At 34.5% G+C, this 60,948-nt stretch overlaps 6 protein-coding genes and 1 long non-coding RNA gene across 10 annotated transcripts; 2 read left to right on the plus strand and 5 right to left on the minus strand.

Annotated features, from left to right (window-relative positions):
- Positions 1 to 4,305: 4,305 nt before the first annotated feature.
- On the minus strand, positions 4,306 to 4,881 carry LOC120577606 (uncharacterized). The gene is made up of 3 exons (XR_005643593.1): positions 4,742 to 4,881; positions 4,547 to 4,650; positions 4,306 to 4,401 (listed from the first exon to the last, which is right to left on the minus strand). It is a non-coding gene; the product is annotated as an uncharacterized lncRNA (long non-coding RNA).
- Positions 4,882 to 12,611: 7,730 nt separating this feature from the next.
- LOC11407476 (mitochondrial import inner membrane translocase subunit TIM23-2) lies at positions 12,612 to 13,619 on the plus strand. The gene has a single exon (XM_003590960.3). The coding sequence runs from the start codon at positions 12,690 to 12,692 to the stop codon at positions 13,245 to 13,247; it is 558 nt and encodes a 185-aa protein (XP_003591008.1). The 5' UTR covers positions 12,612 to 12,689; the 3' UTR covers positions 13,248 to 13,619.
- Positions 13,620 to 13,659: 40 nt separating this feature from the next.
- On the minus strand, positions 13,660 to 18,273 carry LOC11405914 (protein NDL2). The gene is made up of 11 exons (XM_003590961.4): positions 17,821 to 18,273; positions 17,626 to 17,725; positions 17,379 to 17,476; positions 16,895 to 16,983; positions 16,648 to 16,708; positions 16,475 to 16,561; positions 16,101 to 16,178; positions 15,962 to 16,018; positions 15,811 to 15,866; positions 14,303 to 14,438; positions 13,660 to 14,205 (listed from the first exon to the last, which is right to left on the minus strand). Exons 1-11 carry the CDS (start codon positions 17,878 to 17,880, stop codon positions 13,963 to 13,965), a joined length of 1,065 nt encoding a protein of 354 aa, XP_003591009.1. The 5' UTR covers positions 17,881 to 18,273; the 3' UTR covers positions 13,660 to 13,962.
- Positions 18,274 to 26,070: 7,797 nt separating this feature from the next.
- Positions 26,071 to 28,586, minus strand: LOC11413583 (uncharacterized). Its single transcript, XM_003590963.4, has one exon. It carries the CDS (start codon positions 28,259 to 28,261, stop codon positions 27,350 to 27,352), a length of 912 nt encoding a protein of 303 aa, XP_003591011.2. The 5' UTR covers positions 28,262 to 28,586; the 3' UTR covers positions 26,071 to 27,349.
- Positions 28,587 to 34,213: 5,627 nt separating this feature from the next.
- Positions 34,214 to 35,736, plus strand: LOC11407972 (uncharacterized). Of its 3 annotated transcripts, none has more exons than XM_024782173.1 (2): positions 34,214 to 34,778; positions 35,279 to 35,736. In XM_024782173.1, exons 1-2 carry the CDS (start codon positions 34,387 to 34,389, stop codon positions 35,289 to 35,291), a joined length of 405 nt encoding a protein of 134 aa, XP_024637941.1. In that variant the 5' UTR covers positions 34,214 to 34,386; the 3' UTR covers positions 35,292 to 35,736. The 3 variants fall into 3 exon arrangements, with proteins under 3 accessions (XP_024637941.1, XP_024637938.1, XP_003591012.1); XM_024782170.1 differs by having other exon boundaries at positions 35,286 to 35,736; XM_003590964.4 differs by having other exon boundaries at positions 34,214 to 35,736.
- A 328-nt stretch (positions 35,737 to 36,064) lies between these two features.
- On the minus strand, positions 36,065 to 38,320 carry LOC11412057 (uncharacterized). 2 transcript variants are annotated; one of them, XM_024782163.2, is made up of 8 exons: positions 38,080 to 38,320; positions 37,772 to 37,935; positions 37,342 to 37,451; positions 37,117 to 37,182; positions 36,785 to 36,867; positions 36,643 to 36,689; positions 36,483 to 36,561; positions 36,065 to 36,386 (listed from the first exon to the last, which is right to left on the minus strand). In XM_024782163.2, the coding sequence occupies exons 1-8, from the start codon at positions 38,140 to 38,142 to the stop codon at positions 36,303 to 36,305; spliced, it is 696 nt and encodes a 231-aa protein (XP_024637931.1). In that variant the 5' UTR covers positions 38,143 to 38,320; the 3' UTR covers positions 36,065 to 36,302. The 2 variants fall into 2 exon arrangements, with proteins under 2 accessions (XP_024637931.1, XP_003591013.1); XM_003590965.4 differs by having other exon boundaries at positions 37,772 to 37,956; positions 38,080 to 38,314.
- Positions 38,321 to 39,099: 779 nt separating this feature from the next.
- On the minus strand, positions 39,100 to 44,602 carry LOC11415648 (zeta-carotene desaturase, chloroplastic/chromoplastic). Its single transcript, XM_003590967.4, has 14 exons — positions 44,250 to 44,602; positions 43,686 to 43,810; positions 43,335 to 43,469; positions 43,102 to 43,174; positions 42,881 to 42,954; positions 42,625 to 42,729; positions 42,091 to 42,335; positions 41,919 to 42,006; positions 41,785 to 41,827; positions 41,538 to 41,694; positions 41,277 to 41,405; positions 40,507 to 40,579; positions 40,233 to 40,397; positions 39,100 to 39,427 (listed from the first exon to the last, which is right to left on the minus strand). The coding sequence occupies exons 1-14, from the start codon at positions 44,410 to 44,412 to the stop codon at positions 39,263 to 39,265; spliced, it is 1,740 nt and encodes a 579-aa protein (XP_003591015.2). The 5' UTR covers positions 44,413 to 44,602; the 3' UTR covers positions 39,100 to 39,262.
- Positions 44,603 to 60,948: the final 16,346 nt, after the last annotated feature.

Genomic DNA, 60,948 nt, shown 5'->3' on the forward strand with positions numbered 1-60,948 from the left:
GATGACATCATTGCTTCAGGAGCACTTTTGTCTTCAGGAGCGCTTCTCTTCAGATGCTTCAAGCTTCCTTTTTGTTGATTCCTTTGCTCTCTTTTGTTCTTCCAGAACCTTTTTAAGATGTCAAATTTTTGTCTATGGTCCTGTACACTTGAACAAATATTAACATATCCAATTGACAATTTTTAATACTTTGTTATCATCAAAACTATCAGAGGGTAATGTTAAACACATTTTGTTCCAACAATCTCCCCCTTTTTGATGATGACAAACATTAGTATTTAAAATGTGCAATTGTTGTTAATCTAATTAACAAGTTGAGTATAAGGGTATGAGGTTTGTAAGCTCCCCCTGAGTCCAATAGTACTTTAAGGTGAGGTTTGTAAGCTCCCCCTGAGTTCTATCCATGTTAATTAAATTCATCATTTAAAAGCGCAATAACACTCTGAATATTCTCACATTAATAGACTAAGAGATAAGAAGATCCTATAAATACTATACATCTACTCCCCCTTTTGTCATCAACAAAAAGTATAAAATAAAGACAAAAAGAAAGAGATGATAAAAACAGTGATAAATTATATATCAGAGCATAGACGAAGTTCAGAAGTACACAAAATTGGTCAGAAGCAGTAATTCAGAAGCATAAAGATACGAGTAGAAAAAAAATAACATAAATAAACAAGCTAAGGTATGCAACTAATGTTGAGCTTGTTTTTGGAACATCTCCATCATTTGTTTCATCATTCTCTGTGTTTCATCTGCTTGTTGCTTTATTTCTTGCTTGAAATCTTCATTACCCTTGAGCAAATTTTCTTCTGTGGATGACTTGTACTCAAGCAACAATAGCTTATGTTCAAAAACTTCCTTTCTTAGCTTCTTGTTTTCCTTTTCAAATTTTGCATTTCTTTGCATCAATTCTAGTTCAGAGGAGGCTGACTTGAAGTTTAGTTTCTGCAGGAAGGTTAAATCCAGTTCTTTGGGATGCAGACCAGTAGGAATGAAATTAGTAGCATTCCTTTCCCTTAAGCATAAAGGATTTTGCACCCAAGTTCTTATCACTTTAACCTTTTGCAAATTGTTATCAATCCCTTTAAGCCAGTCTTGAAACTTGAGTTCAGCAGAATCTTGAGCATCAAGACAGGACTTCTGAAGTGCAGTTAAGATGTAGTCTACTCTCTCTTTCAGCCGTTTCCATTGCTTCTCATAGCTGTCCTTGTGAACCAGATCTTCTCTTGCTTGAATCAGGTTGTTCATCTCCTAGAATATGTTCTCACACACATCTACTAGTAATATAGAATCTAGAAATATGGCTGATGGTGAGGGTATACTTAATTTGGCAGGAGCACAAGGTTGAATGGCTTGTTTGGAGGTTGATGGTTAATATTAGTCTCTAAAGGTTGATCAGGAATGGTAGGAGACTCAATATTGTCAGAAACAATCTGTTCAGGAACAGAGACATCTGGGTTGGTAGTTGAGGCCATTTCTGCGTTTGGTGTATATTGTTGGGGGCTTTCTAAAGTAACTTCACCAGAAGCTACCTTAGAGGCTCTTTCTGAGTTGGACTCAACACCTGGTAATTCACCAGAATAGTGATTTTTCAGATTCTCTAATACAGATGGTTCTGAAGATTGGTTAGACTCTTTGACATGGACAGGCTTAGGTACTACTGATTCAGTAACCACCTCTGCATCAGCAGGTATAAAGTTGAGGGGTTGAATCATTGGTGGTTGGAAAGGATGATCAGCAGGCAGATTTTTACAAACATCCATTTTCATTTCAGACATCTCACCTATACTTTGAACAATAGAAGGGTAAATAGGCTCAAAGTTATTGTAATTGACACCAGGCTTTTTATGGTGTTTGGTGGATGGTGAAAGGCTTTTGTTAATAGATGTATACACTTGGCTTAGAGGTATATCATCATAGCCATATGAGGTTGAGGAGGATGATAAAGTGGTTGAGAGAGAGAGACAGAGGTAGAACTAGATTCTATATTAATAACATCAACAGAGTGTGGAGAATCATGATTATCTCTTGAAGCTTCTAAGATGCCAGCTTCTGAACAACCAACATTGTCCTCATGGACTCCCTCTGCAACTACCATTAACAAGCTTCCAGCTTCTGAAGTTACCATCTCTTGTACTTCTTCAGTGGCCTTTACAACTTCCTGAGCATCTGCACCAACATCTTCCCTTACTATGCTGGATGCAGGAACTTCAATCTCTCTTGCAATCTCCATTGTCTTCTGAAGACTTGTAGCAACTTCAGCATCCTTCTTGGCCTTCTTCTTCATAATACTTGTAACTAAACCAGTGGCTTTTGCAATATGATCTTCATCTTCTACATATCTAGACTCCTTCAATTTTCTGACAGCATGCTTTCTTTTCCCTTTTGGAATTGAAGGTTGATCAGGAGCAGTTTAAGAAGTTTCAGCAGCTTTACCACTTCTGGTTTTCTTGTTCAGAACCGTTACAACATCAAGGTTCTGAACATCTTCTTGAATGGTTGGTGCAGCAGGACCAACCTCATTCATTTTAACAGAAGTCTTCTCCTTCTCAGCCTTCTTTGACTTCTTTGTAGGCTGTTCAGAAGCATCATCCAGATACTCATCATTGGTGAGTGCTTTTCTCTTGGTCTTCCTGCACTTGGCTACTGGCAATGCTCCTCCATACATTGTTTCAGGAACATCTTCAAGCCTTAACTTTATGCCAGTTGTTGCAAAATGATCTTTGATAAAGTTCATCTGAACATCAAGAGGATCCTGCTTGCATATTGGAGGAAAGTTTTTCATCAAAGTGGACACTGCATCAGAGTCCTTCATGTCTGTGCTAAGCTGTTTATAGACTTCAGCAGGAATCAACTTCATATGTTTGAAAGTTGCACCATTTATGACTTTACCGGTTTCTGTACCAAGCTGCACATCTGTGAAGAAGTTGATGTCCGTCATTGCTTTCAGAATTCCTCATTGATGAAGAATTTCCGATATAAGCCTTCCATAGGAAACCCAACATATGTTGTTCTCATGGCTTTCCCTGAGCTCTTTGATCATATACTTGAAGATGTATCTGGGCACATTAGCTATTTCCTTACTGATGAAGAAATGAAGGAATATCCTGTGCTCCAGAGAAGGTTGATCACTGCTACCTCCCTTTGGTAGAATATTCTCATTCTGAATCTTCAGAAGCATTTTCTTCTGCATGCTCAAGTCAGAGTAGACACCCTTCTCTGTGCTATTGAACATGGACTGACGAACTATTTCATTCCATGGGCTTGACTTGTTGTTTCTGATTCCACCCTTGTAACTTCCTTCAAAAGCTCTTCTGATAACAAAATACTATAATATCTTCAAAGATGTGAACTGGAATGCCCATGATGCTTGACCTTATCTCAGTGCAAACAAATGGTTCTAAACCCATTTCTTCATGAGATTTTCCCTCCAAAGTAGGATCAATCAGTACCTTTTCTGCTTCTTCCACCTTAGCACCTTCTTTGTCGTAGACACTTGCTCTAACCCAGAAGTGCCTTACGAGCGTTTGATATGTTGGTCCATTCAACATATTGAAGTAATCTATGAGGCCTTGAGACTCATAGTAGCTTCTGATATCACGACCATGATACACTAAAGAGATGAAATCCACTGGACTCTCAGTTTAAACTTTTAAATCCCTTTGGGTGAGGATACATGACTCTTTGTGATAGTGTTGTCGACAGGAAGAAGCCCTAGCAACACGTATGAAGCTAGTTGATGCTACAAGAAGACATAAGTCGAGGAAAACCCATATCTAAAACACAACCCCATCGTCAGAAACATCAATTGAAGAGTGTTTGGATGAGCATCAATGAACAACATAAACATATATGAACCAAACATCATACCCAACAAAGGCATATCTAAACTTTTAACCACCACCGGAGACGGTGGTAGCTCCGACGAAAGAAAAACCCCATATGGGTTGTGATGGTGATGTGGCCTTACGGTCGATCTCACCACCATAAATAGTGATTACATCATGACAAAACATTTTGGATTGAAGGGGTAGGATGCGGTGAGGCTTAGTGAGTGAGAAAGAGAGAGAGAGGGAGAGAGTTAGAGATAGGAGATATCGTATTATGTTACATTTATGTTGGTGATAAATTTAGCTTGAAAATAATTAAAACCTAAATCCCAAAAAGAAATGTGGCGCAAAATGAAAAGCATGCAATAAATCAACTTGATAATTCGTGTTGAAAACTATGTGAAAGATATATGACACAACATAATTTTTCATACAATGAAAGATATAAAGGATTAGTATCGAGATTACCTTCAAAGAGACAGATGTGACGTAATTTCAACTTCAGGAACTAAATTTGAGATCTTGAACAGAAACGCAATTGCAACAGTGAAAATTAAGGAAAAATCTGCAAAGAATAAAAAAAAAAATTTAAAACCTAAAATTGATAACAATGTATCTAATTCAAAATCATTGTCTATCTAAAATCAAGAAATAAAAAGTTATAAATAAAGAATTTTTTTAGAAAACAATTAAAACCTACAAATTCTTACATTTGAGCTTTAAGAACATAACGGAGATGCCTTGTAAATCAACTTCAAAGCCATCTCGGAAAAATGATGCACGTTTTGTTTCAAGACAAAAATGGATACAAAACCTAAATCCCCAAATTGAACAAAAATAGTTAATTTAAATTAACAAATTGGCTTAAAAGGAATCAAAACAGAAAAATTTTGATCAAAACATACAAAGAAAAAGTAGTTGTTTCCTTCGAAAAGTAGCATTCAATCTATTGAAGATTCGATGTGAATGGAGCAAAATGGGATGCGATTAAAAAGAACAAAAAGGTGATTCTAGAACTTGAAACGGTGTATCTTACAACACACACCTTGGAAGTGTGCATCACACAAAATGAAAACATAAATTATCATAAATGTAAGGTTTAATTGCACTTTTGAACCCCTATCTTTCCAAAAGTTGCGGTTATGGACCCCTAACTAATTTAAATACAAAACAGCCCTCTATGTTTTGATTCTTTGGCAGTTTTGGACCCCAAGGCAAAAAAAAATTGACACATGGCACCTCACTTAGGGTGCCACGTCAGCGTTGACTGAGTCAACAATGGACTGGGGGTCCAAAACTGCCAAAGAATCAAAACATAGGGGGCTGTTTTGTATTTAAATTAGTTAGGGGTCCATAACCGCAACTTTTGGAAAGATAGGGGTCCAAAAGTGCAATGTGTCAATATTCAAAGGGTCATGCTAACATGCAACTTACCTCCATTTACCATTCCTCAATTTACTCCTGTCCAATACATAGATAAGTGACATGTGGCAAAAAGAAATCCAAGGGTTGAGATTTTAAGAGTTAAAATGTGTGTCATTTTTTTTCCTGATACAAGACTGTTCCTTTTTCTTCCTCTAATCATCCTCATCGTTTCCTCTTCCATCACCGGCGCCACCGCCACCGCCCTCTCCAGCGCCACCGTTCTTCGTCGTTGGCATACTCTAAATCGCGATTCACAAATCAAGGACAATATATTCTCTACCAAATGATTCATCTGAAAACACAGATTAAAAATTCACTATTTAATCTACACACAAAAACATTTGGGTAGAGAATATGTTGGTAGAATAATCATAAAATTGAAGCTATGTCAATAATCTTTTTTCTTAGGTTTATCAGTTTTATTGTTTTAGTAACTCTTGTTGCAATGTCTCTCTTGGAATCAAGGTTGAAAAGTGACATTAATTTCTCTAATTTATAGGGTATATGAAAGTGAGAAATTTTCTTTAACTTTTGGGACAATTAAGGTATTACCATTTAAGGGTTTTTTGCCAGCAATGGGGTTGATAGTGGAGATTAATATGTGAAGAGGAAATGGGTATGAGTATGAGATATGTGAGGGGTCAATTGGGTGGTTTCTGGTGTCTTGGAGATTAAATTCTCCCAAACACGTTTTTTCATGCTTAATTTTGGGCCAACTTTCAAGCTAGTAAACTTGAAGCAATTTTTAGAGGACAATTTTATGATTATTAATTTTCAAACAAAAATAAAAAATGATTTCAAAATCAGCAGAAGAACTCAATATGTTCTTGATGTTTTACCAGATTTCAAATAAACATAAGCTATGGAGGAAGAGGAAAAGGGAGAGTAGCCATGGAGATGATGTGAAGAAGAAACTAGATGGGTGTTTTGTTGTACAACGACGAAGATGATGAGAAGAATAAGATGAATTGGTCCCATTTTAACATTTTAATCTCAACCCTTGGATTTCTTTTTGCAACATGTCGCTTATCCATGTATTGGAAAGGAGTAAATGGAGGAATAGAAAATGGAGCAAAGTCAGACTCGTGTTCTAAGGGCACCTGTTAAAGATTCCATAAATGGTAAATATTTATCACAAAATATTAATTTTCAACTTTTAAGAGAATAAATTGACACAATTTCCTAGACACAATTTCCACTTTGGGTTCCTTAACAGTGTTCTAAGGACACACGTTAGCATTTCCTATATTCAAATAACAAAACGTATTTATAAGAATATGTAAGTTATAAACATATTGATGACAAAGATAATGGATTACACGCATCCAATTTTCATTGATGTCACGTTATGTTAGATTAATTACCCGCATTTCTTCAAAGGCAACCTACAGTTAGCCTATGAAATATGTAATGTTTTATTATAATTAGTTATTTCTTGTTTTAGATTTCGAAAATACCTTGACAAGATTACCATTGAAGATATTAGTGGGTTGAGTCATGACCAGGCCACCCTCTATTCTTTTCTTCTGAATTCTTCTATCCAAAGTCTCCAAGATTAAACAACTTAGTTCACTATTGCAATTTACCATTGCATTGTAGCAAATCGATCGAGAATTACATCTTCAAATATGGCTATTATGGCCACTCAAATATTGTACATATACCACTTAAAACTATAAAGGATAGAAGAATTCAGAAGAAAAGAACAACACGTTAACATAAGTCAAATGGTGAATAGAAGAAAAATGGATAACTCAGAAGCCTTGTCCGTAAACTGAATAAACTATGCGATCTCTCCATTTATAGAGGGAATTCGTAACTGATCTATGAGAAACTTAGGGACCAAGGATCAAATCAAGTAACAAAAACGGTTCAACAAACTTTGGGGAGAAAGTTGAAGCACACAAATAAGACCAGAAGAATCTGAGTAATTAGTTGGATAAATATGCAGATAAATATAGAAAACTAAAAACATACTCTCTCTGGTCTCAATTATAAGCAAAAATTAACATTTTAAATTCCTTTAATAACTAATGTATTTGGTCTTTATTATAGATCAAATACATTAATTATTAAATGAATTTAAAAGTGAACCTTTGCTTATAATTAATACCGATGGGAATAGTCTACTACAAGAAATTCAAAAACAAAAATACAAAACCACATGAAAACTAATACATCCAGGTGAGACAAAAACCAACAAAATTCCACAAATAGAATTTAGAATCCTCAAAAATACTCTTCCACTTCCAAACACCAAGATATATATATCTATACTATATGTCTATACCATACAACAATTTAGGATGGTTTTTTCACTTTTCAATTTTACACTTCATTAATGAGATTTAATTTTATGTCTATGTTAATGGGATTTAACTACTTTTTAATTAATAATTTAAGTAATATTAAAAAGACTTAAATGCGTTTTTTGTTCCTTAACTATTTATATGATATCATTTTGATCCCTTAACTAAAAAAAAGATTGTTTAAGTACTTTATCTTTATCTCCGTTACCTGTTTTGGTCCTTTCCGTTAAAAAAATTAAAAAAAACGTTAGGGTTTGTATTATTCATCTTCTTCCTTCTCTTTCCATCCTCTTCTTCATGATCTTCATCATCAACAACACACCAACCCACTTTTTTTTTTTTTTCCTTTTCATCATCTTCAACAAATATATAAACATAATCAATTTCATAACTTAATCAATAATCAATTTTTTGATTCATAAACATCTCTTTCAATCTAAACAACACAATTTCTCAATCTCCCTAAAGCAAATCAACCAAAATCTTCATATCTATTTCCTAATTTATTATTTTCCAGATTCAATAACAATGGGAAAATCAACCAAAATCTTCAAAACATCCACAACAACTACAACTAGCAGTTGAGAAAATCCAGCAATAAAAACCCAGAAATTAATTATCAAGAAAAGTGACTTTGGTGCTAAATCCAATTGGGATAACTAGCACAACACCCAATTGAATCCAAGGTTGAAGAACGACACCGATTTTCAATTTTTTTTTGAGGTAGATTGAGTGTTGTTGGTTTTTTTGAGAAGATGAATTTGAGTTTTTAAATGTTTTATATTTTAGGCTTGAATATGAATGAAGGTGTTGAAGATGATTTGATTTTGTTTGGAGATTTGTCTTTTTTTTTCTTTGTTGTTGTTGCTGCTTATTGGGTTGTTGTTGGTGTTGTTCTTTTTTTCTTTTTCTTTTTCATGAAAGTGTTGTTGGTGATGTTCTTATTTTCCAGAAAATGGGGGAAGAAGATGAAGAATTTAAGTGGAGAAAATGAAGAAAATAAATTAAGTTTTTTAGCCAATGCCAAAATGACACGTGGATAGCAGTTAACGTTTTTTTATTAAAACTAACGGAATGGACCAAAACATGTAACGGAGATAAAGATAAAATACCAAAACAATCTTTTTTTTACTTAAGGGACCAAATCGATACCAAATAATAACTTAAGGGACGAAAAGAGCAATTAAGCCTATTAAAAAAGGATAAAATAGTAAATTGAATTTTGAACTATATTCGAGTTAGCTCGATTCGTAACAGGAGACTTAAAGATCAATTTTCAAAAACCAATCAAATAACAATTGAACCATGAGTGCTAATAAGACCAAGTACAAAAGCCTTTCGTTTTAGTCATATATAAAAGCCTATTTTCTAAACCAATTTTGAAAATTGCTTTTTACACTCCAAAAAATGCTCAACCGCATCTGAAAAAGACCAAAATATCTCTAACGAACAGACAATTAACTGCTGTTGAATATGTTAAAGATCTTTTTAGATATGGGAGAACAATTTTGTTGTTGAGATGAGCAATCATCATCAATTTTTAGTTCAAATTTCTGTTCGCATCATGTAACCAAGAAGAGAATTATAAGATTCTCAATATAGCAGCGGAATGAAGAAAAAAAAAAACATGTAATAGAACCGTTCAGTGCATAAGGAGACATTAGAAGTTATATATTTAAATTGAGATAATAAAAAAATAGTTTTATTCATAAAAAATAAAATAATTAAATAGTCAAAAAATATATATTATTAATTAATAATCAAATAACATTTGAATGTAAATAAGTGGCAAATGTGATGTACTAAAGGAGATGGGTCGAAACCTAAGGTCTTAAGTTTGATTTTTTGCGGTATCATTTTTGTGAGTTAGTACATACCGAACTTTACTCTGCCTTAAAGGGCCTTTGTTAAGTATTATGATAATCCAAAGTTCTCGATTATACGTAAAGTTTGATCAATAATTATTCTTTTAATAACTCATTTAGGTTGGTCTAAGTGGTATTGACTTGGGAATTAAGAGCGTATTCCTCCTTAATATTTTAGGTTCGATTCCTCCGATATCAATTTAGATGTGCTCATTTAACTTCCTAAAAAAAAATTATTGTTTTAGGAACAAATTTAACTCTGTAAATAATTTGGCTCATTAGTACATAAACATATAATAATGCAGATGAAAAAGAAAAGTGTAAATAATTTGGCTCATTGGTACATAAACATATAATAATGCAGATGAAAAAGAAAAGCATATATCTCGAATGATAACCAATTTCATATGTCAGGCAATATTTTTTTAGCAACAACCACATGCAATACACACACACACTTAAAAATACCTTAATGTAATGTTATACTTTTTTGATTGACTTGAAATAATCAATAATACACTATTATATATGCTATCTACTATAAATTTAGGTTCCATTTTGTTTTTCAATTTAGTGTGCGTTTGGTATTAGAGTGTGTCTCTCAAAATTATTGTGATCCACCATGATTTTCTATAAATTATATTGAAAATTATGGTGGATCACAGTGATTCTGACATACTACTATGATACCAAAAATAAGTTTAGTAAATTTTATTTTTTGAGGGGCAATCCAACTTGAGAGAATCAGAGATAGACATATAAAATTGTTAGAGAGGATAGGACAACTCGATGCACAAAGACAAGAGAGGAGAAAAAATTCAATCGAGAGAAACCAAAGGCAGTTCACATTAGCTTAAAAGTCGAAAAGATGAGGGTTTGTGACTTGCTTGGGTTTTTGGTGAGTTTTTATTCAGGATAATAGTCATTTTGGTCCTTGAATATGTAATGAGTAATCACAATACTCTCCCAATGTATCAAAATTCCAAAATAATCTTTGATTGTGCATTTGTTAATCAAAATAATCTTTGAGGCTAAAATAATCTCTCAATACTCACAATAACTCTTTTAATATAAAAACTAAAATGCCAATAAACAAGTACTTATAAGGACTGATATGACAATAACTAAGTATATTGAAAAACTAATATGACAATATTAATAAAAGATTTTAACATCATGGACTATTTTGACTAACAAATTGCATAACTATTTAAAAAAAATTATACATTGAAAGATTATTCTAACTACTAATTACACATTCAGAGACCAAAATGAAAGTTTTTTTTTATTCTAACCATGAATAGTTTCATCATCTCATTTCTAAGGTTTTTTTTTTGGATAGGTCACAACTTAATCTCATCTCATCTCATTCAACTAAAAGCTCCACACTATATGTTTAACATACATACCGTAAGATACCCTAAAAAAAAAAATACATACCGTAAGACACACTCTTTACTATCGATTAAAATTTAGGCTTAAATATGTAAATCGTCCCTGTAATTTGGCGTATTTTTTGTTTTCGTCCCTGTATCTTTTTTTGTTCTAAAACAACCCCTATAAGTTAATAACTTTTTGATTTTCGTCCCTCCCGTCAACTTCCATTACAAAAATGCACATGTGGCAAACGGAGGATGACGTGGTAGTGCCTAACGTGGCAGACGATGTTGACGTGGCAAACTTATTGATGAGTCACACAGTGAGAGGGACCAAAATCAAAAAACGAAATTTGTAGAAGGACCAAAGCCAAAAAAACAAAATTCGTAAAGGGACCAAAATCAAAAATCGAAATTTGTAGATGGACTTGACTATTTCCAGGACCAAAACCAAAAAACAAAATTTGTAGAGGGACCAAAACCAAAAAACAAGACGAAAAATTCAAATTTAATTACATTTCTTCATCTTCTTCCCACATTTTCTTCTTCATTACTATCATTGTCTTCATAAACTTCATCATCATCATCAAACAAACACAGAAATTCATCACTTCAAAATCCAAAAATCCATCAACTCAAAACAACAACAAACTCAATCCAACACCTTCAATTATACCTTCATGTGATAACTTCTCTTTTATTTCTTCTCACAAACAACAAAATCAAATTAAACCAATATACTCACTGTTCAACGTGCAATCCAATTTCACACACTTTAAAATCGTTTAAAATAAAACTTATCTCCATTCAACATTCCAACATATTTTTCAATTCTATTTATTATCCCTCTAAATATTCAAATGAAAAGAATATTCATATCAAACTTGAACCTTTCTCTTATAATTCAATTTCACACAACAATCTTCCAAATCAACCGGAAAAAAAGAACACGACCCAAATGTTCGAAACAAAAATGATGAGATTAGAGTTCAAAGAATTGACAAAGAAAGCATTTGGAGTGACCAAGAAACAACAGAGATGCGAGATCAATGATGAGACGAGAGTTGGTAATGAAAAAAAATCATTCTTTAGGTTTTTCAATTTGAGAATTTTGTGAATTTTTCAATATTGGGAATTCGAGTATTCACAATGAGGATTTTGTTATTATAATTTGATTTTGATATTATCAATAAAAGTTTAGCTGAGACTATGAACATTGTGGATTTTAGTGTTGAGATGTCAATCTGACCATTGTCAATGGGGATTTTGTTTGGGTTTGTGAAAAGTTGTCTATTGAGAGTGAGATGATGATTTTGAGTTTTTTTTTTATCTCTTTTCTGAGTATTTTTTCCTGGGTTTTTTGATGAATTTATGAAGACGATGAAGATGTAAAAGAGGTGGAAGGAAGAAGATGAAGAAAACTATTTTTTTCTCGCTTTTTAGTTTTGGTCCCTTTATGAATTTTGTTTTTTGGCTTTGATCCCTCTACAAATTTTGTTTTTTGATTTTTGTCCCTCTCACTGTGTGACTCATCAATAAGTTTGCCACGTCAGGCACTGCCACGTCATCCTTTCTTTGCCACATGTGCGTTTTTGTAACGGAAGTTGACGGGAGGGACGAAAATCAAAAAGTTATTAACTTACATGGATTGTTTTAGAACAAAAAAAGATACAGGACGAAAACCAAAAACACGTCAAATTACAGGGACGATTTACATAGTCTAAAATTTATATAAATCCTACCAAATTTATACGAGACAAAAACTTGTTGACCAAGTCAATATATATTTGTCTAAAACCCTCGATCGTTGTTAAAACCCTACATAGAAACAAAACACAACATTCTCTGCAGTTTCTGAAACCATCGTTTTTGACGGCGATGGCTGATTCTTCAACAAACCCAAAAGATCACCAAAACACACGTCTCTACCATCCCTACCAACACCTCAACAACGTCCCCATTGACAAACTCTACAACCTCCCCACTTCACCGGAACATCTCTTCCAGGAAGATATTATCAGAAAGCACCGTTCATGGGGAGAAAATGTTCAATACTACACCGGCACCGGTTATCTCTCCGGAGCGATCATCGGTGGAGCCAGAGGAACCGTTCAAGGGTTAAGGGAGGCAGAGGCAGGTGAATCTGTTAAGCTTCGGGTTAACCGTGTTCTTAACTCCGGTGGTCAGGGTGGTCGGAGACTTGGAAACTCGCTTGGTGTGTTGGGGTTGATCTTTGCGGGATTGGAGAGTGGGATGACTTACTTTAGGGATACGGATGATTTGGTTAATAGTGCTGTTGCTGGGCTTGGTACCGGAGCGATTTATAAGGCTGCAGCCGGTCCAAGATCGGCTGCTATTGCTGGTGCTGTTGGTGGAATTGTAGCGGCTGTGGCGGTTGCTGGGAGGCAAGCTTTGAAACGATATGTTCCGATATAATGCTATTGATTACAATTTAATTTTGGAGAGGGTTGCTGAAGGGTGAATAAAGTTTAGGTTAAATTTAGTGGTTTGTAAGTTTAATAATGTTTGCATGTTTGGATTGACGATTGGATGGTAAATTTGACGAAATTCCAATGACACCTTTATTTTCTCGAAGCTATTAGAGTGTAGCTTTTGCTAAAAATCACGGTGGCATGCTGATTCGGGCTAAGCAGCGGCCAATCTAAACACACACTTAGTTGTTTTCGCAGATTGCTTTTGTAAACCCTCTCCATAAATTTACGTATTTAAATTGAAGCACAAATGTGACATTGTATTTAAATTGCTTTATTATTGATTTAAATAAAATGTTTAATGATTAATGTAAAACAGAACAAGCTACCAGAATGCATTTGTTGATCAGAATGCATTTGTTGATGATGCAAGGATTTCATTCCAATCAGCATTAAGAATGATCAAAGTTTAATGATAATAATAAATGAATATGTTCACTTCTCAAAAGAATAATCCTATAGTCAAATACGGGACTTCTACTCTTTTTTTACATCGGCAGGAATAACAATATTAGTCGAGAAATGTTATCAAAGAATATATAACCTACACTATTGATGTTGTACATGAATTCAACAATAGCTATATATATTTATGTGCAGCGATAGAAAGCTTAGTCTTACTCCATGCTGAAATGAAGCTGTGATCATTAAGGACTTGGTTAGGTTTCAACACGAACACGGGTTCTGATAGGCTTTAGCTTAATTCCTAAACTCTCTTGGGAGAGGAGTTCTGGTGCCACGATTGCATGGCGAGAAGGGCTTGCTGGACTTGTTGAACCGTTGCTTGATGAGGAGGCAAAATGTGGTTGTCTGTGGAAGCCAAAACCCATTAAGAAGCGCTCAATTGGTACAATCATGGAAATTGGATGCTCTTCTGTTACTAGTGAGCCACAAGCTTGAACCTGACCAAGTAAGTGTTGTAAAGCAATCATGTTATATGCTATTTGAGTATCTTATGGAATTTTATTTTTAATGGACATCGACTATAATACTACATACCTCAACAAGAGCACAAATTTTGCTGTCTATTTTTTCACTCATGTAGATAGATTCAGCATGAAATGGACTACTATCTCCTGCAAATATTAGTGTCTTGCATTGCAAGTTCTTTAGTCCCTCACTTAGGTCGTGCCTTCTGCAAGCAGTTCAGCATTTTGGTAATTAATCATGGGAACAATTGATAAATTACTCATGTTTTTCATTTTCCAGCATTTTAAAGTAATTATCCTACTTGGCATTATTCATTCGCTCTCTTTTTACATTTCATGCCATATTAGTCCACACCCAAAATCCAACAGGTCCGTCCATAGCCGCAAGCTAAAGTTTGGTTCACCCATAAAATAAAAATCATCTATGTGCAATAGTAACTAATACAAGTGTAGATTTTTTTTTTTTAAAACAAGACAGAAAAGTATGTAAGTTAACATTGAATGATAAACCATTGTGATTTCTGAAGGAGTTTTTCAAGCTAAAAACATTGTGATTTCTACAATTTTGGAACAGATTAAATTAACTTCGAGGAATTGGTTGAGAGCAAAAGTGACCGGTTTTAAGTACTCAATTTAACAATGGACAATAGATCCACATATCTTTTTGGGTTGTAGAAGATGAGATACAGCAGGGGTGGCATTTGTTTAAGTGCTGTCACATATTGGCACAGTGTATTAGTGAGGAATAAGAGAGGGAGGGTGGAATTTTGTTGCTTGCAAATCTAAAAGGATGCAATTGTAATGGAGATTTCTTGACAAGCCAAGTCTGTTGCAGCAGTAGCATGCAATAGTTTTGGTGTAGAATTCAGTGGATATTGCACTAGAGTGTGCAAGGATGCATCATAGGTTTTCTATGCCATCATTGAAGTTGGGAATTTTCCTCAAGTTGGAATACCTCATCTTAAGATTTGGTGGCTGATTGGAGTGTATTTGTGAGCTTGACTCCGGCCTGGTTATGCTAGTTATATATTAAAGTTTGGTTTGGAAGGTTTCAGTCGAATTTGTTGTTCTTTGGAGTTGGTTAGAAAGGTGACGTGATGTTAAGTTCGTAGCTTCTTTTCCTGCAAAATTCTGCAGATATCGGTGCTGTATAGTAAAGAGGGATTCTGTGAACATAGCTTGGGAGCTTTGACAGGTTATTGAATTTGTTTGGCAGAAATGATTGGGTGCTAGCTTTGATCTCTTATTGTGTAGGTGCTTTAAGCTAGTTCGGTGCTAAATTTTCTTTGATGCACTGTGCTTTCTTTAGGCTAATGTTGGTTGTAAGCTTGTTGCACATTCTTGCACTCACTGTGCTTGATTATTTTTAATGCAAGTCGTTTTTGCCTTTACAAAAACAAAATACATCAAATGTCTCGAGAATATTTAGATTATCATCAATAATAACAGGTTTTAGGCAGTTACACCTTTTTTGTGTGAAATGGCTCAGATGAATTTTCAAAGCTTGAGGGAGGAGTAGAGGAGCCGAGAAAACAAAACAAAAACAACGAGAAGTTTCTTGAAAACATCATAACTTACGCATTAACTGCTTGAAGAAAACGCATAACATTCAAACTTTGCCTTTCATCCAGAAGCTGTAATTATAGATCAGAAAAGAGGATCCATTAGTCATAATTTTACACTATATGTCTATATGTATTAGTTGTTACCAAAATATAGTTATACATACTCTTCGGCAAGTTTGTATTACATCTGATTCTGCTCCCTGGATACTGCATCTAAGCTCCTATTCAAAGTTGAAGAGAAGCAATGTCACCTCTATAAATGATTCTATCTACATAATGCCTGATGAAGAATGAGAAGAATACCTTACTGAAGTAACGCTGCAAGAGGCATTCCTTCAGTAAACCGCACATACCATAGAAATACAACAAGTTCATCAAGACCTGCATGAATGTAGAAAACCTGTAAACATTCTGCTTCAAGAGGATGAATATTCTTCTTATTCTTTTCATATTGCTTTGATGTATACTAAGAGTGTTTAGAATCACGGGCGTTTATAGCGCAGTGAACTAAACAGTGTAGCTTCGAGCTCTACTCATGGTGCGTGGAAACAATGATTTCCAAACACGACAAATAGGTTTGCATCCGTGTCAGATTATGCATTATTATTTTCCTTAATCTAGTTGTTGGTAGTTCAATAGATAAACTTATGATAAAAGCATGAAAGTGGAGAGGAAACCTTGTTGTAAATCCATTCAGTCCATGAAGGTCCTTTACAAATTGGTGAAACAAGAATCAATCCAAGCACTCGTTCTTTGTACTTCATCTGTCAAATGATGAAAAAATTAACATGATGGTTTACTATACTAGATTGTTGTAACTGATAAAATTATAACTCAGTTGCTAACTTACAGCAAATAGTGTGAGGATGTAAGCACCAGCTGTTACTCCCAAGCACATAACCTCTCTTAGCCTGATTTAAGACATTTTTGTATGAAGGTTAAGATCCTAATCAAAGTAAGAATATCAAAAATATTTATTCAATTTAGTAAGAGTTATTATGTACTCAGCTTCCTTAGTTCAATTTATCCAAAAAAGCACAAACAATCTATTTACTTGTTACTATGTAGCATCGGTGAATAGCAAATGATATGCGTACCCGAAATAATCAAGCACTTCTGCAACCTGATCAGCTAGGTCATCCACACAAAGCAATGGTTCATCTGAAGAAATCACATCAGCTCCTAACTGCAATATCTCTTAAACAAAGGAGTAAAGAGTTTATTATACTTTAAGTCTTTAACTTTGGAGAGTGCTCATGAACTTTAACAGTTTATGACATGTCCATAACCTGTTTTCAACTTATTTTCATAAGCTCACTAGGATTGTTTACGAAAACAATTTATAACTTATACGAAAACAATTTGACTTTATTTTATCTTTTGTTATTGAAATAGCTTATACATAAAGAAGCCCTTATATGGTAAGCATTAAGTTGTTTATCTGGGACTCAATCCGTTTCATGGTGTAAACTCAAAAAACTTCATTCATTTTATCAAGTGAATTCAATTGAAGTTCTTCCATTAAATAATAACCTAGTAGCTACACTAAACAATAATACTAGGAAGAATGGCGACACTGACCTCATGCCCAGGAGCATCAATGTGATAAATGCAGAAATTATGAAGCATCAAAGAAGCTGCTTCTGGACAGAACAACAGACCCTGAAAACATGACAAATCTGCAAAAAACAATTGTCCAAATTTCAAAAACCATAGCCAATATGTTTGTAATATCAAAATCTGGTGTTGTTGACATTCATATTCTGATACAACATATTGAATACACATAAAAAGCAAAGCAATATGAATAATAAGTAAGAATAATTACAATTAAGAGCTACATCTGGGTAAGTTATCAAAGCAGGTTTATCTTGATCTCCACAAATAAGCACAGAAACAGAACCTTTGCTTGTTTTCACAATACATTCCTGCAAACCTCAAAAAAAATAAAAATATAAATGATTATTAGTCAAACAACATTATTAAGCTGAATAATTTTTTCTGAGTAAAAAAGTTTGATTACCTTTCCTCCTAAAGGTATCAAATCAATGTCAATGGAGACAGAATCAGTTGAATTTCTCATTATGCAGTTACAGCTTATTAGAGAAGCAAAACTGAATCTTCTTATTTTCTTTCTTCTTTATTTCTTACTCTTCTTGTCCCTTATTTTAGTATGTTACTTGGTGTCAAATTACCGTCACAACCTTCACAGCACGAGTGAATCTGAATGTGAATGTGAATGGTCACAGTAAATATAAGTACTAAGGTACAACATTTTACAGTGACTATTTGTCGTATATGGTCAGTGACCGTTGGAAAGGGTTAAAACTCCATTGAATTTTTTACCTTTTATATGTTTACGTAATTTCTTTGTATACTTTTTCTACTTCTATCTATAAAAAGATTACGTAATTTTATTCATTATTATAGTACTATGTATGTATGAAAAATAACGTGAGAAAAATAATTGAAATTCTGTTTTAGGATTTTGTTGAGGTTTGAGCTGGAATGGGATGGGTTTGAAAGAAAGGACAGCGATTATATTAGCGGTGCACATGTGAGGTATCATAGTCATAAATGAAATGTAAAACGATGGGTTGTATTGTAATTTTGGACTGATATTATTATCCAGCTGTAAGACACCTGGAATTTTATTATTAGACAATTATCCTCCACTAAACTATCAATATGATCACATGCCAGCTATTCATTTACCTCTCCTGAACCCACTTAAAGAAAAGGGTCATGTATATATCTTTGGTGGGGTTTAGTATGGGAAAGAGAACTTCTTTCCCATAATGAGAAAGTTTAACCACAATCATTGATTTAATAGTTTTTTAATTGGATGGCTTAGATCTATCACTTGTTAATTGTTATAACTTTTTGATGTTATATGGTGGACAAAAAAACCGACCCCACCATTAATTAAATAACAATTTATAATTTGATTTATTAATTTTTTTCAACTTTCTTCATCTTCTTCCCTCCTCCTCTTCTCCATCTTCATACATTCATCAACATCAAACCCACTCTTCATCATTCTTCACTATCATCACTACAAATTGTATATCCACTATTCATCATCAAGATCCATGGGAAGTAGGGTGTCTCACACTTGCAGCTATTCACTTAACATTATTATTACTTTTATTTTTGTCACTGTCAATTCTTAAACTTTCATTTCCTCTCACACTACAAAATAATTTTATGTTTTATTTTATTTAAAAAACGAGGGAGAAAAAAAAGAGAAGATATGGCCGCCTATTAAGTTTCCAGCACGGTGGTGCCACTCAAAACTGGGTTCACCAAAAAAATGACCAAAATAGGTATGGAGAATATAGATGACAAAAAAAAAACATAACCAAGGAACCAAAACCTCCAAAACCAAAAGGAGGGAACTAAGATGGAGAGAAGTGGGTGGTTGGGGTTTTTGAAATATCTCCAATATAAAAATATTTTAGTGGTTTTTATAGAGAAAAATGAAAGGAATTTAATGGTGATAAACTGATAATTTCACAGTCAAGGGAGGCTGAACAGAGGTGCAGAGACCAATTGAAGGTGTTGGTAACAGCAGAAAAGACAAACAACATTAAAAAATGAATATCATTTTTTTTATTTTTCTTTCTGAAACAGGTAGCCCACTGACAGGTGTCCTGAAAAAGGGAGCTTTCCCATGGTGGGAAAAAACTCCCTATTCCCAGGCTAAATGCCACCATATCTTTTTGTTGACAAAATTATACCAAGGGGGCATGTATATGTATCTCAGGATTTAGTTAGTAGTCACTCACTACTATTTTTAGTTTTTACACATAGTAATTAAAACTTTAGGAGTTTGTACTCTCATAAGACTGATATATTTTTCCCTTCATAGAATGATAATAAGTAAGGTGAAGGTTGTTTCCTTCAAATAGTGGGAAGTCGGTGTTTGAACTGAAATTATTTGGAGGGGCATAAATTTAGATAGATGTTTTATCAAAGGGATGGGCAGGAAGAGAGTTTCCAGAGCTATTGAGTTAATGCATCTTCTTTCACAACTAAGGGGTCCTAAGAGTGAACTTCTTCCATTTCAATCATGCATGAGTATCGCCTAACTGTTTTTTTAGCCTAAGGATGAGTCAACCGATTCACGTGGAGGAGCCATTTATGTTGTTTGATAAAAAGTTGTGAGGGGCAGTTGAAGATATTGTGGTTGGTGGAGGTCCATTCTTTAGGGACCTTCAACGAAGGGTAGCTTCTTTACCTATTAGAGTTGGAGGGTTGGGTTTATACCCGACAATAGAGGCTTCCCTGTACACTTTTGTTGCTACCATTGCCCAATTTTGGATGCTGCAAGATCATATATTGTGAGATACCGAGGTGAGCGGTATGACTCTGATTTCGACTGTGCTTTAATGGTCTTCGTGGTACGATGTCATATTTTAACTTTAGCAGTTTTACTAGCAACACAATGTCCCTCCTAAAACACAACATGTTTTGGCGAGTTCCCTTTTTAGTAAAAGTGTTTAGGATGTGGAAATGAAGTTTGGCATGACTACAAGACATAAAATAGTTTTTTGGAGTTTGCATACAGCACATGCTCAAGATTTTCTTCTAATGATCCATGTTGATGGGTCATATCAACACATGTCCCCAATTAAGTATCATACTATCACCTGACATCGCGTCATGATTCTCTTACTCTCTATTGATGAGATATACCTTGTTTTCTGTAAGGCACTCCTGTATACCTTTGGGGAGCACACAATTCGTTGTAAGAAGCTTCCCAACTTCAAATACAAGCGTGACTTTGTTACAGATGTCCTCTTTGATATATTTAGGCAGACATGAGTATCTGTGAAGAATGAGATGCCAATGAACTTCTTGATCGACCCACGAGAAGGAAGATCGGCACTTAGGCAAGCGTGTCTTCTGGTGTATGGGATGGGTAGGAGGGAAACTTGCATGTGTGGACTTGACTTGAGTTTCTCTGCTTATGAGATTGGGGACCATGGTTTTAATTTAATTGTTGGACATGTAACCCTTAAAACCGCTTCCTACAAAGTGTCAAACATAAGAAAATGTATTCTAACAGTCAACATGTTTTTATTCCAATTGCAATGTTGTGTCACCTGGTCTATGGATGTTGTATTTTACATGTTTTGTCATCCATAAAGAATTAGCAACACGACTTGTTCTCTATTTCCTTACTATTTATGTATAAATTATAACATCTCTACTCCATATATAATATTTTATTTTAAATGGTTTAAAATATGTTTTTCTTATCTCGGAGAAAAAGCGAATTTTTTTTCTTCTGCCCCTATCACAAAAGAAAATGATATGTCTGCCCCTAGTTGAGAACTAATGTTACATATGCCCTTGTTCTTCATTTTGGATGGCGAGTATAACCCGTTTTTCAACATGCTTTGCAAGTTTGTAGGTTTTTTTTTTTTGAACAAACTGTCTGTTCTCCAAGTAAAATGGCGAGCATGATTTTTATTTCAGTTTTTCTCATGTTCTTCGTATGAAATGGCGAGCAAGCCATTTTTAGTTATTTTTTTGTGTTATATTTTTAAAATGGCGAGCAAGCCATTTTTGTTTCTATATTTTTTTCCTTTTTATTTTGTTGCGGTCTAAATTAGACCTTCTTTCAAATATGAAGGACTTTTTTTTTTTTTAAAACTCGGTATCCGATCCAAGAATCGACTAATTTGAAGGGACCAATCCCACCGCCCACCTGCGGGGGCCCTGTTTAAAACTAGAGCAAGCTCTGCATGGACTTGGCCCACCGAAATTGGCACCAGAGGGAATCGAACCTGACACCTCTGGAGGAGCAAACTCCAAGATCCCAAACTCTGTATGGACTTAAAAATGGCATGCTCGCCATTTTAAATATGGAACAATGTCTTCTTTAAAAAAAATGGAACAATGGCATGGTCAAATAAAAAAGAACTATGCTCGCCAATTGGAATAAAGAACAAGAAAAAAAAAAACTAAAAAAAAGTTCTGCTCGCCAACTCAATTGCATAACACACAGAATTACCTGCAAAGCCTGCAAGTTCGCAGAGAATTGTTGAAAAAAGTGACATGTTCGCCAGCCTAAATGAAGAACAGGGGTAATTGTATCAATAATTTTGAACTAATTAAGGGCAGACCTATCAATAATTTTTTTTGTGATAGGGGCTGGAAAAAAAGCCACCCCCACCACATAGGTGATTTTAGACCAATTTTATGAAGCAAAGCTAAGGTGAGAGCTTTGCTTAATAACTCAAATTTGTTACAAAAGCTAAAGTGAATCGTTTGAAATTAGCCTTAATTACTGAAAAGTTTCAAAGTGTTTTTGATACCTTTCACTACATGAGGAGAAAAATAACCGGAAAAAAAGGTTCTGTGGCCATAAAGTTAGACATGTTAAAGATTATTTTTTTTTTTTGAAGGGAGACATGTTAAAGACTTATCACCGTATTGAATGATATTTTCTTAAGACATTTCTAACTATTATGAATTTTTTTTTTATCTCTTTGATCATGAATTATGTTTATATTGGCTCTTTCTTAGGTTTTTTGAATGGTGATCCTTGTTAATTCTTTTCACATCAAAGAGGAGCAATGAGACAAATATTCACATATCCTCTTATTTTGTGTGTTGAGGTGTTTTCAGATATGCTCACTTAGAGTTATGAACATCCGGTGAAGCTAGCAATAATTTTATGAGGTGGCCACCCGAAAGTAACCAAAGTCATAAGAAATTATTACACCTAAAATTGAACTTGGGGTAGCCAAATATATATTATTAGGGGTAGCTAAGCATAAAAATATACCTATAAATTCAATAAAATTTATTTTTTTGGGGTAGCCATAGCTACCCTCTTTTGTACAAGCATTCGCCCCTTATGAAGCAAAGCTCTCTTCATGGTATTCAGATAAGCTACGGGGCTCCAAATTTGTCTAACTTGCTTTTTCAGATTATATTCATATTATGCAAAACCATTCAATGTGATGTTTATTCAGATGATATTCTTATGAAGCAATGCTCTCTACCATGACCATGATATTTCTAGGTTCTAGCCAAATTGCTAATCTTGACAAGTTGGGACCTCTTTTAGCATAAATGTTCCTACAAATTGAAAAATTTATTTCAAAAATGAATTCATCTTAAGGCCATTGCGACTCAATAGAAATACTTGGGGCTTCCAATTTTTCTTGGAAGATTAAAACAATAGGTATTTGATTTTATTTAAGATTGAATTTTCCCACTATTGAGTTGTTTATTTATTTTCGCTTATTGATAAATTTGTGATTAATCAAGTTAGATATTTTGTCTTTTTACTATTTTTTTTTTTTTTATAGACGAGATGATAATAGTAATTGAAAGGTCGAATGTATCTAAATGTCCTTTTAAATTTTTCGTTTTTCCCAAAGTGGTCCTTTAAGTTTCAAAAGTCTCAAACAAGTCATTTTAGTTTTTGAATCGTTTCAAACAAGTCCTATTGTAGATAGCATAATTGGTAATTGCTTCCTTGAACTCATCTTTGGTACCAAATCTGGCTCCTAACACCCACTTAAAATTAGTCATCTTTTTAGGCATGACAAATGGTGGATAATGCTCTTTGTTGCTATCATCTGAATCATCACCATCATCCTCTAAAAGGACTTGTTTGAAATGATTCAAAAACTAAAATGATTTGTTTTGGGACTTTTGAAACTTAAAGACTTGTTTGAGACTTTTGAAACTTAAAGGACCACTTTGGGAAAAACGAAAAACTTAAAGGACCTTTAGATGCATTTGACCTAATTGAAAATGCACATAAATGGAGTAGTCGGGGTTCGAACCCCGATCACGACGTCAGACTTAACAATTCCAACATTTTTGTTAGTTTAGTTGGGGCTTATGCACATCTTTTCACTATTCTTATTTTCCAACCATGAATCACCTGTGATTGGAAGGTGAAGCCGAATAAAAAGGAAAAAGAAAAAGAAGGGTGATATGTTACTCCCTCGTTCAATTAAGTGTCACAAATTTTATATGTACCGCATTATAATCTATTTTGATCATATTTTTTTACTTATATATAAAGACGAATATTAGTATATAAGATGTTTCATTTCCCCTAAAAAATATCCTCTAAGTCACCATATTTTTTTGACCTTGATGTTAAAGTTGTACATGTTTTTTCTTTTTGGTTACGTTAAAGTTGTACATGTGAAACTAGCGACATGCATGGTGATTGAATGGTGTGTTTCCGGGAAAGCAACTGAACATGGCCTTTGTTTACCCGGTGATTACGGCCTTTGATTACAGTACAGTACATCTCATAAGCTTAATCAAAGTATAATATTCTCTATATTCAACTTAATAAATTAATTAAATATATTCCGTTTGTCCCACGATAGTGGCACATTGGTAGGTGACGAATTTTGTAAGTCTGTAATTTTTTGACAAGGCTACAAAAATAAGGAAATTAATGACTCTTATTTCCTTGAAATGATTAAAAGTGTGTCCAATTATATTGATCATTTTGGTAATTGGATGATGAGAGATACTACTCGCTTACCCCTGGTCATATTATTGAGTTTCTAATGTGCCTTACCTGAATAATTAAGATGATTGTCTGGCTTGGAAATTCACTAGTAATGGTGTTTTTTTACCTATCATCTGTGTATGATGTCGTGATAAGTGATAAACATCTGTATGATCGTTTAGTTTAGATGAGCGATGGTTGCTTCTGATGAAGACCATTTTCATTTTTTTGGTGATTGTTGCGGAGTTGGTTGCTCCTCATACGTGTATGATAGTGTCTATTACATTTGGATTCGCTCTTGCTCTTCCATCAAGTCGAACCAAACTAATGTCACTTGTAGGAGAGTGCATGGAGCAGTGGAATCAACGACAGACTAATGATTATGACAATACAAAAACCTTGAGAAACACGACACATTGCCATATTCGAGCTACGATTTACGACTTCAACTTTTACAAAGTTTCATCAACCTAGTTCAGATTCTAAGGGGGTGAAAAACACGTAGCATCACAAAGTTTGAGTGTTGTCAGCAGATCACACAACAAACAGTATCACAGCCAAACTGCCATGTGGGTGGCTAATTTTCCTAACATTTGAACTTGCTTTATATTTTTATTTGGGAACTACTTTGATCAGAACTTAGATGTTATTAGGAAAGACAGGATTTTATGGCTATGGTGGATCAGAAGGAAGAATGTTTCTTGAATGATGGAGATGTACTTATAATCACTCTGACGCCCAAATCAGTATATGATTAAGGTAAGTGAGAAGTTTAAAACGAGTCATACCTTGATAGGTGATAATATAAGACTTATTTAACTTGAAGAGTGGTATTGAGTTTGGGCCAGCCAAAAGTCCACTCCGGAACAAGAACCTTTATGGGGAACTCGGATGACATATGCCTTCATGAAATAATAGCTTATTCCTAATTTAGGGGATCAAACAATCACAAAGGTAACAATAATGCATGTGCACATAAGAGATTAACAGAGTAAACTCAATAATAGAGATGTGAAGATTTCACCCTAGTATTAACAGAGGCATGCATGATTGTTTACAGCTCATATAATGGAGAAAATTGACTACTTTAAAAGCAAAGCAAATCCAGGAAGACAAAGTGATAAAACAAAACTCCAAGAGCATAAAGGATGTACCAATATATATCATATTAACTTTGACTTGACAGAGTCTCCAAAGTCCACAAATATGATTTGTCAAGTTCACAAAGAGAGAGATGTATTAAAAAGTATAGAGAAGGGGGCATGCATGGATATCATGATATACTAAGAATTGGGAACAGGCACACATTTATGCCAACACATTTTTTACACACTTATTCCTTCTTACCTTTTATACAAAAATAAAAAATAATAATGCCAAAACCAAGAAATCATGAAAAATCTTCTTCCCACTTTTAGCAATTACAATAATGTTTTGATAAGTGCTATGAATACTCTCTTTCAAACACTTCTCATAACATTCACTTTTTTAGATTTAATCCGTAGATATCTCACTGCTTTATGTGGGATCAATTTCCAAAATGTAACATCCACATTGATTTAACTTAATAAAAGAATGAGTGTTAGAGAAAATATTTAAAAGAGAGTGTCTCTAGCACTCTTTAGAATATTTGAATTGATCTCTTAACAAATTGATACCTCATTTGATTATAATAGTACTCTTCATGTTAGAAACTTTAATATCTGTACCCGACAGCAGATACTATAACATATTGCTACCTCACACTGCTATTATTTAGTTACACAGAAGCTATGAAAAGGATGATACAACATTAATAAATAACTTAAGGAGAATGCTAACCAATGCCCTGGAGCATTGGTTAAGCAATTAAAACAAGTAAGTTCTTAATAAAAAGTAGTGTAATTATTACTTTGTCAAATGTAAGCTTATATTTCTAAGACAAAACTTCTATTTATGGATTCTTTAACCAATATCCCTAATGCAACAGCCAGCAAGACCTGTAACTTAATGGCAGCAGTACAATTTGATGCTGTGTTTGAATAATCCAAGGTTTCTTAGCTCTTACATATGCGATTGCTATCTGAATTTGCAGCTGTACATCTTACAAGAAATGACCATTGTCAGCAACAATCATTGCTTATACCTGTGGCATGATTTGTATGACAGAATCATTAAACAGACAAGCTGCAGGATTTAAAGACATAAATTATTAGATTTGGCTGTTAAAGAGAATAATAGATCTGCAAGTAGTAATAAAATAGAGCAGCAGGGCATTATCTGAAGGAGTCATGAACCAGAAATCATAAATAGACGACACTATCTTATCAGTTTAGTTAGAACAAAGATTTGGCATAGACATCAAAAGCCATGTCACTCATCATAATTCATATGGTAGCCAAATGATATTGCACCTCTTAGCACCTAATATAATTAAGAATTTAATTGTTATGCATTTTCTGATAAGTATTGAATGAAGATTGATCCCTCACACTGAAGATTATTTCACTACTTTAGGTCCCTAAAACAGAGAAAAAAACTCTAATAATTTTTTAAATAAGAAGGAAAGCAAAGTGTTATATTCATTGCAATTCATTCATCTCTTTCTCTGTCACAACCTTCCTCTTTAATCTCAGCTGCACTGTGATTATTATTTTGATTCCAACTTCTTTTTTTTATGTATCTTGACTATCTTCTACGTTATTGGACATTACTGGTTTGCACTTTGCAGTAACTACATTAAATATTTGCTAAGTTGTATTTTCAATACAAGAAGATTAAAATATATGAAGCAGCAGCACTTGAACAACACAGATCATAAACAATTGACCATCTAGTTTTTGTAGCATGAATCATAAAATTAACACTTGAAGATAAATATACATCAAATTGGGGGAGAAAAATTCTAAGATCTATTCAAATGCACAGATAAATTAAGGGTATGAATATAAAGGATAAAACAGTACAAACAAAAGTTCTCATCTTTAATCAAGTGTAATTCTTCAATCACAGCTTCACGACTCATTAACGATTCTGTTAGTACTCAATTGGATGATGCCGGAATTCCGCAACTCTATTCATTCTTCCAAGCATACAAAATATGTGAGAAACCAACACCTTGTTGCTGCAATTTGGTCTCAGAAAACCTCTGAGAGAAAGACCACTGCAAAACATTTGCATCGGAAACAGGTTGAGCATCCCAAATTTTATCTTGAGAGAAACATGTTCTAAACATGAAAACAGCATTTCCAAAAGATGTACCAAAAAGCCAATTATAAACATCCCAATAAACCTCAACTTCAAGACCATCCACAAGTATGGTATGATTTCCTCTAAACTTCCACTTCAACCTCTTCACCTGCATAACAGTTTTGCTATCGATCCGAACTATAAGACAAGGATCACTTGCAACAGAAGTATCACATTCAATAACAAGATCATGAATTTTACCATTGTCACAAAACACAACCTTGTTACCAAAAAACTTCTTCCCAAAAACATGTTCTTTCTTAGCAACAAAAACAGCATTCAAAGGTAAAGGAACTGCATTAGATTTCTTAAAAGCCTCTTTCCTTAAATCACCAAGAAGAAGAACCATTTGTTTATCAACAACTACTCCTACAAAAAAACCCTCCAATGGTTCAGGTCCAACACCAAATCTAGCTGAAGAAAGATCCCAATACACATCAATCTTACAACTGTAAGCTTCTAAACTCTTACAACCCTTTCTCTTAGAAAACACCCAAGGTTTTATATCAACTTTACATAAACACTGATTTGAAGCATCATCAATACCAACACTAAAACCTTGACCCATCAAACTCTTACTCCATGTAATAGTAATCAAGCAAGATCTACCTCTAATTGAACACTGGTAAACACAAATAACCAGATTCTGAGCAGTTTTGCTTGAGCTTGAAGAAGACGATGATGAATCTGCTACCTGAACTGCATTTTCACCAAAACAAGATGGAAAATCCTTCATTTTTTTTTTTCAAAATTCAAACTTTTTGAAAGAATGAAGAAAATAAAAGAAAAGGGTGACCAAAAAAAGTGGTATCTGAGGAGAATATAGAATTTGCAGAGAAATGAAAAAAACAGAGTTTAACATGAATGGATGAGAGTACAATTCAAGACATCTGAGAAAGTGTTAAAGAGATTACAACCCCACATAGGAATGAATGAATCTGTTGTGAGATAGAGAGAAGAGGAGCGTGGAAAGTTAAAGACAAATTTGAAGGAATGTTGAGAGTAAAACAAGGTTACAGAGAAGCAGACAAAACAGTGTTACTTGTTTCACTGTCAATGACTCTGTTTTTCTCATAACAAATCTCAAAATTTAATTTTTTAATAAAAAAGTGTATGATTCTAATATTATTCTAATCAAATGATCAAACTTAAGATACTAATGATTAATGATTTTCATCAAAAACGAATTATTCGATAAAACTCAAAATTGATTTCAGGTGAATATGATTAATCAGATATTATTTATCTCTTGATCGAATTCAGTATCAGTCTCTTCTTATGAGAAATTAATGGGTTAACGTTCAAAAAATATTATTATATTATATAATATGTTTATTACGATGATGATGATGATGATGTGTTTGTGGGGAGAGGTAAAAAGAGATGGTGACAGCTTGTGAAAAGAGAAAGGAGACAATATGGAAGAAAATGGGAACTGGGTATGATGCTGTAAAGGCTGATTTGTGAGGGTTACTCAACACTGATTAAAGGTAATTGTAAGGGCTAAAAGAAAGCATCTTTTTTTATTTCTATTCTATGATTCTATGATATTGCTATGTCATAATGTGACAAGCACTCATCAACAAATTAGAGAAAAGAAAAGACTATAGTAATAATACTAATGTAGTTCATGGAATGGAAGTATTGATAAATATATAATAAATAAATATTGTTGTATATACATATAAATGGAAAAATGGAGGGTCAATAAATGGAAAATTGAAGGGATAATAAATGTAAATTCCCTTAATTTGCATGTATTTAAAAAGAGAAGGAGTGGAGGAGGTCAGAGAATTCAGAAACGGTTCATAGGAAGTGGAACCCACAAGGTCGTGTAAAAATGCAAGCACGTTCTCCATCTCATGCCTTGCCTAACCTACTTCACAAGGTCAGAATAACTATGTCTTGCTAAATTAGGAGAGAGTAGTAAACCATCATTTTGTTCTCCGGTAATAAAATGTTAAATCAAGAAAAAAAGTCACAAATCATACTTGATTTCCATTCAAAAAAAATTATAAGCAGAATTTCATTTTTTAGATTTATTCAATAAATGATGTATGTAGTTTATATATATACCACATATATCATTTATTGAATGAATTTAAAAAAAGTTAATTTTTGCTTATAATAATGACCGAATGAAGTATCATTTTAAGAGTTCAACGGAGATATAATATCAGTGGAAAATAGTTTTATAGAATTCATAATATTGTCATGTTTTACATGTTAGCGCAGCAAATCAATGCTTGTCACACAAGCAATAGAAACCAGAAGCAGTTTTTCAGTTTTAGGGTTTTGGTGAATTTGCGAATTAGAGAGAAATTGAGAGAAGAGAAGATTATAGAATTGAAGAATGTAATTGTATTATTGAATTACTAATGAATGTACAAGATAATGGTCTAATATACAAGTCTAGTATAAGTTGCTTAAAGCACAAGCAAAGTAACAAACCCTAACAACCTTAAGCTACTTTCAAGGAGACTTATAACTAACCAAGAAACAAACTAAAAGTAAATGTGATTAACCAACTAACATGATTAAATCACTAACAAACTTGAATTAAAAACAAACTTACATTACATTCTTGACAAAAAAAAAAAATTGTTTTATATTGATTGTGCATGTCTCATATTTTGAATCAATTATATTTTATCAAATGTGCATTTGAGAGAAGTCATCCAAATAAAAAATCATATTTGTCCCGTGATCATAGCCAAGTTGGTAGGATAATGCATTATTATATGTAAGGGTTGGGGTTCGAACCCCGAATACCCCCAGTTATTCATCTTATAAGATGAATTCTAACCACTAAATTATTTGACAAAAAAAAAAATCACATTAAAACAAGCTAATGTATTTGTAAACTCATTTTAATCAAGAGTAATTTTACAAACATCAATTCAAATAAGAAATAAATACAAATGGTGTGGTTGATTTGCTAAACAGTATGTAATGGACAGAACAACACAAGACTATGCAGAATGACACATGACAAACTTTTATGATATTTAATAAAGTCATAAGACATTATGAGAACAAGACTTGGTCATTCTTCTCATTTATAGAGTAATTCATCAACATTATATAATTTCCTTTAAGAAACATCCATCTTTCTCGGACGTTGAGAGTTATAGTTGTTGGCATAATACTGTCCATCTTTCAATTGTACAACTAATCGTTTGACGGATATAGATAATTCTAGACCGTATTGTACAATCAAAGTGTTGACAGAGAATTTCTTTCATATAGGTTTTTATGATTCTTGTAGTTTATTTTTATGCTTGTACTATATGCATTTATTCATCAAAGAATGATGATCATGATGATCAACTAGGTAATCCCAACATGCTAAGTATCAGATGCACGTAATTAAATGGTAATCCAAAGATAAAGTGTTGGTTGATTTTAGCTTATGAGTTGCTCTCATTCTATGAGGTGTTAGTGTTCTTACGTATCGTTTGGCCAGACTTTTTTTTGGTCTAAAAGCTATTTTAAAATAAAGTTAAAATAAAGCTTTTTAAGAAAAAGGCTAAAGTTGTTTGGTTTCTTTATTTTTTTTTTTAGTTCTAAAGTTATTTTTGAGTTAAAAGCTTTTTGGCAAAATATTGTACAAAACTTTGAATTTATTATTTTTTGGTGGTGTCTGGGGTTCGAACCCGGGACCTTGCATATATTTATGCATTGTCTATAAATAAAAAAACTTTGAATTCATTATGAATTAACATAATAAATAAAAAAATGTCTAAAATATTTTTTGAAGGGAAAAATGTTTAAAATATAAAAGATATATTTTTACCAATACTATATTAACTCAATGACGTTTATTTTGTGTAACATGAATACAAATTTGTACAACATTTTTTCCAATTATACTCTATAAAAAATTTTGTTATAAGAATACCATATTTTTAGTGTTAGTCAAAAAGATAAGAATTTATATTATATAATATTATATTTGTTACATTGCTTGTGTCATTTAAAAAGATATGTTTAGTTTTTTTAATAAGAAAAAGATATGCATAGTTTGTTACAATACAAATGTGTAAATTATATATAAGTATAATTTTTTTAGGCAACTACACTTGTACTTTTAATTAAAGTCAAAATTTTATAAAAATAATTATACGCATTACACAACACTAACAAAAATTATACGCATTAGCATAACAAAAAAAAAAACAGAAAGAGGAACATAAAGTATTACCCTAAACGCTAACGTGTGTGTGTATTTCCGTGGTTGAAGAAAGGGAATAAAAATATTCGGTGTCATTCATTGACAGCGTGAATACAAATATTTGCGAGGTTGTGATGATCAAAAGATATTGAAATTAATATATAAGTGATAAAAAGATAATAAAATTCCTTAAAAAAATAGATAATAAACTTAAATGGAACCTCATTAAAAAATTAAATGGACAGGTTAAAAAAAAAATGGAAGAAAAAAGCATATTGAAAAAATAAAACAAAAGGTTGTCGGCGGGAGTTGAAGAGAGGTGCTTGTGAAATAAATTGGGGAGAAATAGTTTTTTGAAGTAGCATTCAACAACTTTTGGTTAAAGCTCATTTCATTCAATTTTATGCATTCTAAAAAAAGTAATTTTTTTCGAAGGTACTTTATTGATATTGTGTTTGCCCTAACTTCTCCTTAAAAACGTAGAAAAGCTGAAAAAAAAAGTCAGGTCAAACGGTACCTTAGTCATGGAAAAATAGAGGCCAAAGGAGGTAAGGTCAATACAAGAGCACCAAATGATGTATCTCAATTATGGTTTCAAGTACTAGAGAACTCCTAAGACCATCTTTAATGAGAGGGTCTTAAACATTTAAGACTCGGTACCTATTAGGTACCTCCATTGGGGTCAATTTTTTTCAAGGTCTTATAAGATCCATGGTCTTATTTAAGACCCCCAACTTTAAGCGGGGCCCGCACGCTTTTAATATGAAAAAATTAAAATGTAGTGATATAAAGTTATTGATAGTTTATTAGTGAGTCCAATTTAAGAATTTTGTGTGACATTTAGGTTGGAGGAATTGAGTAATTATTAGGTACTACATTAAAAAATTATAAATAAATGATGTGTACATGTGGGACCCATTTAAGAACTAAAAAATGAAGGTCTCCATTGTGGAAGGAAAATTTGGATTACTTCTTTCTTATTCATTTTAGCAATGACAATTTTTACATATAAAGTTAATCCTAACATACTTCCAAGAATCTAGAGTTGATACTCGCTAGTCATCAAAATAACCCGAGGCAATAATTTTATGAGACATATTTTTAGTGTGTCGCATTCATTTCACTCCATTAGAGAGTGGGTTTTAAAGAGCTAGGGCCGTGTTTGACATATCACCATACATAATGGTTAAAAGCTAAAAAAAATAATCATTTAAGTTTAGACAAGTATATTGCATGCTCATTTCGTTCTTATTTTTTGTGGCATTTAACAATTTCCTTGCTTTTACGGGGTTCATCCATCTTCTATCTTTTCTCTTTTTTTTAAAAAAGCCGTTGCCACAAAAGTGTATATCATGTAAACTCATTTGCAAGCCTCTAATGTCTCATTGCAAAAGACCAAAAAGAAAGTCCAGAAGGAATTAATTAGTACTCGACATTCTGGATTTGTCCACATATATTAAGTACTTTTCATTTACGCTTGAGGTGCTAGTTCAAATTTATTTAGAGATATTCGTAAAATGGTTATTATTGTCACTTTATTAATAAATAAAATATAAAGCCCCTTCCCCCAATTTTTTTTAAGAATTTTTTTTTTTTGCATTCTGCCTTGCTTTTTTTTTTTTACTAAAGCTACTGATACATTTCATCATAAATAGATGGTGTATCCATATACATAGGACTAATTAAATGAAATATACAGGATGGATTTAAGGTAAAAGTTAGAGGTTACTATCACTTTCGACTATTAAATTATCTTGTTTTTGTTTTTACTTAATTCACGTGATATTTACCCAGTTGAAGTCAAAATGATAACATTGAAGGGTGAGAATTTCAGCAACAACAATAAAAGACAACATAGAAGGGTGAGACAAGGCAAAATTAATGCATACGGTGAATATTTCAAAAGAAGAAATCATTGAATTACTACCATTTTGGTGAGAGTCCTGTTGGTCAAAGTGGGAGAAGATTTCGGGTAGTTAGCAAAATTTAATCAAATCTAAAGGAACAATAGACATGGAAAATATATTTTTTTTCCCTTGATAAGTATGTATTATTAAGTGAAGAGGTTTTGGTCAAAAAAAATATATAATTAAGTGAAGAGGTTTTCTTGATAATTAAATATTTTGTGATTCACATGTGTAAGCTTAAGTTGGTTGGTGGAGACATTGCATAATATACTTAATAAGTTCGAACGTCAAACACTCTACTTGTTTACCTTAAAAGTGAATTTTTAACACCGTCCTACTTAAAAAAAAAAAAAAAAAATTATTGTGATTCACTAACTGAAGCAACTGCCAAGAGTTCTGTCCCGTCGTGTATGTATACAGTCAGCATTACATGATGCATATGATGTTTTGTCAACAAAAAAAAAAAATGATGCATAATATATCTTTTTTTTTTTCTTTCAGAGAGAATATAATATAATATATCATGTTGTTGTTTAATTATTGGTGAAATGCATATCATGCTCGTTGACGAGATATACAAAATCGCATTAATATTGTAGAGTGCTCTAAAAGAAAGGCTAATCAACCATCGGAAAGTCAGAAACGTGAACATAGGGCAACCGTTACTTTATACATACATCTACAAAACACATAACACATCTACCCTCAAACCTCAACCATACTCTAACGTAAGTTGGTATATATTGTTAGTGTTGGTATTAATTCCAAATTTCTTAAAAAATGAATGTAGCAGTTGTAAACAGCACCACCGTGACAGATTTTGTCAATGACACAACAAATTTCGATAGTTTCGTGAAGGAATGGTTTGCAATGCTAGATGCCAATGGTGACGGTAACCTTTCGCGTGATGAAATTCGTGGTGGATTTGCATGGTTTATGCCTTTAGGCTCCCATTCACAGTCACAAGAAGAGATTGATCGCATATTGGAATTGATATTCACAAGATTTGATGAAGATCAAAATGATTCACTCGATTTAAATGGGTTTAAATCGTTAATGACGGAAATTATGAATGCCGTTGCTCGTGGGATTGGTGGCTCTCCTATTATTGTTGTTCTTGAAAAAGATAGCTTGCTTATGAAGGCAGTTCAACGTGAATTGGCATCACAATCATATCCTTCATGAATTATAATTATGATTATGTTCATTGGTTTTTATTCCTTGCAAAAAATGTATCATTTCTTGAACATTTTTAATTTAATTTGTGGGTGTATGATAGATTCTCTAAGCATGTTGAATTTTGTCAAATTAATATAATGCTTTTTACAATTCAGAAAAGATTAAATATCAGATTATGGACAGGGATATGCATGACTAATTGTTGAATTTTATCTTGGCTTGATTTGATATTGAGAGTTTAAAGTTTGAACTTTGAAGCACTGGTAGATTGAAAGGGAGAAATTATTGAGATTTCTTTTTTGTTCCGATTTGGATGCACGGCAGAGATTGCTTTGTGACTAATGCAAATTTCAAAGCATAATTTCGGCTGCAGATTAAAAATGTTGGTCGAGTATAGTTGAAAAGAGTGTTCCTAATACTTCTCATGTACTAAACTGTAAAACTATTATATTATCTTTTGCTTATTTATAGTGTTTCCTTAATTTATGAGAAATGGGCAAATGTGACAGTAGTTGAGAATGTTAAAAAATCACATTGGTGGAGAATTTGGAGCAGCAAAAAGAGCAAAAAGTAAGAGAGTATTTACATATTATTTTTATGGTATTGTTCGCTCGGTTCCTAACACAGCTCTTCCAAAATGGTGTCATTACAACTGGTTTATGATACACGGGTTGACCATAGTTTTCGACAGTTTTCTTAAACTTCAGTACAGAACCGGCTGAGCAGTGCCCAAGACGCTCGTACTCAAGTTTTTGCTCAAAAAGATACTGTTGTTGATTTTACATTCATTGCTTTAGATTATTTGGTCAATGAATAATGAATGTATGTTCTCCCATAAAGTTACAAAGGTGTTGGTTGCAATTTTCCATTTAAAAATGTATTGGTTGCAATTGTTCATATTAAGATCTAGTATATTATATTTAAACACTCTCCTATTAAATTTTAAAATAACTTCTATCTTGCCAAACAAGTCACTGGAAAGGCTTGAGTATTTTGTACAACATCATAGGTTACTTTCATTATCACTTTTCACTGTCCAAGAATTGATCAATTCTCAAGTAATCATTTGAATCGCGCATTTGTTACGAGACTCACATTGAGTAAATAAGAAAACTCAATGTGGTACTTAAACCCCAAGGTTCTCACTTAATGTACTAATTTATTCAGTTGAGCTCTCCTTGTGGGCTTAAGTTATAACAGCCGGTGTTTTTGTTAGAAACGGAAAACGGAAAGTACTACTTATAAGTTGAATTAAGGAAGACCACTGAATACTGATAGATGAGAAGGAAAAGGTCTACCTGTAGTAAACATTGCTTAAACATAAAAATATTCTGCAAATACTCCTAGTTATGCATATGCTTATCGGAAAAATATGTCAGATACTCAGAAAAATATACAGGCGCCAATTGCGTCATTACCAACTATATACAGTAGGAAAAAAAAACTATATAAATTAAGAATCATTGGCATTTTCATGGAAACATGTTACTAAGTGACGCCCTCACCCGCCATGACATTCAACCACCTGGTTTTTCAAACTTGAAAATCTGCAAAACTGCTTCAAGTGCAGAAACATTCCAACTCTCAACATGCCGAACGATCTGTCAAACAAAAATGTTTTAACCACTAGTTGACATGGATTTCAAATCACATTATGAGTGGAAAGTTTTGAGGCAAAGAGGCATTTTGATTCTGACTTTGAAATCTTCATTCAATTCATAAGAAGTGCTTCCATCAATAGCAATCAGAGGCCTCCAAGGAAGTTTCAAGTTGGTCCTGCATTGAGGGATAATAAAGTGTTTGAAAAAATAAATCCAGATGTTACATATTAACATGCTTAATGAGGAGGGTAAGCACCTTAATTTCCAAGATGCACGCAAAAAATTTGTGTCGGACTCAACTTCCTGCATTATTAATTTATATAATGAGTGAAGTACGGCGCTGTTTCTTTGAAGCAAAAAAGTGTAGTTCAAGCTGTTAATTTACAGATAAGATCTACCTTTTCGATCTTTAGTAGTTTAATTGAGGCACAGTCAAAGAAGGGAACGAGCAATTTCAAGTTGCGCGCATATAAGTCTCTACCTGTATGATCATACATCATAGATTCAGCTAAATGACACATTTTCAAACTGATGCCACTTTTTTTTCTCCTTTTAGCTGTTATAGTTCTTTTAAAGATTTGAAACAGCATGAGAGCGCGACAGCAATGTGTAACAGTTGGTTACTGATCAAATCGCTGATTGAGAAGACTAAATAAAGATGAGAAGATAAACCAAGCACAAGGGAAAGACTAGCATAATAGTAGTTATTGGTAAAAGCCATGATTCTTACCACTAAATTTAATGGTTGGATCTTCAAAGATACAGTTTTCTGTATAAATTGAAGAAGTGAAGTTCCCTGAATGTCAAACAAAGTGAGACAACTTTAGATAACATGCCAGAAAAGAAGCTGATATTGAATAAAAACTAATAGCAAAAACATGCTAAATTAGAGAGTAAGAGCAACCTTCTGACAAAATATCTGCTAAGACGGAAATTGAAAGATAAAACGAGGTACCTGTAACAAAGTAATCATTGTCATAATCAGACTTGATGATGATTAGAACATCTTCGACGCTTGAAACTGTGGAGTCATTATTCTGCTTCTCAATATCGTCGCTTAAAACACTGCATATTAATAAATTGGAGTATGATTCACTCAACAATTAATAAATGCATATGTTGACGATTAGTGAAGAAGAATGCATAGTACCCTGCCAGTTGTTTCCAACAACATGAACCACTAGATCATACACCAGATCAGACATGACACCGGTAGTAATTTAAGAAGAAAAAAAAGTGGTTGACACATACGGATACTAGACACGACACTGACGCTTAAACATTGGCCAATGTCGGATGTGTCAAGTGTATGACATTGGCATGTGTTTGAGTACCAAAGACGTCTTCACTCTGAAGTGTTTGTGCTACATAAATGGCATAGATACCTTGTTTGTTGGGGAGGAGAGAAAAGCCTCAGGAGCTCCGTCACTCCACTCACTGCAATCTTCAGAACCTGAGGGGTTTCGTTTTTCTCTCTTACCATGTTATAAATTGCACAAGTGTTTCTGCTACTCGGTGTGTAACTGTTTGAGCAGTGTTGTTTCCGCAACTGCAAGGGCGGCGTCCTAGTCTTAATCAGAGATTCAGTAAACATTAATCATCAGAATTTACTTCTTCATATAAATAATTCAATTTGATCACTTTACAAATAACTCATCTCAGAATAAAGACATTTATTAGTAGTGTTTATTACCTGGGAGTGGAAGTGTAAGGCTATTGTCGGGGATTTTCCGTTGAAGCAGCATGTTTTTGCCATTTCATTCGACTTCTTTATGATTCAATTCATTCATTCATTCATATGTTTTGCTTAGAAGTTAGAATAGGTAATCATTTGCAAAAGATGTTTGTTTTTACTCGGTTTTATTGGTCCACTTAAGTTCAATTCATTCATACATTTTCTCTGTACAATCCTTCAGCTAATTATGTGTGGTCCTGTCAAAAAGAAAACTAATTTATGTGTGGCTAAGGTTCCCTCTCCCTGCATGCTTTTGTGAATGAATGAGACTTCTTCGGTCATAAAGCATTCATGTCAGTCCATTTATAATTAGAAGATTAGGCCCAACAAAGTTAAGTACAAATAAAGCCAGCAGCATGACTGATTCATGATAATTTCTCCTTCTGCCCCCTCAACGACGCAGGGGTTTACCATTCTGATAGTGTATTTTGACAGAACTGAGCATGGATAGGGCGGATTGAGAAACCGTCCCGATTATTCCATTCAGCCTCCCAAGTTCTAGAGCCTGAGTGAAAAATAGTGCACTCCATTTTTTTTTTTTTTTTTTTTACAGAAGCACATTCTATTGTTTTATTACTGGAATTACTGAAGTACACTTTATTGTTATCAAACTGAATGTTGCGCCAAAAAAGATAACTACGTTTAGTGGGTGTCTGATGTTCACTCTATTGCTTGAAAGTTCAACTTCAGTTTATCCTTTAATTGAAGTTTTGGAACCTTCATCGATCTACTTTCAAAAATATACTTTACATGTAAAAGCTCAATAGCAATATCATTGTTATTATTTTTATTTGTTTGAGGGGGCAAAGTAGGAGAGGAATTATAAGTTTAAATGGACATAAGTTATGATTTAATCCGCCTGTACAGTGATCACTTCCTCCAGAATTACCGCATTATTATCTTAATGCATGATTTTAGTTTAAACACATATTAAGAATGTCAAAGACGGGATACGAATCACAATTTATAGACACCATATAAACAACACCACTTGCTGCAATACTAACAATTTTATAATTGCGTTTGGATTAAATATACAACATAAAATGTTACACGCACAAAGAACAGGATTACTTCATATAACGTGACTACCTTTCCTGCAAATTTCATATAACTTGACTACCTTATCCGTAAATTCCTCTTATACTAGACTCAATTCATCTTTAGTATTTGTAAATTTAATGTCGTCTTTAGACTGTGCAAGAAGCTCCTTCCGCAATGCCACCAATTCTTCCCCCGCATCACAGATATAGGCTGAAGTTTGCCGACCAGATAAGGTTGCACCTTCCATGCTGTCTATGTAATCCTGAACAGATTAAACATTTCAGCATGCAACTCGATAAAACAATAGAAGTTGGCAATATCAGTTAAACTTAGATATCTAGAGACTGCTGTGACACTGGAGAAAACATATTGTAATTGCAGGACAAACACATTGTAAGAACTCTAAATGTTAGAATCAACTGGAAAATAAAGTTGGAAGCTCTGTCCACGGTAGTCAAAAGGAAAGGTTAAATCCGTTTGATAAATTTGAACAAGCTCTATCCACAGTTGAAAGTGGAATATTAGATTAGTTTGTTCTAAGATGAAGAATACAAGCATTGTAAAAAAGTACCTGCTAATACAAACTTCTATTAAAATAAGGTGCATACTATATTTTATCCTTGTATTTTTTTTTTCATATGCCAGTAAACTATTACGAGTAAAATAACATCATAACTACACCGTCCATCTAATATTTATGATATGTCAATAGATTTTGCACTCCTCAATTCTGATACAAAACCTAAAATATGTGACAAGGAAATGCATGAACATGAGGTATTTCACATAAGATGGAACCACCGACAATTGATACCCCATTCAATCAAATGCAGCAACAACCAGGAACTTATTGTTAAGAGTAAAAAACAACACATTACAAAATATTTTCATATTTAATACTTGAAGCTCAAAGAGCCATATATGCAAGATTATAGATTAACTGACTCCTCTATACGGTCTCATGTGTTTCAGCCACAAAAAATATCAGCAGCTGCAAACTTGAGGTCTGGATAAGACAAGCACGAGTATAATAGTAGTCTAGAGGATGGAGGGTATTTTGAAGTTACCTGTTTTGTGTAAGAGCCAGAAAGAAAGAAATTTTTCACTGGTGTCTTTTGGTCAGGTCTAAATGGATCTTTACCAGGTCCCTCACGGTACAGAGATTGTCCAATTTTAACAACGGATGACCAAGTCACTTCTAAACCTTGAGATGATGGGAACAATGATATAACCTGGTAATGATTTTTAAATTAATTTAAGATGCCAATTTTCCATGCCATTACTAAATCAACAGTGAGAATATCATAAAAAGAATAACATACTGCACATTTTTTAAACTACCTGTTTTGCTACTCTCGAAATAATTTCTTCATTTGGCAAGGGCATGTATGGATCTCCTGGCGTCAGAACACATCTGAGAGTTGAAATGAAATTTATATATTTAGAAGGTTAAAAAAAATATTGTATCAACATATGTTGAACTTGGAGAGAGAGAGAGAGAGAGAAACAGTAAGGCAAGTGCATTCACCTATGCTAACTGACCATGTAACCATTGCATAAGATAGCCGTGTGCGATTTTATGTAAAAATTGTTGAAAATGATAACAGTAGGAAGCTATGAAGTATTAGAAACATTAGAATATATAATCCCATACTCCCATTGTAACTATTTGGTTCCCAACTTACAAAAATACCCTTGTAAGTTTATAAGTGCTCATGGAGAAGTTAGATGAAAGAGCTTCTAAAAGTTGAGGTGCATAAGCTAATTTGACTTAGTAGATTCATAGCCAATGCAAGATCATTTCAATTTTCCATTTCCTTTAAGTACTTTTTGAAAAGTATATCCAAACTAGCACTACATAAATGACGAGTTGCATGATGGTGCATAACATACTTAGTCAGTTAGTCATGGATGATTTTACGCGTAAATTGTCAGAAATGACTACAGTTGTTATTATGATTGTATAAAATAGTTCAATCATCGGAAATTTAGCTTCTACTTATCTTCCCATGTATATAACTATCAGTATGCTGAGTGTGAAACACCCAAGAAACTCATAAAAGTCTCTCTTAGAATTAATTCTCTAACAACTCAACGTAAACATCACTTACTGGAGCAATGATCCTTGTCCCTCAATGTAATAATCTTCAGGAGATGCGAGTGCAAGGTCTGCAAAGCAAGAAAAATCTGCATCGGGAGTATAGAGAAGGTTATCTAACCCAGTAGCTTTCTTCAGTTGCCTGCCATCCAAAATGTAAGGGTTCGTAAAGAAATTAAAAATAATGATTGAAGGGAATATGTTATACCTTGTTCTTGAAACAAAATATCTAATTTTACAGTTCCTATATGAAGCCTGTCATTTCGAGAATTACCTTGACAGTTCTAGATTCTGCAACTCTGTAACCCAACCATTGTATCTGAGTTGCACTGTGACCACAGGAACTCCAACAAGTTCGTATATGTTATTGAAAAACTCCTTTTCCCTCCACTCTGATGGGAGTAACCTTTTAATTCCAGGGACATCACAGGCTGATATCAAGTCAATGATAGGTTAAGGCATTGTAGATTGTTACGGTGATATGAGATCAATACAAAAACTAGGGCAAGCAAACTACTAACCAGCAACATAAGCATCGGCTTCCACAATTTTCTTCTCAGTAGCCTGAGGAAATAAACATTAAGACTTTCGGAATGTTATTTGAAATCTAACCAAGCATGTAAAGATCTTAAATAGTGCAGATAAAGTATATCACCTTTGACAAGGAAAGTCCTGTAACATAAGTGCTCCCATCAGCAGATTTATCATAAAGTACTTCTCTGCATCCCCACCTTAGATGGAACCTGTTTCAGCAATGAATGAGAATCTACATAGGGAGAAATTTGGATAGTTATGGTAATGGCAATATTCTTGTGTCCGTATTATACCTGCCCCCTCTATCTGTGATGTACTTCCGGATAGGGCCGCTCAAATAAACATCTGGTGAACCCTTCAGCATCCGCAAAAGGGAAGCCTCGGTTTTTGTGGCAAACAATGCAAATATGGTAAGCATGCAACGGGCACTGATATTATCACAGTCAATAAACCCAAGGGCATAGGCAACTGGATCCCACATTTTTTTAATACTTGTGCGTGTGCCACCTTTGGACATAAACCAGTCTGAAAAGCTAACCTGCAAGATATGCATTTAATAGTTAAAAGACTAGAATTCGACGTTAAGACGGAATATTGACAAACACGGTACAAAGCGAAACAATAGACTTGATTTCGTATACAGCCAAGGCCTCAAAAGATCCATTTCCACTTGCTCCTTTGTAAGTGGGTGCATGTCTGATGTGAATATATGGATGGGCATGCGCATGTGCAATGGGAAAACGTAGAAGTCGTCCAAATACAAAGCTAAGGAGACAAATAATCAAGAAAATTTATTCGGAAAGGGACCAAAAATAACATCCTCTTACACTATCCAAATTCCTTATGTCCCTCAATGCACCATCTGGATCAACAAGAGCTCTGACAACTGGACTCAGTGCAAGAGCCACAGCATTTCTAGCCTTATCATAAGTCTGATACATAAACAATATGCAAGTTAGATGCAATGACTTCCCCAAGGAGATAAAAACGTGCACACGACTACAGTTTTCATGTCTTGCATAATACTCTTGATCCAGTCACGCAATCAGAACAATATGGTAATAGAATACACAACGCGGTTACCTTAAGCTGATTTGTGGTCAAAAATGCATTTATCCCGTGTAATGGAGCCCCAACTGGGAAGCGAAAATCTAGTTCTGCACTGTAAAACTAAGTTAAGAACAATACACTCTGAAACTATTGTCTATTCATAAAAGCAGCGCTCTCATGGATGGAAAAAATAAACAAGAAAATAACGTGAACAAAATGAAGCAAGGTATTGCAATTTGCAGCAAATAACATACCTCCAATTTGACCCCCTTTGTTTACAAAGGTGTGAGTGTGATCCTTCACAAGTAGATTGTTCTCCGCACCCACCTAGCCCCAGGAAGGCGAAGAAAATTTAATCCAATTATGGATTGATATGATAAAAATGGAAAAAAATCAAGAAAGGCAGTAGTACAGGTATGCCAAAAAATAGGGAGAGAGAATACAACTGAAGAAGCACATGCATTTGGACTGCAAAAAAATTGTTCACCTTTTTCAATAGTCGGAAAAGATTGTTGTAGCAACCAAAGAAAACATGCAATCCCATTTCAATGTGATTTCCACGTTTATCAACAAAAGAACCAACTTTGCCACCAATAAAAGTTCTTGACTCGTATATATCCACCTGAATGAGAGAACATTGAAAAAGAAAACACAATATATTAGCCAGATATCTTGGCACATTTAACACCATGATTACACAAGAAATCACATAAAAGATTCACTTCAGTTTGCTTCAGAAGGTAACTTCACTGTATGCACCATAATTAAATCCAATTTCAATATATATGATATGAGCAAGCCATCAAGACAAAAATAGACGGAGAGAAGGAGCAAAAACCTCATGTCCTTGATCCAAGAGTTCGACTGCCGTTGACATGCCTGCAAGCCCAGCTCCAATGATAGCAACTTTCAACTTCGGTCCTCGATAATGTTCAGGCTCCGGAGGAAATAGTCCTTTTGGTGCTGGCAGGTGAAAGTGAAATATTTTGTGTCAAATTTTCAGCTTATGAAATGTTACACAGAATGGGTAAATTTATAACTACAATCACATGCATAATCCCACACGACCCATGTAGAACTTGAATACTATCAAGCACAAACCAGTTCTCACCCAGCAAGATCCATTGACAATTCATGCCAAAATCAAACTTTGCACAAGACCACACACCCATCAACAATTCATGTTAAAATCAAAGTTAGAGTACAGTTCGTTTTGTTCGTATACCAAGGTGCCGTTTGGATTGACTTACTTTTGAGCTTATGCAAATAAATAAGCTTTTAGTATTATTGATAAGCTTATTTATTTGCATAAGCTATTTTAAATAAGTGAATCGAAACACAGGAAAATTGATGATGGTAAAAAATTAGAGATAAACAGTTGGAACGAAAATGTATTACTAACCGTTGGTACTCATGTCGGAAACATTAGAATCCAAAGAACAACGAACTCGAGGCTTGTAGCTACGGGTCTTAGTAAAACGGGAGGGAACAAAGAAGGCAACAGAATCTCCAGGTCGGGTTGTAGAGAGTGAAGTTGCAGGACAATGAATTAAAGAAGTCATCATCGGATATGAAAACCGACTTAGTTGGAAAAAGGAAAGAGAATTAAGCACTATTGTTTTGTTATAACTTATGTTTTTATGAATAAGATGAAAGAGAAGGGTATCTGGCTACGTATGTTGGGAGGAGATGCTGGGATTGCTGAATTTGTCTGCTAGTTTAGTTTGTTAGTTGAGAGTGGATTAGAACTTGTGAGTTGTGAGTGGTAGTAGAGTAACCCACATCTATTATTATTATTATTATTGTCTATTAAAAAATGGCAATTGAAAATTACTTTGTCCTATATTTTTTAGTTAATGGAAAGTGTAGATGCCACTATTGTCTCTGGCATTAACATTAACGATGGATAATGGAACAACAACACAACACAACACAGCTTCATCGTTTTTGTGGGTTTCTACCTAGTGGAGATATCCCCTTTCACACTTACTACTATTGTATGTATTATCCTATCCTACTGTCATTTTTGGTCCGTCCTAAATAAAACACACCACTTAATCAACTATGCCTATGTTTATTTGGCATACATCCTCTATCTCGCAGAGTAACACAAACTCACTCACCCTCTCACATGCTACAAACCTCAATCATAGCCGCAAATCCTCAACACCATGAAAGAACCCTTAATTATTTATTTCTTCATTTTTCAATTTCATGCATACTTGGGAAGCATTGGAATCAATCGATATTGGATGTTGAAATTACAAAAAACTTGATTACGCGATACCAAATTCTGGACAATCTAGAACAATATTTTGATGGGGTGGTGAGTGGGTGTAATTTTGAAAGGGTTAAAATTGCCATTTTTTTATGGTTTGCAAGGTATGTGTATAATTGTTGGGGTGTACGGTAAATTTTCCCAATTTGTGTAAGAAGATTGCTTTTTAGGTCCCCCAATATCTCTTTAGGCCTCCTAAAAATACAAAAATAACCTTTATAATACATCCGGTAGTTACATACCGGTAGTGCATTTTAAATTTTCAAATTTTACACCTTCGGTATGTACATACCAGAGGCACATTTACAAATTTTCGCGTTTATCGCATTATGTTATTTAAATGTACATGTTCTGCTATGTTGGAAAATTCACAAACTTTTGGTAGGGTGCATAAAATTTACAGAAATAAAAGGATCAAACTTTTCATTGAATATGACAGAATTCTAAAAAAATTATGCAGAAAAAAATTATGCAGAATATGACAGAATTCTTCGGTTAGAATTCTAAATGATTGCAATTGAGTAAAGATTGACGCCATTTGTTCTATTAATTGTGATGAAAACACAACAAAAATTGGCCAAAAAACGCAAGGTATGGAACAATATTAAAGCTTAGAAAATAACTCTTAAAAAACTGCACCATTTTATACAGATAACAACGTGGGTGGAGTACTGTATATATATACCGGAGGTGTAATTGAGAAATCGCAATATGAATGTTCCTCCATAACATAACTACCGAATGCGATAAACGTGAAAATTTGTAAATGTGCCTCCGGTATGTACATACCGAAGGTGTAAAATGTGAAAATTTAAAATGCACTACCGGTATGTAACTACCGGATGTATTATAAAGGTTATTTTTGTATTTTTAGGGGGCCTAAAGAGATATTGGGGGGGCCTAAAAAGCAATCTTCTTTGTGTAATATCTAGGCCCACTTTGTTGCGGCCCAGGCCCATTATTATATTATCCAAACAAATAAATCAGTGAATTATGCTCTTCACCCTGTGTAACACCCCGACTTCCCAACAGTTATATTAATAAGTAAAATCAGAGTTAAATCAACAACGGAGTGTTACACTGCTTTTCAAAAATTCTTGAATAGGATAAAATGTTATTCATTAAATAATAGTTCATTAAAACATATCAATTCATCGCAGCGGGAATAATTTTCAACATTAAACATCCTTCAAATAAATCCTTGGCACTTGGCCTCAACAAAATATCTTTAATGATTAAAATCAATATCAACAGGTTCATAACGATACATAAGGAATGAAAACATGACAACGATATCCCATCCCGTTACGTATCAGAGCCCTAAGACACTTGAGCCACCACTTCTAATATTCTTCAATACCTGCAAGTTACCCATACGAAGGGCAACAATTCCAAGCAGAAGGGGTGAGATTCACAAACAATAATAATAGATATATATATAAATCATCAACTTAATTAAATAACATAATTAACAACATATACCCAATGATAATATTCATACTTCTTCAATTTTAATAACACTTACTAATCCAATCAACAACAACGACACATCAGTATTTATCAACGACTACAACAGCTCATTCAACAACACTCAACAACATCAACCACAACAACTCTCTCAACAACATCTACAACAACAACAACGTGGTACTAATTTCAACGGGTTGAATGACTAAGCATTTCGGGGCATAAGCCCCCAACAATTTGAATGACAAGGCATTCCAGGGCATGAGCCCTCAACAGTTTGAATGACAAGGCATTCCAGGGCATAAGCCCTCAACAGTTGAATGACAAAGCATTCCAGGGCATAAGCCCTCAACAGATTCCTAATCATGAAGGACTCAACTTGTGTATATCAGCATACAACTCAACTACGACAACGACAACATAGGCAACGACAACGACCGTGCATAATAACTATGACTCACTCCCCAACTTGATCAACATCAACAACCTATGACTCCGTTACTTAGAACGACAACTCGCCACTTACAACTCGAACCAACACATTGTACATTCTAATTGAATGCAGTTAAGTATAAACCAGCGATCATTAACAATCATAATCAATCAACAACAACACAACAGTATACAACAGCATGATATAACAATATCTTATACAATCCAACGATGTCTAGCATTTTCACATAATCCAAGTATTACTTATACAATTTTTATCACATTAATAACCTCAATTTACCCTATCCAGCTTCACAGTTCATCATTTAAATCCTATACATCTTTCATTGCTATCTCAAGGTTCAACTCACAGCCTCTCGTGCGACAAAGTCACATGAAATCCTAAACAACGCAGTCTGCCAAGCACTAGCTCGCGAGGCGAGAGCCTCTACTCGCCACGGCGAGTTAGGGTAAAACACTCTAGAATCCATTCTGACCCTATTCCGAGTTCAAACTCATTCTAAAACTTTGCCTAATCATGAAGGTACATGTTCAGGCCCTCACAAACACCTAAGGTTAAACTCACAGCTCAAAAACACAGAATCTTGCAAGCTCTCTGCCCACACTCGCCACGGCGAGTAAACTTGCTCGCTATGGCGAGCTGCGAAATGCAACTCGCGAGGCGAACAACTCCTGCTCGCGAGGCGAGCGATGATCTTCATCACTCGCTATGGCGAGGATCATCACTCGGGAGGCGAGCGATGAATAACAGTACGGCCAGGTTACAGTTTTTCTCAAAAATTCACCCAAACCCATTGTTCTAACCTTAAAACTGATTCTAAACATCAATATATGAAACATTTAAGGTCTGTTCATCATTTCTACATCAATTCACCCTAATTCCATCATTTAATCATCAATTCTCATCATAACCCTAATTCCCAATTCTCCAAATTTATTCATAACTTTTGTTAAAACATAATCAGAATCATATACACTAAAATTAATGTAAGTTAGCCTCACCCTTACCTTAGATAATCGAAATCGCAGCCCTTCTTGGTTCTCTTCCCTTTTCTTGACTTTTCTCCCTTTTCTCTGTTGTACGTAAAAACTGCTTCCCCCACTTCTATTTTTCTAATTCTTTAATAAATATAATCTCCCAATATTCACTTTACTCCCCCTAAGTTTACTTAATTCTCGTATAACCCCCAAACTCCAATTAAATCCTATTTCTCACTTATTCTATTAAATAATAAAATAGTCATTTAATAAAATATACCACACCACAAAATCAACGTAAATCATTTAAAAATCATATAAAAGACTTTAAATCAACTAAAAATAATTAAATAAAAATGGGGCGTTACACCCTGCACATTTCGCTCGCGCCCTGCAGCCTTTCCAAATATATTCTTGTGTTAGTTAACTAACACAAGTGTAAAACTATGCACTAGTTAAATAACGATGTGTCGATTAAGTTGGGCAAGTGTAAAACACTGCATTAGTTAACTCATGCATAGTGTTAACACATGTGCGAGTTAACTCACGCTCTGCTGATATGCATTGAATGCATTGTGTCATCAAAGACCCGTAGCCTTAAGACGCTCGTAATTGAATCGAATTACGCCAGTTTAACAAGATTATCGGATAATATGACACAATCGATCAAAATTACACAAAAACATCGTTTTTCTCACAATCACATAATCACACGATCCAAACGGACCAAATTACAAAAATTCGCCGGTAATGACCCGTAATCACTTAAACACACTAATGGTCTGTTTGGTAGGCATGAAATAGGCAAGAGAGAAATAGAGTAGAGAGAATAAGAGGAGAAGTGTACTCTTTCTCTCGTTTGGTGCAGAAGAGAAACTGGTGCGACAGATAAAAAACCTATGGGTCCCACGTTTTTTTTCTTCTTTTCTCATGTGCAAAGAAAGTGGGAAGAGAAGCAAGTTTTGGATGTTATTCCCATTATGCCCTTGTTTCCTACCTAGTTTTTCTTAATCACATTCAAACTCAGTTGTTCCGGTGTGGATCTGTGTATATGGAGGAAGGTATTGCAATGAAGGTGATGTAATTGGCAATATTTAACTTTTTCTTTCTTTCTAAAAACGAAAATCGCAAACTGTATTTTATAAGATGAACATGAGAAGGTTTTTTTTTTTCTCTTTTTCCTTTTGAAAAAATACGAGAAGCTGAGTCTAAATATGAGAGGGTTTTTCAATTAATATGTAAATGGAGATGATGAAGTGAAACAACCAAATGAGTTGTTGTCTGGTGTGAATCAGAAATGAAAATTAGAGATGAGTCTAAATTTTTTACTAGGGGTTTCTTTTTTTAAGGAAAGGAAAAGTTTTTTTTTTTTTAGAATTGTTGTACACACATGTTGATTGGCTGAGAAACACATGTAAAAAACGAAAATACCTTTCGGTAGTTAAGTACCGAGGAAAAATAAAACCGGCAGCAGTTAACTGCCGAAGAAAATGAAAACCAAAATTATCATCATCATCTTCTTCTTCGTTGCCAAGGCATGCAAGAAACTACAAACAATTTGTGATTCAAAATTGAAACTTAGAATAGGAAAAAAAATCAATTCACATCCCAATTCACAATTAAATCAATTCTTCGTTTCTGCAATCAATTTTTCTTTAACAGTTTGGGATGTGCCTCTGTTGCCAGCCGTGCCTTTTTGGTCTTGCTGCTATAGCCGGTTTTGGCTTGTTGTAATTATGTTGTTTTAAGCTTTAAGCATCTCCTGTGCTAGCCGCTTTATTAATATATGATGCTTAAAAAAAAAATCCAAAAATTTCATGAACATGAATATGATGATGATAATTTTTCAACCTCGGTAGTTAACTGCAGTCGGATTTTAGAAAACTTCGACAGTTAACTGTCGAGAGGTATTTGAGTAATTTACTCGTATTTCTCGGCCAAATCAATTGTGTCAACAACAATTCTTTTTTTTTTTTTTGAGAGGTAGGAAAGGGGAAGTTGTTGAATTGGTCTAATAAAATTAAAATATTTAATTACTTAAATCAATTAATAATTAAATAATTAAATTATTTAATTAACAATTAATTAATTTATTAAGTAATATAATAATTAGTTAAATTATTTCAATTATTTAACCTGCTCATAATCAAATCATTTTAATGTGAGATTTTTTATCTCAAGGGTATTTTTGTATTTTTTGTTATTATCGACACTTCTCTCTTCTCTATTTTTTTCATTTTTCTCTTGTATCAAACAACCCATCAAATCTACTCTATTTTTCACCTTTTTCTCTCTTCTCATACTCTCTCTTACATATTTTTCTCTTCACAACTTCTCTTCTAAACCAAACACACCCAAGGATTACACCTCAAAATAAAAAATAAAGTGAAGGTCATTTACAACTTTTTTTTTTGTTTAATTTAGTTTATAACAAAACATAAAATATAAAATAATCCATGGTAGTATTTTCGTACTTTAAAATAATTTATTTGTTATGATAAATCAAAGACTAACTTTAACCTGTCTTAGGCATAAAAATATTTAAATTAGTTTGAATTTTATTTTTATGAACGACCAAATTGAAGCGTAATTTAAAACATGGGAATTTGAATATTTTACTTAGGAATCGACCTTACATCATCAACAGATCACTATGGAGTACACTTAGAGATGGGAAGAGGTCAAGCTATCTGATAGGGGTCTACGGCCTAACTCAACTCAGCTCATTTAATAAAAAGGTCAGTTTCAAGCTTTTTATAAAATCTATTTGCTTAAATAGATCAGACTAAGACTTAAAAAAAAACTATTAAACCCATCATGCCAGACTATTAAGGTTTATATATATAATATATATTCCATTAGTGATATTGTTTAAGTTTTTTTTTTTCTTCCATAAACCCAAGTCTTCATATGATTTGGTTATTTAGTAGAGGTATATTGATAAGATTAGATCTTCGTAAGATTTCATTATTTAGTAGCAGATCTATTCGTGTGCTTTAAGTCTTCATAAATTTTGGCTTGTTTAGTAGTAGGTTTATATGTGTTGCTAGTAGGTCTTAGTGTAAAATAAGCTTTTAAATAAGTTTACATGTTTCATCACGCCTTCAAAAAAAATCAGGTCAAACCTCGAAAATAATTTATAATGGTTAATAGGCCAAGCGCAAACCTATAATTTTTGAAGTGGGTCATACTTAGATCTTACAAAGCCCGACCCGACCTAGCATATTTCCACCGGTAACCACACTACTGACATAGAGAATGATTTTCTTTTTCTGTAAAGAGATTAAATGACACGTAAACGATCCAAATTACACAAATTTGTCCATAAATTCCTAAAATGACATAATTTGACATAAACGGTCAATTTTACCCAAATTCATCGTTAAATTACATAAGCATAAATTCATTAAAATTCAACAATACGGACACAAATTTGGACTGATGGGTTTTGTACGAAAACAGTAATTATGTGTGACTTAACTCACGCAACGTGAGTTAAGTAACGCAGCGTTACTTAAGGTGCGCAGGTCTATATTTGGAATGGCTGCAGGGCGCGAGCGAAATGTGCTGCAGGAAGAGCAAAATTCTAAATTAGTTTATTTATTATTTTTATAATAAGTGGGGTCTCATTTTTTTTGTTTTGAAGACCGATCAATATTTAAAAAATAAATTTATGGCAGAAACGTCAATTTTTTCATGGAAAAAATATGTTGTTTTCCATACTAAATAAACCCTCGTACTTATGTTTATGTGTGCATGTGTTGTTGACGACCAATAAAATGAACCCTAACCTCCATGCAGCACACGTGCTAAATTTACATATTATTTTTTTTTCAAGAATGATAAACGTACGTTCATACAAATTTAGGGACAATTTGCATTTTTTTTTCTGGAATTTAAACCTCAAACTTTACTTATATTATATATTGTCTATATCAATTGAGCTAAGCTCACTAGTATATTTTTATCAACAAAATATAACCTTACAGTTAGAGGCAATATACCAAAGCATTTAATATGTAAAGGGGTGATTCTTCGCGGTTCATCCACGAACAATCACGCCGGCACTCCTTATCGCCGGCAGTGAGGACAAATGGGGGGGAAAGGGGGCCAAGCAGGGTGCCAGAAATCGGGGGGATGGGGATGATTGGACTGTGGTGCGAGTGCGGAAGAGGAAAACGCAAGGACAGGTAGTTCGAGGACAGGACGGACAACGGGTTTTTGAGCGGCTTGGTGGTTCAGAGGTTTGGCAGCAGCCTAGGTTTAGATCATCTTCCAGGCAGATTTTGATGAAGGATTTTGATGAGGAACAAAACCCTAAGAAGAACGCGACTGCATGTTTCCAATACAGTGCACGTACAAGTGTATGGGATAGGCTCGGACTTGATTCTAGGGCACCGATTCTCCATCTGATTTCAGCAACTGGGCGATCAGGAAGCACAAAGGGAGACGTTTTTCAGAAACGTTCACCTAATTCGGATATGTTATATGGTGCAACTCCATTAAACAATAAATCTGCACCTGCATCAAACTCCTCTAATCTTCAACGGTATGTTACCTTCTACTTCACTAATGTACCGGATTTGATACCATATTTCTACGTTAAAAAAGCTTTTGAGGTGTGTGGAATTATGGACAATTTATTTTTGTCAAGGAAGAGGAATAGGCAGTAGGCATGGCAACAAAACCCATACCCGTCGTTACCCGCCCGAACCAAACTCAATTTGGCGGGTTTTCCCCGTTTTGACTGGGTTTGGGTATGGGTATGGGTTTTCCCCGATCTCAAAACACGGGTATGGGACGGGTAACGGGTATATAGGTACCCACCCTGAACCCATACCCAAACCCGTCCCAAATGTAAAAAGTTATTTTATGTTGATATGTTATGTTATTTTGTTTGATAATTGTCATGTTAATAAAAACTACCATTGATATTTAAATGATCAACTAAATCATTTTGTCTAACAAATGTGAAAGTGAGGTTATTGTTGGATAATGTATTACAACGTTGCTCTTGGGGATGCAAAAAAACTTCTATTTTTTATTAAAAAAAAAATATTCAATGCGGGGACGGGGATGGGGTGGGGATACCCGAATCCATCGGGGACGGGGATGGGATTCAATTTCTCATCCCCGTTGGGTATGGGTAGGGTAACGGGTAAGTATACGAGAATCGGATATGGGGACGGGGAAGGTAAAACCCGTCCCCACCCCGCCCCATTGCCATGCCTAATAGGCAGGGTCATGTTTATGGTTTTGTCAAATACGTGAATGTCAGGGATACAGGGAAACTTCTTAAAGCTCTTAATAATGTAACTTTGGGTAATTTCCGTGTATGGGCGAAGGTTGCACGTTTTAATCGTAAGTCTGTGGGAGAGTTTGGGTCGAGGAAGTTGGAGGATGCTAGGGTCGAGGGAGTTAGGAAGGTGAAGATGGAGAGGACGGTTGTTGGTAAGTGGACGAATGAGGGAGATAAAAGTAATGCAGGTGAGGGAGTTAAAAGAGAATCAGTGGGTTTGGGTAAGAAGACTGAGAGGGTTGAGGATGGTGTAAGGAAAGAGGTGGCTGTGAAGGAAAATTCTGTTCAGAAAAATAATTTGGCTAAGGTTAACAAGATAGAGGTTAACTTGTCAGGGGCGCAAGGTACTGGTTTTTTCTGAAGTCCAGCATGTTTCTAAGTTGTTTCGTTCGTACAGATCTAACTCTGATGACTTAGCTTGGGCACGACAGGGTGCGGTTGCGACAGTGTTATATGGCGAAGCTATTCTAGTCATTCAAACTCGTATAACGGATGCTGGTTTTGATGATTTAGATATCATTCCGTTAGGTGCAGACAAAGTTTACATCAGATGTTTCTCGAATGCGGATGTCATGCAAGTGATTGATACCGCACGTGATTTCTTCAATCTATTCTTCTCTCATATTGTCAGTTGGAATAAAAATATTGTTAAGTTCGAAAGGGGAGCATGGATTCGTATTTATGGCACTCCAATCCACGCTTGGAACTCATCTTTTTTCAAATTGGCAGTGTTTGATTGTGGCAGATTTTTACGGCTGGATAATTGTACAGTGGCTAAGGATCGTTTTGACCATGCTCGCATTTTATTGGCAACATCTTCATTGGAAGTTATTAATGTGACGAAGAAAATTGTTATTGATGGTGTGCTAGTAGAGGTAAAAATCATTGAGGATGCTTGTTTACTAGACGAAGAAGATGCGGAATCGAAGGTTTCATTTCCAGACAACAATTATGATGAGGACTTCCATGATCTCCAAGATAATGTGAATGATCTTGTAAATAATTTAGTTGAAGATTGGGTTGAGAAGAGAAGGAGACCGATTGCTTTTTCCCCACTAATAATCCGGCTGCTTCGAAACAGATAGAAGGTAAAATGTTAACGGATGAGGTACAGGTTAAGCAGGACCAACTCGAACCAGTTGAGGATGTTGTGGATGTTCATGTTGAGGTTAACGTGAAAAAGGATCTGAAGGCAGCAGGTTCACAACCTATGGTTGATTTGGTTCAGCAGCCGACTACACATCTTGTTGGTGATAAAATGGCTTCAGTTAAACGTCTCTCGAGACAACGTTCTTGTCCGCCGATGGTGAACCGGTTCGTTACATCAGGACCATGGAGTCTTGAATGGTTGAAAGATCATGTTCATGGAGCAGCAGGTGTGATTTCTTCTTCAAAATATGTTGCTAACCGAACTTTGCATGTTCAGCCAAAGGTAGTCAACAAAACGGTGAACAGTACCTCAGACTTTAAAAAAGTGAAAGTGGGTGGCAGATTGAAACATACAGCTCATACTTTAAAGAAAATTGCTCGTTTACCAGACCTTGATCGTAAGAAAGTTCTCAAAATTATCATGAAGAAACGAAGACGCACAACAGTTAAATTAATTGATGCTTTACCAGATTCTATTTCTAAAGGGCCTCAATTATCTGAGGCATCTTCTTCAACGTCTGTTAACAATGATTGGAAGAATTGGGTAGTGTTACATGGTAAGGAGGACGTGGCCAATAATGATATTCAAGATTTTGGTAAGGCTTTGGGAGTTAAATTTTACAATGATAAAAACAATCATTTTCGGTTGTTATCAAGAGGGAGGAAACAAACCAAAGAGTTGGTGGGGGGGCCAAAGGTGGCGACTCAATCTGTGTAAGTTGAGGGGGCAGTTGGCTGTATAGGGAGGAAGGGGTGGTAATGAAGATTCTTTCTTGGAATGTTAGAGGCTTAGGTGGTTTTGCTAAAAGACCGGAAGTTCGTAAACTTGTTGCCGAAAATTGTCCTTCCATTGTTTGTCTGCAAGAAACGAAGTTGTCAACAATAGATGATGCTTTATCGGTATCCTTATGGGGCTTTCCATCTCACTCCTTTTCTTTTAGACCGGCTGTAGGGGCGTCTGGGGGCTTGTTAATTTTATGGGACACTGAGGTTGTCGACGTGTGGTCTTCGGTTAGCATTGAGCATGTCTTAATCATCCATGGACGGTTTATTAGTTCAAATGATGAATTTTTTATCTTCAATATTTATGCTCCGTGCGATAATGGTGAGAAACAATTGTTATGGAATGCTTTATCTGTATATCTTCAGCGGTTGGTGGGCAAAAATGTTTGTTTGTGCGGTGATTTCAATGCGGTTCGCAATGTGGATGAAAGAAAGTCAAGGGGGGTTGCGACTCAATCCTTGGATAGCGCCCCTTTTAACACATTCATTGATAACAACGTTTTGATTGATCTTCCTTTACATGGCAGAGGCTTCACATGGTATAAGGGGGACGACAATTCCATGAGCCGTCTAGATAGATTTTTGCTTTCTGAGGAGTGGTGTGCTAAATGGCCAAATTGCTTGCAAGTTGTTTCTTTACGTGGTTTATCCGATCACTGCCCTTTGGTCTTATCAGTTGATGATCATAACTGGGGGCCGAAACCGGTGAGGATGTTAAAATGTTGGGCTGATGTTCCGAGGTATCAATAGTTTGTTCGTTCAAAGTTACAGTCTTATCGGGTGGATGGTTGGGGAGGACACATTTTAAAGGAATAATTGAAAAGAATTAAAGTTGATCTCAAAGAATGGCATTTAACTCATACTCACAATTTACCTGGCAAGATCAAGTCTTTAAAAACTCAGATAGATGCTTTGGATTCTAAGGGTGAGGTGGATGTTTTATCCGAGGAAGAAGTGGATGTGTTGCATGATTTATCTAATGAGCTTCATTCTTTATCGAGGGCTAACGCTAGCATTTCTTGGCAACAATCTCGTTTATTATGGCTTCGAGAAGGGGATGCCAATACAAAATATTTTCATGCGATTATGTCGGGTAGACACCGTCGGAATGCCATTTCCTCTGTTGTAGTGGATGGTAACATTATTGAGGGAGTTGACAATGTTCGTGAAGCAGTGTTTGGTCATTTTCACTCTCATTTCCAGGCGCTACATCATGACAGACCTAGGGTGGATGACTTACATTTTCGTAGGTTGACGACAACGGATGGAAATTTTTTGATTCGTCCGTTTAGCGAATCAGAGGTTAAGGCGACTTTATGGGATTGTGACAGCTTCAAGAGTCCTGGCCCGGATGGTATTCATCTTGGTTTCATTAAAGATTTTTGGTTTGATTTAAAACTTGACATTATGAGGTTTATATCAGATTTTCATCGCAACGGTCGTCTCTCAAAAGGTATAAACAGCTCATTCATTGCTCTTATTCCTAAGGTTGATTGTCCTCAACGTCTGAATGATTTTCGTCCCATTGCTTTAATTGGATGTTTGTATAAAATTTTGGCAAAATTATTGGCTAATCGCTTGAGACAAGTGATGTGTAAGGTTGTATCTGAAACTCAATCAGCTTTTGTGAAGGACAGACAAATCCTTGATGGTATTCTTATTGCAAATGAAGCTGTTGATGAAGCTCGTAAGAAGAAGAAAGAAATGTTATTGTTCAAGGTTGATTTCGAAAAAGCTTATGATTCAGTCGATTGAGGGTATTTAGATGATGTTATGGCGAGAATGTCTTTCCCTACCTTATGGAGGAAATGGATGAAGGAACGTGTTTCTACAGCCACAGTGTCGGTTTTGGTAAATGGTAGCCCAACGGAAGAATTTCATATGAAAAGGGGACTTCGTCAGGGTGATCCGCTTTCTCCTTTTCTCTTTCTTCTTGCAGCAGAAGGCTTGAATGTTTTGATGACCTCGGCGGTGAATTCAAATCTTTTTACAGGGTATTCCATTGGGACGCATACTCCCACTACTCTATCTCACCTGCAATTCGCTGATGACACTCTGTTGATAGGTGTTAAGAACTGGGCGAATATCCGAGCCTTGAGGGTTGTTTTGGTTCTCTTTGAAAATATATCTGGTTGAAGGTAAACTATCACAAGAGCAGTTTGTTTGGTATTAACATTGAGGATTCGTGGTTGTATGAGGCTGCTTCTATTTTATCGTGCAAAGTGGGTCGCATTCCTTTCATTTATCTTGGTCTTCCCATTGGAGGTGATTCTAGACGTTTAGCTTTTTGGGATCCAGTTATTCATCGTATAAAATCTAGGCTGTCTGATTGGAAAAGAAGAAATTTGTCTTACGGGGGCCGTTTGATTCTCCTCAAATCTGTTCTGTCTTCACTGCCTGTCTACGCCCTATCCTTTTTCAGAGCTCCCGCATGTATAATCTCTTCCATCGAATCTATTCTTATTAATTTTTTTTGGGGTGGGGGTGAGGATAATAGGAAAATTGCTTGGGTTGATTGGAACTCTGTTTGTATGAGTAAGGAGGTTGGTGGTTTGGGGGTAAGGAGATTGAAAGAGTTTAACATTGCTCTTATTGCTAAATGGTGTTGGAGGTATTTAGTGGATAGAGACGGTTTGTGGTTTAGAGTTCTGTTGTCCTGTTATGGTGAGGAGAAGGGGCGGATTAGAGAGGGTGATAGGCTGGGATCGGCGTGGTGGAAGGAAATTGTTAAAATTCGAGAAGGGATAGGTGTGGAAGGAGAAAGTTGGTTTGAAGCTAATATTACAAAGCGTCTCGGTAACGGTCTTAACACTTATTTTTGGTCCGATTGTTGGGTGGGGAATGAATCGTTGATGGACAGGTTTAGGAGACTTTTTGACTTATCAGTTCATCAGGATTTGACGGTGGGTGCTATGCATGCCTTAGGTTGGGGAGAGAATGGGGAGGCTTGGAGGTGGAGACGTCGTCTGTTTGCCTGGGAGGAGGAATTAGTGGTGGAGATTAGGAACTTGTTGTCTAACATTTCTTTGCAGGAATCTGAGACAGATGTGTGGCTTTGGCGACCGGACACAATAATTGGTTTCACGGTTCGTGGAGCATATCAAATGCTTATGAGGCAGGAGATACAGGATGCTGATGTTGTTTCGGATGCACCAATGCACAAAAATGTCCCTTTAAAAGTCTCTATTTGCGCTTGGCGTCTCATCCGCAATAGATGGCCGACAAAGGACAATTTGGTGCGTCGAGGTGTTATTTCTAATGAAAATCAACTATGTATTTCGGGTTGTGGTCAACAAGAAACAATAGATCACTTAATAATTCATTGTATTTTTTTTTGAAATCTTTGGAAACTAGTAAAGGTCTGGATTGGTGTTTATTCAGCGGATCCTCAACAGGTTACGGATCATTTCCATCAATTTATTTATTCTTCAGGCGGTTATGCTCCTCGTCGATCTTTTCTACATTTGATTTGGCTCTGTTGCATTTGGGTTATTTGGAATGAAAGAAATCAAAGACTCTTTGCTCACAAAGCCAATACGGTGGTGCAACTCTTGGAAAAGGTTAAGTTGTTCTCTCTTCGTTGGTTGAAAGCTAAAAATGTGTGCTTTTCTTTTGGTTATCATTTATGGTGGCAGCATCCCCTTGTTTGTTTAGGGATAGGCTGAGGTTCATTTTCACTTCTAAATTTTAGTTACGGACTGGTTGTGATTTCATTGTAACTTTGTTTTGCTTCTCAATGCACTTCTTGTGCTAGAGAGCAAGATTTTTGTTGTTAATATATATCTCATTTTGGCTTGTTCAAAAAATATGTAAATTAATTACCTTTTTTGCTTTGATTGAACTATTAATTTCATATTTTAGCACGCTCGCAGAAAATAGATGATTTATTTAGAATCAAACTTTTGTAGTCCATCAAGTAGTACATGTGGCGGATCCGAAAAAAATGTAGTGGGGGAAAATAATAGCTAACATTATTCATAAAAATGATACATGTCAAGTTTTACAAAATATACAAGGGTTCGAATCTCAGACACCTCATAATTTAATTATGTGAGCTATAGCCACTAGATTATTTGACAAAAAAAAAAAACTTAAACAGTCTAAAAGATGGTATATTTTGTAAAATTTTGTTAGCACAATCTTAAAGAGATAAAAATTGTAAGTATAAATGATTAAAACTAATAAATTACCCTTTAATATATTATCTCATTTAAAAACTTATCACACCAGTTGATAAGCACTTCTGAGGGAAAAATCTCATTTGAGACCAAATTTTGAATAGGTGTGATATTTGAAGGATCAAAAGGTGTGATTTAAAAAAAAAAAACGATTGATTATTATTGTGAGTGATAAAATAGGGGATCAATGGTGCATTTAATTTGTTAAAAAAGAGGAGGAGATTGAATTAGACAATTTTTTTTCACATCATGTTTGATTTATAAATTGGTCATGAAACTAGACAAAATAGATAGCAAGAGACTAAACAAAACCATGAATTATTGTCTCTCACTAAACCATGAGCCACTATTTTGTCCATAGTACAATTTATTAAAAATATCAAAATACCATTTTTATTTTCCAACGTAAAAACAGTTATCTCTTTATCTTTATCATGTATTGTCTTGTATTGTTGTGTCTAACAACATTCTTTTATCCAGTACTTACTGTTTTGCAATCAAACACACCTTAAAAGTGCAATTAAACTTTTTTCCCTTTGTATATACATCACTTTTCTTTCCGGTATAAAATATATAATATTTATAATAACAAAAATTGAGTTTAAGTTTTTTAGGATTAAAATGTAATGTAGATTTTATAATTATATAATAACAAAAAAATGTTAGACGAATATGTAGCCCTCAAAAAAGTTGTCCTTACGAGTTCTTAGAATTTAGTGAAGGACGTGTGGATCTTAAGTGTGTAGAATTACTCTTGAGAGTGTTGGAGTAGAGGTTATCTATTAATTAATCCCTTAAGTGTCTTAATCTTAAGATGATGGAAGGTTAACTCATACTTCATGAAGACATCAAATTTAGTCAAAGCTCGGTAGAACTAGACAACAACAAACTTAATTCATACTTCATGTTTACATCACCACTAATAGCAAGAAACGATGAGTACGGCCACATGTTTCAAGGGAGGTTGCACACATTGAACTTTGTCAATGTATCACGCTGCAAAGTGGAAGCCGAATGTGGAGCACCATGCACCCTTCAACAAGGGAAAACATACACACTACCCGCGCAAATATCCAAACAAGGCTAAACACTGCATGTTTACTTGATAAGTAGGAGGAACAATCACTCATCTTATACAATGCATTAAACACACAATCAAACACACAATCCTTTATTTTTATTTTGCAGACATTTCTCAATGCAATAACTAAAACACCGTACTTAAAGAAACTCAGAGTTGAAGGACATAATTTATCCTTCTAACATAATCACTTGAAGAAAAGAAATCACAATTGATGACTATTAATCAATACCCCATCCAAACTCTAATTCCATTGTAAATTGTCATTCTCAAAAGAAAAAACAAAGTTGTTAAGAATCAAAGTAATGCTTCATTGGTTGCGCCACTATATCTCAATCTGTCTGCGACTATTCAACGTTCGGTTTTGGCGAAGATAACAAATCTGTCAAGAAAAAATTGATCCAATAAATTAGATATACTGCCAGATTAGGTTAT

This window comes from Medicago truncatula, chromosome 1 (genome assembly GCF_003473485.1).
Source record: "Medicago truncatula cultivar Jemalong A17 chromosome 1, MtrunA17r5.0-ANR, whole genome shotgun sequence".
Lineage (NCBI taxonomy): Eukaryota > Viridiplantae > Streptophyta > Magnoliopsida > Fabales > Fabaceae > Medicago > Medicago truncatula.

Coding starts and splice junctions, on each gene's coding strand:
- LOC11407476 (XM_003590960.3), top strand. CDS start 12,690: ATGGCTGATTCTTCAACAAACCCAAAAGATCACCAAAACACACGTCTC.
- LOC11405914 (XM_003590961.4), bottom strand. CDS start 17,880: ATGAGAAATTCAACTGATTCTGTCTCCATTGACATTGATTTGATACCT. Junction 17,726..17,820: donor TGATACCTTTAGGAGGAAAG/GTAATCAAACTT, acceptor TGAGGTTTGCAG/GAATGTATTGTGAAAACAAG. Junction 17,477..17,625: donor CCCAGATGTAGCTCTTAATT/GTAATTATTCTT, acceptor TGTTTTTTGCAG/ATTTGTCATGTTTTCAGGGT.
- LOC11413583 (XM_003590963.4), bottom strand. CDS start 28,261: ATGAAGGATTTTCCATCTTGTTTTGGTGAAAATGCAGTTCAGGTAGCA.
- LOC11407972 (XM_024782170.1), top strand. CDS start 34,387: ATGAATGTAGCAGTTGTAAACAGCACCACCGTGACAGATTTTGTCAAT.
- LOC11412057 (XM_003590965.4), bottom strand. CDS start 38,142: ATGGCAAAAACATGCTGCTTCAACGGAAAATCCCCGACAATAGCCTTA. Junction 37,957..38,079: donor CCTTACACTTCCACTCCCAG/GTAATAAACACT, acceptor TCTCTGATTAAG/ACTAGGACGCCGCCCTTGCA. Junction 36,868..37,116: donor TCCAACCATTAAATTTAGTG/GTAAGAATCATG, acceptor ATGATCATACAG/GTAGAGACTTATATGCGCGC.
- LOC11415648 (XM_003590967.4), bottom strand. CDS start 44,412: ATGATGACTTCTTTAATTCATTGTCCTGCAACTTCACTCTCTACAACC. Junction 43,175..43,334: donor TTTTCCGACTATTGAAAAAG/GTGAACAATTTT, acceptor TCCTGGGGCTAG/GTGGGTGCGGAGAACAATCT. Junction 42,336..42,624: donor ACATAAGGAATTTGGATAGT/GTAAGAGGATGT, acceptor CATATCTTGCAG/GTTAGCTTTTCAGACTGGTT.